Genomic DNA, 70,817 nt, shown 5'->3' with positions numbered 1-70,817 from the left:
TTACTCTGGCGCCATGTAGAGAAGAAACTGCAGGTTGTAAAAAAAATAACTCTGCTGAAATGATCTGTAGCATGGACTGCATCCCGTCAGGTCGACTTTGCAAAGACGACTCATTTTTCTTTGTGTTAAGCCATCCATGGGCTTGTAGAATCTGAAGGAAACTAAATCTGTTGCTGCTTTATTAAAGTTTCATCAGGATGTTTGTATCCCCATGTTGTGTTTAAATGTATTAACTTGTTCAGAAGGTGTAACTGAGTTTTTATGTGACTTTCTCCTAGCGTCTGCCCTGGGCTTACAGATAGGGCTCATAGTAGCGGCGCTCCTGCTGCTAGGACTAGGAGCTGCTCTGTTCACATTTTTCTACAGGAGGAGGTGAGAACTCCTCTTTGTTTTATCCTCCTCGTCTCTCTCTGGTCTGCTGGATGTGCATACTGATCACAGATATTTCTATCTGCCTCATTACATCATGTCAACGGCATTTCATTTCTATATTATTTGCTAGTTTGCTGGAAATCATCACAAAGCCAGATCATTAACATTTGTTTAATCTTTTGACTTGTGACGCTTCTTTCGATTACCCAGTGATTGAGAGAGAATAGGATATTTGAAAATAAGTGTCTGTAATTGAGAGTCTATAATGCTCATTTATCTGAAGATGTGTTTCTTTAAGATTGATACCACTCTCATGTGTGTACGGTTTCGGTAAAAATGAAACTACAGCAAACAGAGGATTATTTTAGCGTAGCATAAAGACTGAAAGCGGGAGGAAACATCTAGTCAGTCCAAAGTTTAAAAAACACCTATATCAGCTTATAACCTGTTAATTAATGAGCTTTAGAGTTGCTGGTAGGCAGATTTGTTTACAATTTGACGGAGCCATGCTACCTGTTTCCAGGCTTTATGCTAAGCTAAGCTAAGTGCCTCCTTGTTGTTGCTTGATATTTAAAGAAAACACGTAGTATCACTATGAAATTGAGGTAATAAAAATCTGTTTTTTTCTGTGTGGCTTTAATCCATATTTCTGGGTCATATTCAGTCGTGTAGAATAGTACTTTAGTATTTTAAATGTCAGGTTTTGGTGTCAGACTGTAGTTCAGAATTAAAGAGCAAAGACTATTTGTCTTTACATTTTACGCTACCATAGGACATATGGTCCAGGTCATAGAGGGAGTTAATGGTTGAAATACAGATTTCTCAACCGGCCCATTTTTTTTTCTTGGCCGGAAAAGCCCATTGATGCTTATCCTTATTGCACTGTTCACCTGTGTTTGTAACTCAAAAATTGGTAAATAAAATACACAAACGATAATTTTCTGTATTTACGGTTGAGGGTCATTCTGGGATTCACAGACTGAAGTAGTGGAAGCAGAGTAGCAGTAGAGTGGGGGACATCAGAAGTTAAACCAAGAAACTTCTGAAGTACTTTGAGTGAATTGAAACTAGTATTGTAGTAGTGACTCTGAAAGGGTTGATGCTCGATTGTGCATGTGCGTTTGTTGAATTTTGTTGTCTCTACTCTCAGGCGCCCTCTGGACTATTACACCATGGAGCTGAGTGAACATGCAGAGGGACTGACTGATCTATAATCCAGGCACATGGAAGTGCTCGTGTGCGTGGGAGGCCTTCAGCAGAGAGAGCGGGGGGTAATCAGACGTTCATTTGACCTGTGCGTAACTGATTGTGCGGCCTTTTTGAAACAAGTGCCTACACAAGTGTCCTTCTGTGTGTCTTTGGAAGATCCCTGAAGAATTGACTCGTTCTTGTCTGTTAACAGCGTGGTTGGATCCGGTGTGTGAGGCGTGTTATATTTCATGGCACTGGTGACAAAAAATGAGGCAACCCATGAATTTTAAAAAGATAACATATTTTTCTAAAGGTGGATGTACAACCTTTGCCTGTGAACAGTGCTGGTTACTACTTTGAAAGGAAAAGGAAGATAAAAGGGAGGATTTTTTTTTTTTAAATACTTGAGTTCTAAATGGTCATTTTTCTTGACTTGTTTGTTTTACTGTGGAAAAAGTATTTTAAATCAAAAACAACCATGCTATGCAGGAATCTCTATCAACTAAATGACCATCACATTCTCAGCTGGTATGGCGTTTTAACAACCAACTTTATAACCACGATAATATTCGTCAAGCTCACATTTAGTCTTCAAAACGATCGACTTCCTGCTTTGTTTTCCTGCTACATGCTGTAAAAGTCCTTTAGACTCTAGTCTCTCAGAGGGCTTGATTGTCTTTTAAATGTGAATGTCTTTAGCTAACTTGTGATGAGTGTCTGTAACCACTTTTGTATGCTTAAAGCAAACTGTTTACATTTTCTTGATCGTAAATAAGAAAAAGGAATGTGAGAGAGCAATTTCTTGAATGAAAAGTATTTGTTTTTTAGAATTTGTTTTCATTTGTGTTTTTTTTAAGTGGCTCAGAAACTCTGCTGTGCCTTTGTACTTCTATTATTTGATCAGCTGATTCCTCATTTATTTGGGGGAAACTACAGCCATGTCTGCTGCAGCCATAAGTGTAAATAATATGGATATGTTGTTATTCTCAGGGGGGGAACAGTTATCGCCAATCTGAAAAGATAACTTATTGTGGAAATACAGAAACTAGTTGGTTTCAGAGCAAAACATGAAATATTTTGATTGGTTAAGTTAGATTCATTCCAAATTGCCAATACAAAGTGCCATAAAATAATGTGTAAGCCTTCGTATGCTCCATTTTCAATATAGTTGAAGTGCCGCTTACCTTGTTAAGAGGCCTTTCTCAACTGCTGTAGTGCACAGAATTGTAATTGGTTTGCTTTAATTGTCTTTGTGAGGAAACCTTTCTCCTCAGTACCATTTTCCCTTAGTTCTAATTTCTCAGTATTGACATTTATAATTGTCAAGCAAAAGGTACCCAATGCAATCAAATTTATTCAACAGCAACACTGCTGCTTTCATATGAGTTCTGCTACTTAAAAAAAAAAGAAGGAAAAACTACATTTAAAACCAGCAAAGTCATGTAGATTAAGGACTCCCCCACCATGTGTCAATTAATGTTCATACAATGTCTTATAATGTAAACTTCTATATCTCTAGGTTTTGCGTCAAATAAACAAAAAAATGTAATCAAAAAGCAGAAGGAGGAAATTGCACCACAAGATTACACCCTATGTAATATATTGACATGCAAATGTGCTCTTGAATAATATGTGAGATATGTTCGCACTGAAGAAGCTATACAGGACTGAAGACAATGTGTAACACGTCTGCTCAGAGCACTTGTTTATATGCACTTACAACAATCATACGAAGTGGAAAAGAATGAGATCCAGAGCAACAAAGTTCAAATCTAACACAACTGGAAGGGGACCAGAAACTTATAAATCTTTTTGGGGACTAAAAAGCCTTTGTACATGCAGAAAATGTCACAGAAAACATTGGAAAGAAAACTTTGTATCACCTGCATCCCCAGGTCGCAATTTGAAAGCTTTCTTTCCGGTGTTTACCTGTGAGTTTATTTACCACTGTTTTCCTTCCAATTTCATGCACATGTAGCAGGTTTGAAATAAAAAAAAAAATCGCATTTGTGCTGTTTCACTGTTTTTTTGACATGTCCTGTGGCCTGCTACGTCCCGTAGTTCTTAAATACATAATTATAATGATCTCCAGCCAATCATCTCCTGCTGCTCTCTGGGAACAGATGCACTAACAAACTTCTTTTGTATTTATCTGGATGCGGTGGTGTATAATTTGAGCAGGTACATATACTTTGTGCTTTGCAGTACCTTCATAATTATGTATAATATGCTTGAGATGTGTACGTCCTGTCCACATCAATGTAGAGAATCTTAACTTTGCTCTTTACAATTTTCAAACCAGCCACATTGTTTATCACATGTGTGCACTCGTACTTTCTGATGCATTTGAAACCTGAAGCTCTTTATCCGTCCCTCTGGCAATGTTTTACACCAGTAATCATGTCTCATCTCAGCTCTCATTTGTGGTTCACAAACTGCACAGTCGAGCATCTGTCTAATAGAGGACGCTGAAACATGGTGAAACATCCAGGCCTTGCGTGCCATACACAAGTATGTTTTTTTCTTCTCACTGTTCAACCTGCTAACCACAACACAGGAAGGCAGATAGACAGGAAGGAGCTGCAGCATGAAACAGTTTCTACAGCTACAGCGCTGACTTGTGCTATGACAGCTGCTGTGTATTGTGACCCGTTTAATTAGCTCGCTAGTTCTCCATTAGGTTGCACTCCGTTGATATTCCTCCAGTTCACACTAGTTCTACACCTGCTGTTGTGAGAAGTATGGCGTTACCGCATAAAACATCTGTGTGGGCAGCGTTTTACATCCTTTGACACATTCAGACAACTTCAACAAGCCCAAGGTGAGTTATCAGAGCTTTGTGTACTGCACATTGCACTGTACATTTTTCACCTTCACAGCTACAGAAGGATTGTTAATCTGACTCCAGCCATAACTGCCAATTTTCCAGGCCAATGGAAGTGGAATATATAAGATGTTCATGACTTCTACTCACTTTACCGCAAGCTTCAAAACATCTGATAACTGGCACCTCAATGACATGTTTAATTTATTAACTGACTTGGATGGCTTTTTTGAGTGAGTATTGCTGCTGTACGTGCATCATGCAAATGATAGCCCACTGCCACCTGTTTTTCATTGTAGCTGATGATGAGTATTGTTGTAATTGTTATTAATGTTTCTGTAGTTACTGGACAACACTCTCCCCAACACATTTCTACAGTAGCAGTAGTATAAGTTTAAGTGGTTTAGGCTATTAAGTATATCAGTAAACTTAACAACGGAAGCTAGCACGCTTTGTCGAGTATGTCTGAGTTTTTGAATCAGCTTCCTTTGTGAGAAGTGACGTGATGAGCAACAAACCACACAGGAAGTCATATGCCATTTCCCGTTTTGTCTCAGTAATACCTCAAGCATAAATTTAATTTATGTTTGCAGTACTTTCAGTACATCTTGTGATTTGAATTAAACTACTAAACCTTATTTATGTGGCCATTTCATATATATAGATTCGATACAATGTGCTTTGCAAAAGATGCAAAATAAATATGAGGAAAGATACAGTAGATGGTCTCAGGCCAGTCAATCATAGCTTTCCAGTTGGGCTGAGGCGTGCAGAATTAAATGTTTTTTACATGATCTGATTAGTGCAAACAATGTATTTGGAGCTAAATTTAAATGAGACATGTAGAATAAATAGTTTTTGATGAAATATCAGAATTATATGCTAAATGAGACATGTAGAATAAATAGCTTTTGATGAAATATCAGAATTATATGAACATATGTGCAAGAACCATCTAAAAGTTGAAAATCCAAACATAATGTCTGTTTTTACAGCTTCTGGCTATGATAAATGGTACATTTTTGGTGATAGTTAAAAGAAAAAATGCTTTTCAGGTTTTAGGGTCCATAGGGTTAAGATACATCTTGTAAATTAAGATATAGTCTCAGTGTATATAGCAATCAGTTTATCAAATGTGTCTTAAATTCAAAATAGATCTAAACATTATCAGTGAAAGCTTTAGAACAAATTAGTTTGTTTGTTAGTTTATGATAGTTTCACATTGTGTAAGTAATGTTGTTTTGTATTGGAATAGACAAACAGGAACGTCTGAGGACAGAAATTATCAAACTTTCCGATGGAGAGGAAGGCACATTACGATTCTCTCCTGGATCGAAGCAAACGCATCACGTGGCAGGACGACTGCTACGTGGATCTTCAGTCTACAACCTGCTCTCTCTCTTCACAAGCAGAAACAGAGGGTAAGAGTCTCCTGAACAGGTTCACCATGTACTGTTTGCTTTGAAGTGGTTCATATCAGCAGTGTGAAAGGTATTTAAAAATATACACAGAGACGTGTTAAAGTGTTAAAAAGATGCAACAGAAAAAAGAACTGTAACAGCAACCAGTTCTGACTCTAGAGGGTAAGTACAGTAAATTGAAGACAGTCAGTAGCCGTCAAATAGTCGCCGTATGGAATTATATCAGTAATTATAACACCATCATTAAAAAGAAAGTACAAACATCAGGTTAAAAGACAAGTACCACATTCTTTAATTTACATCAGAGCTACAAAAATGATCTCCAGTTCTGTAATACTGAAGATTCATCTTGATTATGATAATGAATAAATCTTCAGTTATCATCCATGTTGCCAACATATTATTATTATCATTCATATTCACATTCTGCTGCTCTTATCATGGATATTAAACCACAGAGGTGAGATTATATTCTTATCTGTAGAGCAACTTGAGCTGTGATTAATGAAATCTGATGGAAGGATAATTTGTCTTTCATGGTTGAAGTTTGCATTGAAGTCTTCCAAAAGTTTTTTCAACCAAAAAAAGAGGATCACTCTTTCCCAGAAAGAGAAGGAGCGACCCCTGGTTTCAAGATAGTCATTTAGTCTTTCTTTTTTAAAACGGTGACTTTGTTTCTATCATCAGAAGGAGGAGGATTATTTTGTGGTGCCAAAAAAAAATGACTTTGATCGTTCTCAAGAATTACTAACCAAAAAATGCCAAAACTACCTGTAAGGTTCTTTTGGAAACACTAACCAAGCCTAACCTGAACATTTTTGAGTTTGCAAAGAGTGCTTTTTAATTTTTAATCTATACCAGAGAGGATGGGTTGACTTGCTTTGCTGAATATTCCAAGGAGATTTTAAGGTAATTTATGAAACATTTGACAAAACAAATGTTCCTGGCAGATACTCATGTCTCAGGTTTGTACAACTTTTGAATTCAAGACTCAGTTTTTGATGTCAGTGGGATTATAAGTGGGAATGAACAACGACCAGTCTGAGGAACCATCATTTTCCGCAGTGTTTTCTATTCTCTCCAAAATATCTTACTTCGTATATTTTTACATGCCACCTGGGTGTTTTTGAAGACATATTGAAACAGAATTTGTGATGTGTACATTTGTATTGTTTAATGAAGCTTGGAAAGGCTGCGTGGTGGTGTGATGTACTCACATTTTTCTTTGGATAATGCTGTTAACCTTTGTTTCACAAGCACTGATGATAATTGCTTCAGAAAGGTTAAAGTGGAGTGTTTAATTAAGCTGTCAACCGGTTATTAAATTGACTTGGAAAATGGAAAAAATTGTGTGCCTTGAGTAAGTTTGCAGTTATATAAATAAAATTGACTTGACTCAACTTCATCACATAGTGTTTTTTTACATCACTTGAAATGATTATGGTTTTGAAGGTGACTTTTTTTTTGTATGTTGTGAGATGATCAACATAAAAATTGTTTTTATGGAACAAGTCATCAAAAGAAGAGGATGGAACTGACCATACATACAAAATTCATAGTCAAGATTAAGAAAGAAAAAGAGGAATACACTGTTATTTAAAATTAAAGCAAGATACAAATTCAAAAACATACATAACTTTGAATACTAATTGGAATATGAATCAGAATGTTCAAGCTTTAACCCTCAGACTTTAATAGAAGCTTGTTTTAGACCAAGGATGAATCAACGAAGTCTCACAAAAAGATAAAAAAGAAGAGAGGAAAACCTGCTCCTCTTTTCCTACTTTACATCAGAAAGGGTTGTTCTTGCTCCAGAAATTGTCATTGTTAATTATCACTAGAACATCTCAGTAATCATTTCTTACAGGTTTTTATCTGCGCTCTGTTTTTGTTTTAGATCTTGACTGGATCCAAAAGCACCAAGATCAGCTGCAACGCTTCATTACGAGCTCCTTCCTGGAGGCGATGTTAGCCCACCTGAGAAAGGTGGATGTGGTGAGTTCAGCCGAGGTGACCAAGATCAAGGAAGCAACTCGGCTGCAGGACCAGGTTAACATGCTCACATCTATTGTCACTGCCAAGGACACTCAAAGTTTGGATGCTCTGCAGGGCTTCATAGAGAGCTCAGATTCTCAGGTGGCTCAGCTCATCCTCAAGCACGGTAAGGGGCTTAAATGGGATTTTCTCTCTGTGTTGGTATTTCTTTTAAAAGGTGAAGATCATCCAGTCATAGTCAGTGGTTTGATACATGAATCATCTTGACAGCCTTTTAGCCCCAATATGATGAGTCCTGTGTTTGAATGTGTTTGCGTAAAATTGGAAATGACTTCGCCCCACCCTTGGGATGGAAAACGCTATATGAATACAATCCCTTTTCTTCGATCCAACAACTTGGTAATCAAAAAATAAATAATCTGAGCCATTTCCTTTTCTGCAGATTCCATGGTGAAGGAGCACAAAGAGGGGCTGTTACGACGATATGAACAGTACAGAGACAGAGATTCAGTCAGTTGCCCCAAACTGAACATCTCCTCAAGAACCTTACTCCTGGTTGATGGACTTTCCGATATCCAGCAAAAGGAACATGACTTAATGCAGGTGGGGGTGACTCGAGGCAGGAAAAGAAATCATCTCAGACAGCTAGGACTGACCAAACTCTTGGAGCCCCTTACACGGGTGAGTTTACCTCCCCGGGTCTCCCTCACAGTCGGGGTGGCTGGTATCGGTAAGACAACCTGGGTCCGACACTTCATTAGACAGTGGAGCCAAGGGGCCATCTGCACAGACGTGAGCTTTGTCTTGCCTTTCACTTTTTGTGAGCTGAACTCACTGGACAAAGTCTCTGCTGAGAAGCTGGTAAAAATGGCTTTTCCTCATTTAACAGACCCCAGTGTGGTCCTGAGCAGCTCCTGCCGCACACTGCTAATACTTGATGGTTTGGACGAATTCCGCTGCTCTTTAAATTTCTCTGATGCAGCTCCTTGCAGCGATCCAAAGAAAGAAGTGTCCATTGATGACCTTGTTACTAACATCATCCGGGGTAATCTGCTCCCTGACGTGGCCGTGTGGGTGACCTGCAGACCAGGAGTGGCCTCACTCATCCCTGGAGGATTGGTAGACAGGGTGACTGAGATACCAGGATTCAGCCCGCAAGACATCCAGCTCTTCCTAAACCACCACTTCTCTGAGAAGGACTTTGCCAGTAAAATATGGGCGCACTTGGAGGCCCATAAGATCCTCATGGTGATGTGCTACATACCATGCATTTGTTGGATCGTAGCTGATACTCTAGTGTACATCATGCAGAGTGAAACACAAGAGAGCCTTCCAAAGACTTGTACTGAGCTGTACGCTCACTTTTGTTCCATGAAGGCAGAAGTAGGTGAACCAAGAGGAAGGGAGCCTGTAAAAATGGAGCAGCTCCATGGGAGCAATCGTAAACTGTTGGGGAACCTTGGACGACTGGCGTTTTATGGGCTCCTCAAACACAAGTACACGTTCAGCGAGCAGGACCTCAGGGCCTATGGAATAGATCTCCTGTTAAGCCAGTGCAGTCTTGGCACTGGAGTTCTTGTTCGGGAGGAGTTGGCCATATACACAACATACCGGTTCACTCATTTGACTCTGCAGGAGTTTCTTGCAGCTACTTTTTACCACATCTCCTCCAAACGGGCCATCTTTGACTTATTTTCAGAGAGCACCATGTCTTGGCCCAAGATTGGTTTCCAGAACCACTTTAGAAGTGCCTTTCAGCACTCGCAACAAGCTGAGGACGGCCACTTGGATGTATTTGTGCGCTTCCTGACAGGCCTGCTGTGCCCAGTGGCACTGAAACCTCTCGCTGGGCTTCTGGCCCTCGGCAAAGATGATGGAAATCAGAAGGCATGGGCAGCAGGGTTCCTACAAAGCCTCCTGGTCAGCGGAGGAGCGGTGGTGTCCCTGCGGTCAGTCAACTTGGCTTATTGTTTACACGAGCTGCAACACACGGAGCTGTTGCGGAGTGTAGAGGAAGATTTACAGCTGGGCAACCTATCAGGGAAGCTAACACGGGCTCAATGTGTTGTGCTGGGTTACCTTCTGCATGTGTCTCCAGAGTGCAGTGAACAGACCAACCTAACAGGCTCTCTGAACTACGCAACAGTGAAATGTTTGCTCCCACAGCTGCTGTACTGCAGCTATCTCAGGTCAGCTCCCGAAACACCATCTACCTGTAAACCAAAACTCATACGAAAGCTTGACAGTTGAAACTTCATCCTTATTTACTCCACAGGTTAGAGAATAATCACTTCAAAGATGATGTCATGGAGTTGCTGGGAAGCCTCCTGAGCGCCAAAGACTGCCATATCCAGAAGATGAGGTGAGATCACACTTTCATAACATCATATTAAGAACATTTAACAGTCTAATAGCTCTTAACCACTGTACCCTGAACTTACCTGGTTCCTCACATGATGACAACACGTTTAAATTAGGATATAATGTCAGTCTTGTTTTTAACAAGAAGACACTCAATAACAATCACATTGTTGTACGATTGCTGCGTTGGTGATGATTCATGTGATTGACACTAATATTTTGTACATGTGTGTATATGTGATGGGGACCTCTTTTATTTACTCCCTCAGTTTGGCAGAGAATGCCATCAGCAACAAAGGTGCCAAAGCCCTAAGTCGAGCCCTTTTGGTGAACCGGACGCTAACGTCTCTCAAGTAAGATGCCTTTGACCTTTGACTAATTAGAACTGAATAAAATGAAAGAGGAAACTGGTGCACTCCTCTTGCACATGTCTTTAGATAACATTTCCTTCTCATTTACTATAGCTTAAAAAAAAATTGTGCTTGTCTCAAAGTCCCAGAAATACTCAATTCTTTGTCTTCCAAATATACATTGCTACATAGTATTTATATCATGATTCTTTATATATTCTAACCAGCTATTTATTTTTTAATATATATATATTTATTTAGTCTCAGGAACAACAACATCGGCTCTAAAGGTACAAAGTTCCTGGCAGAGGCTCTGAAAATGAACCAAGTCCTGGTATCAATCAAGTGAGTAAATTTGCCAATGATTTTAGTTCATACAAACAATTATCATACAAGGGGTCAGTGTCACACTTTGATTTGGTCTAATGGATCCTCAGCTTCCAGAACAATGCAATTGAGGAAGAAGGTGCTCATGCCCTTGCAGAAGTACTGCACTGCAACCGCAAACTGGTGTCTCTGAAGTGAGTAATGCCTGCCTTTCCCTTGTGGTTGTTGCATGTGTGTGTGTGTGTGTGTGTGTGTGTGTGTGTGTGTGTGTGTGTGTGTGTGTGTGTGTGTGTGTGTGTGTGTGTGTGTGTGTGTGTGTGCGTGTGTGTGTCTGTGTGTGTGTGTGTGTGTGTGTTCATGCTAACAATGAAGAGTATTTATTAATTTTTTTGACATTCATGTAATGATTCAGCCTACGGAAGAATACAATTGGAGCAGGAGGAGCCAAAAGGATTGCAGAGGCACTGAAGACGAACCGGACTCTCACAAAGCTGATGTAATCTTAAATTTGAAAATTGATACTGTATTACAGATCCAGTAGTTGGGTCACATACTGATCGTGAAGATTAATGATTTAACTTTTTCTTAATGTGTCCAGTCTATTTCTGTTCTCACCTGCAGTCTTTGTAGTAACCAGCTTGGAGACAGAGGGACAATCGCTCTGGCAGAGGCTCTGACTGTCAACCACACTCTGCTCTCACTTCAGTCAGTACTTTGTCCACAGGAGTGCAATCTTAGCATTATCCTTACTAACTATTCAAAAGTCTACTGCTAATGCATTTTGACATTATGGGTCTTTTACACTTTTGTCCACATACTGTTCATCAATGACACAGTTTGTCTTGCGAGTGATTTACTACAGATGTGTTTAACCTTTCTTTTGGCAGACTTCAGAGTAACTCAATCAGCAACAGAGGGATGACAGCCTTAACCAAAGCACTCAGGCTGAACCGTGGCCTTGTCTCCTTGAAGTAAGTATATAACTTTGGCTAAGTTAAGACACCTCTGATCAGTTTATGAAAAGTACCATCTGACATTTTCTTGACCTGCTAACCTTATTAGATTGATCGCTCTTTTAAGTAGTAGATTGACAGTTTGGGAAACGGATAGGCGTGGGCATCCGCCTCTGATCGCCATCTGAGGAAAAACTAATTTGTGCCCGGTAAATAGAGGATTGACGTGACATCTGGGTTTAGCGGCAATTGTTATAAACAACAATGTTATATATCTTATTATTGCCATCCTTATCTTATAGTTTTGTGCGTTATAATAGACGTTGACAAGGTTTTCATACCTTTCAGAGCTTTAAAGGTGGGATTTTGTGAAGCAGTTGTTGGCTGTAGCTTCATATTCAATGTCCTTTTCACTCAAAAACTCTCAAAAAAAGCAAATAGTAAGATTGTTAAGAAAAAATGTCACTTATTTTCCTTTTATGTACGTTTCTATCCGTCAGTTTAAGGGAGAACTCCATTGGGGTGGAGGGAGCAAAGAACATGGCCCACGCCCTCCATGAGAACAACTCTCTAAAGGACCTCGAGTGAGTGACACCTCATGAAAAGCATTGTGTAGAGTAAAGCAGAAAATGTCATTCCCCCATACTGTGGTATGCCACTTTGGGCTATTGTTTGACGGGAAACTTGAAAATCCCTTGAGATTACGGAATGAACACTGTGGTTATTTTAAGAATGGTGATTTTCACAACTGAACTGCATTAATCAACTCCTTAATTTTTATGAGAATTTATATTATTGCCCAAGTTACTAAATTCAATTAAGAGGAATATTCACAGCCATGTGTTTTATCTGCTTGAACACCAACATGTTGCGAAATCATACCGAATTTTGACTCTTCTATCAGACCTTACTTGTTTTGGTGATTGTGTGATTGTTTTCCTACTGTTTATTGTCATGTATGTGTATGTGTGTGTGTGTGTGTGTGTGTGTGTGTGTGTGTGTGTGTGTGTGTGTGTGTGTGTGTGTGTGTGTGTGTGTGTGTGTGTGTGTGTGTGTGTGTGTGTGTGTGTGTTTGTATCTCAGTCTCACAGCTAACCTGTTGCATGATGAAGGGGTTCAAGCTATAGCCGGCGCAATCAAGTTTAATCGCGGCATCACCTCTCTGCAGTAAGTGAGGCTTTTAAATACAAACTCAACAAGCATGCACATAGACACAGCTGAGCCTGCGAGTAGCTCAAGCATCACCAGCTACATTTGCTTTGAAAATCTTCCAAAGCGACAAGATGATGGTACAAGAATAGACTGAATGAGCCACTATAACATCAACATCACCTTGATTCAAGATTACTAAAACTTCTCAATGCAGAAAGTTAAGTTAGTAACGTATAATTACTTTTTATATTGTTTCAGCAACATCAGAATATATAACAATAGGAAAATATATTTATTGCAATGCAAAATAACTGTTAAGATTGGTTAGAAATTCCCTTTTTTAATACTATTTGCTGCTCAATATGTTAATAAGACCATTTTTGCTAATTCCCTCACCTTATTAAATTTATAAGGTAAGAATATGTTTGGTTGTTTACAGCTTGTTATGCCGCCACCAAGTAGTCTGAAAATCAATTAATGCAGGATTAAAAACCAGTACATCTCAAGCACACGATCACAGCATACAATACTCCTTGTGTGCAATGTTTCGTTAATGCATTTATTGTCCTTGTGTACCTCTTTTTTTTACAGTCTTCAGTGGAATTTCATCAAGTCTTCTGCCACTAAAGCTCTGGCCCATGCACTCCTCTCCAATGTCACAATGCAGCTCTTGGAGTAAGGCCGACACTTCAGACCTCAGCATCTTTACCCCATCATTTCCAATCACCTCCTTTTCACACAATCTTCTTTTCTGTAATCAAATGTATCTCTCACATCACTCTGAGCAAGTGATTAGCAACCGTATTATATCAACTGATCGTGGTCTTATCAGCCACTAAAGGGTCATGTGGGATTTGAGTCACAGGTTTGTAATATTGACAGTTTTCACCGTCTGTGTTTGTGTCTCCATCTTTACTGCAGTCTACAGGAGAATGCTATCGGAAATGAAGGTGTCATTTTTCTTGCCGAAGCCCTGAAAACCAACGCGTCCCTGCATACATTATGGTTGGCATTACAGCTGTATACAATGATTAGTTAAATGAAAAAAAGTTCCTATTGTGTGACAATTTGTTCTTTTCTATTTCTTTCCCATGTGTTCACTGTTTTGCATCTCTTTAGTCTACAGGGAGTCTCCGCAAGCACAAGTGGAGCAATTGCAATGGCAGAGGCCCTGATGACTAACCAAACCCTGCAAACATTAGAGTGAGTCAACGTTCTCTCTTGTGTCAAACTGTTCCTTTGTTATTTGACATTCAGTCACATTCAGTACTAAGCAACTAATTTAAAACAGGCAAAGCTCAATCTTGCTTCTCAGTGGAATTTCTAATCCTCTTCCTGTCAGTTATTGATTCTCAGTGAATTTCTTGATTGACTGTCAATCAGTTAACCAGAACCAACCAATGATTTTTATCCTTTACATTCTGTTCTTTATTTGATTTCCAATTCATATTGTATCACTGTAGGAAGTGGGCAACTGTTTTATTGTCATATGGAATTGTTGATTTATGAATCAGTCTGACAAAGTAAATTGAGTTAACAGGTTTTTAATGTTCTGGATTAACAAAAACAGACTTTTCTGAGTAATTTATCCACAACGCTTTCTACACTTTTAACCATAGTCAGTCTCTGACAAAGTATTTTCTCATAAAGGGTTTCTTTCAGTCTTTATGTAAAACTAAAATGTAATCAAAATGCATCTCAGTCTGTATGTAATAACACAAACAATGTGGCCCCCAAAAAAGACAGCAGAAACAAATGAACCCCATGAGACAACAAAAAAGAACAGATTAAGATATAGACGGAAAAGTAGTATCAGAAAGTATAATGTTTAAGGTTTGCAAAAATAAAATAACACATCGTGAACTGAAGGCTGCAGAACAACACCTACGCCAGAATGAGCGTTGGGTGCTAAGCTCTCTGTGAACTTCCGGTTATGTAACAAACACAAGGCAGCTCAATGTTATATTGTCAATTTCCCAGTCTTGGTGAACAACCCATTTTTAACCCTCCTGTTATGTTGTCAGGAACAGCAATGATGTTTGTCGGGTCAATGTGACCCGGTTCATGTTTAATCATCCAAAAGTTGTCAGAAACCAAAAAATCCTAATAAACATAGTTTGTACCTCATCAACAACACCATTACTAATAGTTCAATCAGTATTTAGAGGAATGGTGTTATTCACCCATCACATATCATAGTTCCATCAGGATAACTCACTCGTTTTCATGAAAAATACATGTTCAAAATTTTTTTTAGGTACATTGGATAAACCTAGATAGAAATTGCATTAGTCTACCATAACTTTCTTTTTTTCAATGGGTGATGGAGATAAATAGAGATGAGACACCTCTTCTGTTCAGGGTCATATTGACCCGCTCACTTAAAATCAAGCCAAATGAGTCATAAGGATTTGTATTGAAAGTAAACTCTATTTATGTTTATTTATAGTGTTAAGAAACAGAAATTTACAAAAATAAACAGGAGATGAGCACAATGGAACGAGGTGTGTATATGTGTGTGTGTGTGTGTGTGTGTGTGTGTGTGTGTGTGTGTGTGTGTGTGTGTGTGTGTGTGTGTGTGTGTGTGTGTGTGTGTGTGTGTGTGTGTGTGTGTGTGTGTGTGTGTGTGTGTGTGTGTGTGTCTACACAGCACACAAGTGACAAGTCGTCACGGTGTGCTTTGTGCCAATACATTTTGCATATATCGCACATGTTGTGCTCGTCTTGATGCTCAGATCTGGTTTTTTTGAGTCACTGCCATCCTGGTGGGGCCTGGCACTGTCTTTAGAATGTTTTCGGCAGACAGTCTTGACTGAAGTATATTGGGTGAGGATGACCACTGTATTTCACCAGTTTTTGGCATGATTGACTTGCTTGGAGGAATAGGAATATCAATTTCCTCATCTGATGGTTCATAATCAGTATCATCATAATCTGAATTGACCTCAAGATGGTCTTCATCTTCAGACACATCCTTCAGACACATCCTCCTCTATTTCACTGTCGTGATCAAGGATGTGTTCCAGAGCCTCCAGGGCTGTCATCCTTTTGTTTCTGTTGCTCATGTTGTTTTACAGTAAGCTGCTGTATTGTATGTACCTGCAGAGTGTAATGTTGGTAGGACCCCCAAGCAACCCTTTTGTATGTTTCGCCCCTGACCTGCTAAGTGTGGCCGGAGTTTTCCAGCGGGAAAATAAAAGGTTCCCGTCAAAGTCATAATAGTACCTGTATTTCTCGCACAGGTGGAGTAGTGAGAAAGAGAGTGAGTGTGTGTGTTAGATTGGGATGAAATATGGTATGTGTGTGTATTTGTGTATCTCTGTATGTGCATGTGTGTGTGTGTGTGTGTGTGTGTGTGTGTGTGTGTGTGTGTGTGTGTGTGTGTGTGTGTGTGTGTGTGTGTGTGTGTGTGTGTGTGTGTGTGTGTGTGTGTGTGTGTGTGTGTGTGTGTGTGTGAAATGGGGTGAAACCCCTTATAGCCTCCACTTTCACTGCCGGGTCAAATTGACATCATATCAGGAGGGTTAAATTGCAGACTAAAAATAATTCTCAGAAATTGAAGGAAAGATTAGATCTGGTTCAATAATTATCCTCCTCTGTATTTAATTGTTCACTTCTGTCTCTAATCTTTACAACCTCTTGTATTTGACTTTGATTGTTGATGCTGCCAGGTTTACAACACACTTATTTGTCATTTATATACAACAATTATTGATGTGTTACCTAATGATAGCACATTTGCCACTATTTCAGTCTACGTGGGAACACTGTGGGGATGGAGGGGCGAAGGCTCTGGCTAACGCCATGAAAAGCAACCGGAGCCTGAAGTCATTGAAGTAAGTCCTAACTGGAGCAGCGGCCGTGAGCTAGCCAGTGGGGCACGCTCAAATGCAGGAATATGAACTATAAGCATGCATGGTCGGCCCAGCTAAGCCAACAAAGCAAGGAGATGCTAGGATAACAACAAACACAGAGTGATTTCATTCTCTGATCAGATAGACATTACTCGACTAGATCTTTACATAGAAAATAGTTGAGAGAATAGTGACTGAATTCAAAATAAAATATATTATTTTACTAGATTATAATTATTATTATTATTATTGATGCATTGCTGTATACGTCACATTAATATTGCAACTGGTTATGGTGTGGCACATTTTAAATACACCAATAACACCAGTTGTCAGTCCAAGCCCTTTTTGGCAGTTGTCAGAATGGACCTGTCTTCTCTTTCCTATTCAAAGAAAGAAATATATTTAAGAAAATTAAAATGCATGTCTCTTAATTAAGATTCAGCTTCTTAGATAAAGTTTATCTGGCCAAAGGACTTTATCACTGACCATAAGAAAGCAGCCTGCACTCTTCTACTGATCTACTCAAGCTTTATTCTGTTTATGTATGTTTGTCCCCTAACAGTAACTGTCAGTTAAACATTGTAACTGTAAGGCAGCTCCTATTATAATATGTGCTGTTTGTTCTTATTAAAATAAGCACTTTGCATTTGAAAATAAAAGCTTTATTTGGAACATTTGATATAAGAAAAATTGATGTTTGTCTTTGTGTGCATCATCAGTCTTCAGGAGAACTCTCTGGGTATGGACGGAGCCATATTCATTGCAACTGCCTTGAAAGGAAACCACCAATTGACCTACATCAAGTGAGTGTACTTATTTTTATGTAAAAGAGAGTGTGTGTGTGTGTGTGTGTGTGTGTGTGTGTGTGTGTGTGTGTGTGTGTGTGTGTGTGTGTGTGTGTGTGTGTGTGTGTGTGTGTGTGTGTGTGTGTGTGTGTGTGTGTGTGTGTATGTCATTTCAGGGATGATAACATGCTGTAATTTTGCTGATTTAAAAAACTACATTTGTTCTGCAGTTTGCAGGGAAATGGCATTGGAGAATCAGGAGCAAAGGTCATATCCGATGCTATAAGAGCCAGCGCTCCGGGCTGTGTGGTGGACATCTGATCAAGGAACACAGCTTCTACTGAGGAGAGTCGCATATGTAACATAGAAATAACAATAGGCAGTGATATCCGAAGTAGGTGTATGTAATTAAGTCAAAGCTGTATGTTGATTCTGAATACCATTCCGTTACTGTTTCACTGTATTTTAAGAGATAGATATTCACATATTTATTATGACATTATTATTGAGGGAGCAGTTACCATAAGGGATGAACAAAGACTTAAGAAGGTCAAAGATATGTTAAGTTGCACCATATTTCTTTGTAAAAAACACACAGCATCCATACATTTATTTCAAAGAGGAGCAGCTATCCTCTTTTCTATGCTAATTAAAATGTCAATGTGTACATTTGCTCTATTTGCACAATGAATCTGGTGAATTGCAATAAAATTGACACTGCCATTTACACAGTTGTATTTCACTTGTCGTTTTAACAAGGGCATAGATCTGTCAAGATATTCCTTGATATCCTGCTGTAGTAACATTATAAGATTTGTGATTAAATACTCATGAACACATTATTTCATGAGGACCGGACTGGATTAATAACTTCTACGTCATCTATTTGATTTGTTATGTCTGCATAGCACCAGCTTTATACCAGATATACTTATATGACCAGATGCACATTTTTCACTATTCAGGAAACAGAACGAAGAACCGCAGAGGCCACTGGCATTGAGTTGATGCAATGGAATTAAGTAAAGTTGCGGTTAAAGCTTAGATTCCATAGCAACAAGAATCAAAGGGTCCCACAGCAAAAGAGATGACCTTGAAAAGGACGTAACATAATGATTTAATTCCATTATAATCTGTACAGCATATGACTTCCTCTGTCTCTCTGTGCCCTCACATCGTTACAGGAAAAACTCCCCCCTTATAAAAACTTTAATGGGGGAAAAAAGGACTAAATCTTAGGGAGAGCAACAGAGGAGGGAACGCTCTCCCAGGAAAGACAGAAGTGTATCATGTGTACAGAATGAACAACATTATATAGTTACATAAATATAAGCTATTCAATGCATATGATATAAATAATTCATATAATGAGACTGTAAGCAGAATAATGATGGGAAAATTACAACTACTAATAATAAGAGCAGCAGTGGATATAGCAGAATGATAATGATAATAAAAGCAGTAATGGTAAACGTAATAATAATAGTAATGTGACTGATAATAACTATAATGATGATAGCAGCAGTGGGTGTCAGGCAGGACCACGGCTGGAGGTACAACCAGGTTCCAGGTATAACCATGATTCATGGAAACCTGTGAGGCGAGAAAGCTCAAAGACTCTGGGGAAGAAGCAAAGTCAGTAAAGTGCATTAATGGAACTTAAATACATACAGAAGGAAAAAGAAAGGAGGAGCTCAGTGTATCCTAGGAAGTCCCCCGGCAGTCTAGGCCTAAAGCAGCATATCTAATGGGCTGGATCAAGGCAAACCTGAGCCAGGCCTAACTATAAGCGTTATAAAAAGAAAAGTCTTAAGCCTTTTCTTAAATGTTGTAGGGGTATCTGCCCCCCAGACTGAAACTGGAAGCTGTTTCCACAGAAGAGGAGCTTGATAGCTAAAGGCTCTGGCTTCTTTCCTACTTTTTGGGATTCTAGGAACCACAAGTAACCCTGCATTCAAAACATTGTGGACTGAAATGAGCCAAATAAAATCAGACAATAATATTAAAACATATAAGATTTGTTGGAAATTAAATGATATGGTAGGATCAATAAAAAGCTTTTTTCTTTTTCTTTTTGATTTTATTTGTTTTGAGAAGTATTTTGACTTTACTTTGAATACAATGACAATCCATCAAATAATTTAGTTGACATATAACAGCACAAACAAATAAAAAACACACACACACTTGCAAACCCAATCCTGTCTTGGGATTCATAGGTTCAGAGAGACTTGATTTGTGAACAATGTGCATGCATAAAAATACACCATTTCCCTCACTTCAACTTTTTCATGCTCGTAATTTTCTCTGACAGACTAAAGCAGACAGAGGTACACATGTACAGTCAGATGATTAGAGGATTTTGTAAATTCACACATTTTCATATTGATTGAGATTTATAAATCACGCATAACACTTAATGTTGTACCTCTCATGCAGAGTATTTGTATGCATATTTGGGCATTTTTTTTTCTTCAAGCCCAGGAGTTGCATTTTGCTCCTACTATAATCCGGTGGAAGATTTTGCCAGAATTTAAGAAAAAGAGCTAGTTTGTGTTTGGTCAGATTTTTCATTTTGGATTCTCACTGTATTTCAGTTGCAGAGTCATCGTGTACTAAAAATCTCTATTCAGCCTGCACATCTTACTCCACAAAATACCAAATAGATGACATGAGTCAGTAAGTTTATTATCCTATTCATCATATTAACATAACTTTATGTTTGCGAAGCTGAACACAAGCCACAAGGGAGTGAGAAAAAGGGTAATTCCCTTACTTTAATTTATGTCTGTATTGCATGAGGAAAGCACAGTGTCAGAGAAAATGTCTCTCTACATGTATACAGTATTACAAATGTTCATCAGATAGTGTGAAAATTGTTCGCATATTCTCTGAGGGTGTCAAGTGGACCAAGGGTTTAAGAGGCCTGGACATGGACGTGGGTACTATCTATGATTGTGAGATATCCGTAGCTGTCGGAACATTAAGGAGGCCATATAGCGGCCATGACCAGAGTTTAAATACAGATTTTTGTCTTAAAAGCCAATGTGGGCTTGTCTTGGCACACTGTGAGTATGACATGAAAATCAATCATATCTATCCAGCCTGCTCTCCTAATGAAACACTCACACTACACAACCTCTCATAAAGCACACAAAACCCATGCATAAAAATGGATTTCTAATGCTGCTGATGAAGTTAATAATATGTTTCTTTGCTCTGGGTTTTATTGGCAGTTGAAGAGATAATATGTGCCCTCAAACAGCTGAATGTCCTTCTACAGGACCTACACCAAATGTAGAATCCAAGTGCTGTTTTTACAATCAGTAATCATTTTTAGAGATTAAAAATCCCATATTTTCAGACTCGGGGGGCTATGGGCTTTGTGCATGGCAGTGGATTTGATGCACTATATCCTATAATCAGAATACATGAATGCACACTGACTCCTGTTTCAAAACAAGCTGTCAAGACGAGAACACTAATGGCAGTACTCTTTCAGGCCTTTTCTATACCCCTCTTTATATCAAAATCTGTTAATGATCATGTTGACTGATTGATGGTATTGTACTTACATGGCTCGAATAACAACATGTGGAGATGATTACAGCAGGTGTCAGGAACCTCCATTACCAGCCACATGTACAATCACAAACAGCTTTCAATGCCAAGGTGATGTTTTGCTCCTCCTATCCATCAAGTCACACAATTACCTTATCTTGATTATTATTTGGGGGCATTCTTTACATTTTACATGGTCATAGTAGAGAGATGACTGGAAATAAGAAAGAGGGAGATGCAAGAAAAGATTCCCACCGGGGACATTAACTCTCTCAAGCTGCCAAGTAAGAGCATACATGTGTTTGCTGCCTGCAATTCCATTGTTCAATACAGCTCTATCCTTACCCATTTATTGGCTAGCATGCATGACAAGTTTGCATATAGATGATGTGATATGAAATGTGTGTCTTATAAGAAACCTGCATTAAAAATGTTTTAACCCACTTGGGGACAGTGAAAACAAGCCGTAAACACAACACTGACATATTTTCCCCTTTGAAGCTAATATGGTAGCCATGTTACAAATCGCAATCAATTGTTTTAGTTGTCAAAGGCACATGAGTAAAAGCTCAACATTAAAAGCCAAACCTTGGTATAGTCAAGGATTCTGACCTAAATCTTTACAAAGCCAGCTCTTTAAAAATGCATCGAGAATATAAGAACTAACTGTAATGGGATCTTCTCTTTCCCTCTCAGGTCTTTGTGTAAAACAGCTGCAGCTCATTCAGAGCGCTGCTGCTTGAGTCCAGAGAAAACCAAGCACTCCAGTTTTCAATGACTACAATACATTCCTGATCTTCTGCTCCATCACAAACCCAATAGACCCCTGAGGTCTGCAGGCACTGGTCTGATAATTGATCCAAGACTCAAATCCACATATTGCAAAGCAGCACGTGCATATACAGTATCTAGAGAAAGCTTCAATCTTGTTTTGACTGTTTTCAATCTGCATCCAAATTTAATTTGGGAACTTATAATATTTAATTATCCTGAAATCTTCTGCTCGTGCTTTCTTTTTGTCTGACATTTCATACAGTTCCTGTCATTTATACTGCTATTTCAGCTGTATATGTATGTCAGATTTTCTATACTAACAGTTGTCTTGTCATAAAACTACATTAGGATTTGTAATAGTATTGAAATGGAATAAGGAAAATGTTTCAAATGTACTGCCCTGTCATTCAATCTTGCCCATGAAAATGTAGGACATTTGAACTAAAAAGTCTGAACTAAAAGAATATCATGTCTCACTGGCAAAAAATGCAATTTAACTATAATTGTGCTACATCGAGACAAGCAGCCCTGAAAATTGTTAGTGTTGATGTTTCTGAAAGGAAAGAGATAACATGATTTGTATCAGTATTTTTGTCACCGATCCACACATGAATTTAGAGAGGTGATGGGGAGAATCACTTTCCCACTCCTGAAAAATGCCTATTCTGTTGCTGTCAAGCATTAATTCTGGCTCAGACGTACAACTTTGCTACCAGGCCTCTTCTCATTCATCCAGCATTTGTTTTCCCACTTAGCCTCGTGACTTGCCTCCTGGTGTTGTGTTTGATGGACCTAGTCTGACACATCTTCAGACTCATGTCACCGGATCCCTCCACATAAACTTCAAGAATCAATAACATTTGTCATTATTTGCAGAGTGAACAGCCCAGCCTTGTTTCTCCTTTACAATTCAAAAGATAATAAATAAAGTTAAACTGAAGGCAGGAGCTGAGAAACAACATCACAAATACAGACTGCAGGATGAAAGAGTCTAATCAAAACAAGATGAAGATATAAATACCAAAGCACTCACAGATAGGTTGTGCTCAGTCCGTCCCCAGACTTATTATCATCCTCCTGATGAAATAATTTCTCGTAAGTAAACACATCTAGAAGAGAAACCTATTCTTGGTTTCATTATCACTGCAAATACTCTTTTGATTATGATATAAATGCACCAATGGTTTCATCTCAGCTAGCCATTCTTCCACGTTTACTGTGCAAAACAACTAATACCAGAGAATCTTATAAGAAGCTGATGCTTCAAGTTATATGTTTAGATATGAAGTTTATGGCCTATAGTCTGTACTGTTTATATGAAGCTACAGACAGGGGTCAATTTGCATAGCTTAGCACAGAGACCGTTTCCAGTCTTTAAGCTATAACTTTTGGCAAGAGTACAACTTTAATTTTGCCTCAATTTTTAACCCTAAGTTTGGAAAATCTAAATTCTATAGTTAAACCGAAACAAAACACTAGGTAATGGTAACACTGAAAGGGTTAATACTGAAGATTATTTCATTTATTCATTTATCTGATGATGTTACTTCCCAGAGCCCGATGTGACGTCCTCACTTTGCTTATCTTGTTCGCCTAAACCTCTAAAACTCAGGGATATTTAATGTACAAATTAAATGAAACAGAGAAAAAGAGGCAATTTGAAAAGTAGGATCTTTTGACTGTTTTGGATTTTTGCTTGAATACTGACTTCAACATTTAAAGATGATCAAAATTGTAGGTGATTGATTTTAGGCTGATGATTAATACACCTACTTGTTTCAGCACCAGATTAAACCTAAACCAGATAACGAATGAGCCGACACATGTGCTAGATGCCCCATCTTTAATTATTTTGATTATCCATTTCAATACTTTACAGCTTTAAAACCACGGGTCATCAGGTACAGGCTGGCATGCTGATCTTGTCTCCTTTTAATCAGGTCCAAGTAGGAACAATATGATCACACATTCATTTGTCAGTATTGCTAATAAGTGTTAATTCATGTGTGCTAACAGGTCACACTATGTGCACAGTTTTAACATCTTGACCCAATTGATTCAATGGGTCCACTGATTCAAATAAACAAAGCAAAGGTGTCCTCTTGGATGAATCAGTATATTAAGTGCCCTCTATGGTAAGTAGGCCCATTTCACCACAGTGCCCTCTGTACCCTGCCCCTCAGACAGCACATCTCTGCCACTGCAACTCAAAGTATGACATATGTCAGTAAGTGGTCTGTATGGTGATTATATGGATAACAGGGAATTTATTTTGAGTAACATCTTGACGAATGACGAGTTTGAGACGTTTCTCAGGCTAATTATAGTTTTTTAATTGGTTTGCAGGCATAGGAGTCCCTTGATTTAATTTTAATTCTAATTTTTTTTGTTGCAATAATGAACCCATTCTATATGTTGCTGTCTTCTTTTGAAAGCCACGCATTCAGAGGCACTTTTTTCCGCAGGTGTTTTGATGTATTGCAGAAATCAATCGCTCATTTTGTGTCTACATTCAAGATATGTATCCTAACAGCTGATGCTTCTCTGAAGGCTACAGTGTGATTTGAAGGCATCCTGTGCTGCGCAGCTTCAGGTGCAGTACGTCACCAGCACATTCAGGACGGAGCGTTTAGATCTCCACCGCATCTCCGACAGCAGCTTCCTCCTTCTCAACAGACCTTCTATCTGTAAGTCTCTTCTTTTCTTTTTCAGCCAACTAGAACTGTTTTATGCAGAATATGTCCCAAAATGAAAGGGATTTATCCAAAAGCATTATACATTTTAGGGAAAATGTCAATACCATAATGAAGAAAAATAAACTTGATTTACAATAGAGACTTTTTACCTATGTGCATTATCTTTATTTTTGTTTGCTATATCTAAACTTGTTTCTATTTCTAGACTTGATTTGGACAAAGCAATGTGTAATAAACAATTATATATGTATATATATTAAAAAGGGGGATTAAAGTCTAGTTTTGTGCAATTTAATGGAATTTAATGCCTGAAGTCGTTCCAAATCAACTTTTTATACTGCTAAAAGAAGCCTGTAATAGCAAAACTGCATGCATCATCATCTAGAAGCATCATGAATTGTGCTTGAGATTGAATGTTGGTAACTTAGTTATGCTTATAGGGGCTTTCATATGCTGTTCAGCTGCTTGTGGCTGCTATGAATGCTCTTTAATCTATTTTTGCTCAACAGTGTTATTTTCTGTCTTCTTTATAACTTTTGATGACACAGTCAATGCATTACATCCCTTAAATATCTTTAGCAGTTTCACAGCTTGTTGAGTCACTAGTTATTTTAACACAGTTTTTTTTATAACCTAACAGATGATGATAAACCTGATCTGAAGTGGACTTTAGTGGCCCTGACATCTTGATCTTGAAATATTTCATTGTGAAAATCCTGTAAGCAAAGGTATGTGTTTGAGAAAGCAGGTTGTGTAGATCCCTGGTTTTATGCAAACACACTACAAACTTTAGATAATGGCATATTAATTATTGACATTATTAGCCACTCAAACCTTATTTCCTGCCAGAATATGTCACATTATGATTTCTTAAAAAATGTCACACTAAATGGAACCCACCATGAGACAGTTCCTGGAGAAACGGATCCCTATGTGGTCTCATTCCTTGAGCTGCTACAGGCAATGACTGTCAAAACCTAAATGAAGTCAGTGTTTTGTTGGTCTGTTGAGACACAGCGGCGGGCTGCGCTGAGCCTGAGGTTGGACCCCCACAGATGACCCCCACAGATGACGGGGACATGGGGTCCTCTGAGCTCGCTTTGCTAATGAAAGTTCTTCCACTTGCAGAGCCACAGGCAACACTACCTACCTCCAATATTTATCGGCGCAATCATATCTTTTGACAAATGGCACAAACTGAAACCCCCCCTATTTCATCCAAGTCCTATGGGTAATTTCCACTGCCTCCGTATATTGATTGACAGATAATGGACCCAATAAAACAAGATATAGCCTCATGACAATCTCCTACTCCACACAAAATAAAATATCATTTTTATTTATATATTTTTGAGATTGATATTATCTGTTTTAAGTGTATTCAATTTTTTTATTGTTTAGCTCAGTTGCTCATGCACTGTACCATTATCTGCCCCCAACAGACAGCTGATGCAGGAGGTAGAAATACACCAGGACACACGGCATAGCAAATTAAGAACCCACTGAATTATTGTTGTAACAAATATATCATGTCTTCAATTGTAAGGAGGAATGCCTATCTTATACTAATTATAGACTTCACAATCACACATTACTCGTAACTTAAGGGGGTGCCAGGTTAAAAGACATCCATCACAACTCGCCCAGTCATTTTTAACCACAGACAGCCAAGCCATTACATTTGAATAACTACATGCTGTACTGTAAATTAACATCCACTAAGAGCCAGTGAAACAAATATACATAATAATAATGATGGTAATGGAGTGTGAAATTTAGAATGCTTGAAATTATTTTAAAAGCTTATTGTTGTGTTTACAGAAAAACAGTAAGTATGTAAGTTGCAGTGAGTTTGTAATGTGTTTATTCTGGAAAAGTAACAAACAGCCTTTGTATTGTTTAAATTAACCCATGGTTTCATTTGCACATTTAGATGGATTTGGTACTTTTCCATCATTTAAGTTAAAATTTGGCTTGCTTGGATGTTTGAGCTTCAGTGAGCAGAATGATGATTGTTCAGAGTGTGATACTAAAAGGCTGTGGGAGGAACGGTACTCTGTGCTCACCTTGAATGTCTATTTAAGACGTGTGTGTACAAGCTAACTAACTGACAGCTGCAAATCAATTATGCTCCAGTATGCAACTTCCACTTGCAGTGATGTGGAAACTTGACACCTACAGTAAACACACACTGTGGATGGACATAAGTGGAAGGTTGTACATTTTCCAGTCATATCTTGAAGTCAGAGACTGTGTGATCAAAATGCTTTTAACCAATTATCTAGCCAGCACTAACTGAAGTCACTTAAAATATAACTTAAAATGTACTCTTTCTGCTGTCAAAGTTGTTCTGTTGTCCTTCCTCGCCTCAGTCTTTCCGAGAAGAAAACGTTTGCAGTGATGGACATGTCACAACACATAATGGCTTTGGTCTGCCTACTGTTTCTCAAACTGCAAAAGGTTAGTTTTAATTAAATATCATTTAAATCCATTTTTCTTTTGATTTGACAGAAAAGGACGCTTTTTAAAGTAAACCCAAATGCAGAACTTTCTTTCTTCCAAAGAAGGCTAAAATGTTGGACTTGACTTTCTTAAAAATTATTTTTTGGGAAATGCCCTTACAGTGTGAGATGTCCAGTGGAAAAGTCTTAGAGGAGACTTATCTGAAGTGGGTCCAGTATAAAGAAGACTGTGTCACAATGATAGAAAATGAGCCGCTCCCTCAAGGTACTGAATAACTTCATTCATCTAGTACTGACTCATCATGCAAAATGGAATATGGCAAGAGGTGGAAAAGGGGAGGAAAGAGAACAAGGAAAATGTTGAGTAATTCCATTTAATTTTGCAGCAAAAATGATCATCTAGTGGTTTTTGTTGAGGAACAGGTATCTTTTTAGTTTCTTATGGTTTGCTTTTCTAGCTGGCTTGTTCTGTAACAGGACATTTGACAGATACGCCTGCTGGCCAGATACTCCGGCTGGCTCTGTGATCAACATCTCATGTCCTTTCTACCTGCCCTGGTATGATCAAGGTAACTCATCCTTTTAGTGAGTCTTTCTTTGACAGAACAACCTGAAATATTTATTTATTACTTGTTGAGTAGGTTTTTGATGTGTGGCGAGGTTTGTTTTTCACCATCAGTATTGGATGTTGGTTAAGTGGAAATTGGTTGAAGATATTAAAGTTCCCCAGATCTTAACGTTTATATCCTCAATACTGACACTGAGAATGAGAGTAAAGCATAGCCTAAAGTATGTAGGGGTTGACACAGCACAACAACAAAACCATTTTGGGAAATGTGCTTATTTAATTTCTTGAAAAGACTTAGTTTAGAAGGTTGATGCCTTTTTTTGACGCTCAGCACGAAAACAGTGCCAATGGAAAGTCAATAACGATCCTTTTTATGTGGGGGACACACAAAGTAAACATATCCACGTGACTATGCAAGAGTCAGAGTCTGTGACGTAGTAATAAATATTGAAACAATCTGATTATTTTGCATGTATATATGTTCATTGTGCCTGAGTATGCATCTTTGTGTTCCTGTTCAATATTATGCTGGAATGATAACCTGCCCAGGCCATTTACCCATCTTCTGCCAAGTGTTGCCTATGCTGTGATTGGCTTCAACCCCCTGTGACGTTAATTATGAGTATGCAGTTAATGATTGAAGGACTGACTGACTGTTTCTCCTTCAGTCTCCCAGGGTGTTGTGCGCCGGCTGTGTGGCTCAGACGGCCTCTGGGAGAGAGATGACAACGAGCAGGTGTGGAGGGACATGACCCAGTGTGAGGAGGAAAAAGAGGTCAAGTCTCAGGAGGTACGACAAACAAAATGTCACCAGCTTGGGGGTTAATTTGTTTGAGCTGTGAACACTTAAACATTTGTACTACAGTATATTCTTTATTATTCTTTATTATGTATTTAGAAAGACAAATCCTTTTGTTTAATGTTCACTGCACTGCTGAAACTGGGGTTGTTTCTTGTCAGACCCAAGCCATGATGTAAACAGCTAAAGGAAAAGAACAAACTCTGCAGTAACTTATATGAACCCATGTTAGTTTGATGCTAATTGGCATCTTTCAGCTCTCCCCTCTCTCTCTTTCCCATTGCATATTTTCCAGACAAAAGTCATGTCAAGCATAAAAACTCACTGCTAACTGTTGAAATCATTGATGAAGATTTACATTTAAGTTGCCCCATTAAATCTGTAACAAATTCATAATTATGGCACCCTAAAAATATGTAGCAAAAATTAGAAACTTTGTGTCTAAGTTTGATTTAGAGTTAATTTATTTGATGTAGGTTGTCTTAGTGTAAGGCACTCCTTATTGGTCTCCCCAATAAGACCAATAGACAGTTGCAACTCATTCAAGATGCAACTGATAAAATACTGATAAACACCAAAGAATGAGGACACATTTCTCCAGTTCATAGATCTCTGCACCGGCTTCCAGTTAAATATAGAATTTCTTTTAAGGCCCTACTTATTGTAAATTATTATGGTCCTAGTCAAAAATATATGGGATATGTTTTCTGAGTAACATACAAACAACAAATACACATACACAAGGTCTCATTTAGTAAATGGTCTGTCAAAAATATATGGGATATGTTTTCTGGTCAGTTACAAATCTGCAGTAACTGGTCAGTTATCGGAGTGAAATCACAAATGCGGCTAACGACTGTTCTCTTTTCCACAGCGTTTAACTGCTCAGTTCAAAGTATTTTTCTTTCATTTCATTTTAAACTAGTTGGTTCTTTTATAAGGTTATAAAAACTTTTCTTTGTGTTATTTTATACCTCTCTTTCTTTTTTACCTGTTAAGCATTTTGAATGACCTCTGTGTATAATAAAGTGCTATATAAATAACTAATTTACCTAATGTTATGTGAAAAATACAAAATGGGTTCATGAGGTACATTACCAATACATTTTTAAAGTGGATTTTCATCCAACATTTTACTATTTTCATCTTTATAATGTAAACCGCCCTGAGACAGATTGGCGACCTGTCCAGGGTGAACCCTGCCTTCGCCCATTGACAGCTGAGATCGGCTCCAGCACCCCTGCGACCCTTAACTGGATAAGCAGGTTACGGAAAATGGATGGATGGATGGATAATGTAAACCACATCCACTTGGTTGTCCCTGATTATCATATAATTTGTAAAAGAAGTTAAGAGGTCTTACTTCCCAAAAGTGACTGGTGTGGATTTGTCTTCACAGCTGTGGTTCAAACAACTGATGGTGAGCTTCAGGATGTTGTACACGGTCGGCTATTCCTTGTCCCTCTTCATGCTCGTAACGGCTCTTATCATTCTCCTGAGCTTAAGGTAAGATGTCAAATAACCGTCTGCAATATTAATTCTAAATACAAATCAGACACCAAGGAAATTGCAAATCTTCAACATTCATAATTAATCTAGGTGAGCAGAAATGTTGAATGCAATCAGCACACCCCAATTTTGCAGTTGTAAGTTACTAATTTAACTAAATTTAGCGTGCACAGAGAAGTGATTCAAGGGTGACCAAAGAAGGGCATTACATTTAATGATGTAAATGATGTGCTTTTCAGGTCAGACAAAAACAGCCAATAAGAAAACCAACAAAATCAAGAACAATGTAGCTGTATAAAAATGTATATTTAAAGTGTCTAATTTGTGGTACTTGTATGTCCCCTGACAGGAAACTGCATTGCACCAGGAACTACATTCATGCTAACCTCTTCATGTCCCTCATCCTTCGAGCTGTATCTGTTATTATTAAGGATACCATGCTGGAACGCCACTGGGGAAGAGAAATCATGAAACACGGAGATGTGAGCGAGATGCTCAGTCACCAGGTGGGTCTTGAGATGTAGTGATGAAGGTTTACTGTTGTTATTTGTTGTGGTTCAAACAATAGCCTTTTGTAATGTGTACATTTTCATGTCTATATTCTCCAGGCTGCTATTGGCTGCAGGGTAGCACAGGTAATGATGCAGTACTGTGTCCTGGCCAATCACTATTGGTTCTTTGGAGAGGCAATTTATCTGTACTCTGTGCTTATTGCCTCAGTGTTCATCGACAACAACAAATACTTACCTTACATTTGTCTTGGCTGGGGTAAGCTCTATCTCTTTGTGTCCAAATTAACATGCATCAAGGAGTACTTTCTAAAGTGACCACATATCATGCCCTATAACAGCAGTGTGGCTTTTCATAGATGCATGCCATGGAAATATTTACACAGCATCCACCTGTGATGTTGTCTATGAAAGCACCCGCAGCACTGAATCCTGCAATCTTCTCTGTCTTTAGGAACTCCACTTCTGTTTGTGGTTCCCTGGGTAGTGATGAAGCAATTGAAAGAGAATAAAGAGTAAGTGTGTGTGCAGGTGTGTGTGTAGTAGTAGTGGCCCCATGTGCATGCTCACTTTATAAATTGTAACAGCTGCCTTTTCTTCTCAGGTGTTGGGCTGTCAATGAGAACATGAACTACTGGTGGATCATTCGTTTCCCAATTCTACTTGCTTCACTAGTAAGGATGAATTGTGCAAATAGTCTTCTCAGTGCACGAGTCTGACATGTTGGTCTCTACTGTGAAATATATTGCATAATAACCACTTTTTGCACTGGATACAGCAAATTAATATTTAGATTTTCTAATCAACAGATCAACTTTTTGATTTTCATGAAGATCCTGAAGGTCATTCTTTCGAAATTACGTGCCAGCAACCAGAGTGGATACCCTGACTACAAACTTAGGCAAGTTGTCTCAGCATATTTTTTATGATGATAAATTAGATTTGTTCTAATATTTTGTCTATTTTTTTAAATCGAGGCTACAAATCTACAGTTTGATTTGTCCTGTTAGGCTTGCTAAGGCAACCCTTACCCTCATCCCTCTGTTTGGGGTTCATGAGATCATATTCATCTTTGCGACAGACGAGCAGACAACAGGTGTTCTGCGCTACATTAAAGTCTTCTTCACCCTTTTCCTCAATTCATTTCAGGTAGGTTCAATTGGACCCGAGAGTAGCTGCTTGCTTTAAAGCAATGTAACCATCCAGACATTATCTAATGTGTTCTTGTACAGCAAATGTAGTTAACAGGACTTTTCTGTGGCCTCTCTGCAGGGCGTTTTGGTGGCTGTGCTCTACTGCTACGCCAATAAAGAGGTTGGTTGTTACATCTCATATTCTCATTTCATTTTATGTATCCTACATAGAAGGTACTGATTAACATAGTAACAGTCACAGTATCCAAGAGATAACATATATATCTACATGGCGTGTAAAACTTTAGACTTTGTGTTAAATCATATTGAAACAGTAAATAATCCTGATAATGGTGGGGATACTCTATTCATCTTCCTCAGAAACCCATTTAGGGTGATGGCGAGGATATGCAGCTGTACAGATCATCAAAGGATGCATTAGAATAAATATTGTTAAAGTCATCTTTTTTCTGTTAAGTTTCTAATGGACCATTTTGAATTACTTTTCAGTTTCCATTAAATGTTCAAGCATCAGACAAAAAATGTCACAAAATGGCCCATTAACTCTGTAATGGCTCATCTTCACTCTGGGTGCAGGTCAGGACAGAGCTGAAGAGGAAGTTACACAGCTGGAGGATAGAGGCTGCGATTGTATGCTGTGGAAAGTGACTAGCCGTTCCTGACCCTCGAGTAGATACTTTCTCCATCGCCACGGTGCCGGAGCGCAACAGATCCTCTGCCACCACAATGAGGGCGGTGCCTGATGGTTCACCCACTCCTGAGAGTTTACAAATTTTTAGACGGCAAGTTCAAGCAACTTCCCCAAAGACTTCTTCGCTGCACTGTCCATCGGTGGTAAATAAAGACAACACCCTGCAGCATGGGGATCAGGTTGACACTGGACAATCGTCCGTAGCAATGCAGGTGTCCTTCCTCATTCACCTTCAAGACCCAGTGGAGATACTCCCACATGTTGTAAATATAGATTCAGATTGAATACGTGTTTGCATTCACTGTACATTAAAAAAAATATATGTGATTTGTTGTGAATATGTATCGTGAATAAGTGATTGATATTATGTAAGTTGTAAAATTGTGAATATGTGATTGTGATAATTCATTACAGTCAGTCATTTAGCAGACGCTTTTATCCGAAGCAACTTACAGTCAGTAGTATATTACATATCATTCACCCGTTCACACACTGATGACAGGCTACCATGCAAGGTGCCACCATCAGACTCTAACATTCATGCAACATCCAGTCTACACCGATGGCAAGCCTTCGGGAGCAACTTGGGGTTAAGTGTCTTGCCCAAGGACACATTGACTGCCAAAGCCGGGTATCGAACCACCGACCCTCTGATTGGAGAACTACCTTACTCTCCACTACGCCACAGCCGCCCATTCAGAACACAAAACATCTTTAATAGAAATGGGCTATAAGAAAAAAAGGATATTTGTTTACATTGACTTTTTTAATGTGTGATTGAAGCAGTGCATTCGTTTTTTTAAGGATGGGTAATTCATTGTCTAAGAAATGTGTATATGAGGTGATCACTATTACGTAATATGATTATTGGATATGAAATCAAGTCCCAAAATGTTTGTAAATGTAGCACTGCAAAGTTAATGTACACAAGAACTATACGTGTCTTCTTTACAACATGCATTTGGATAAAAAAAAAAGTATAATCCATTGGTTTCTCATATTCCAAAATGCCTCAGTTTCTCTTTTGCGTGTAAACTTCATTACCCAGAAGCCCCAGGGAACGCAACGCAGCGCAATGACGTCATAAGCGTCGTCCTGTCGTTAGCAACGGCGGAGGGAGGCTGGAGCGGGAAGGATATCATCGCTGCAGTGAGCACAACTTGACAATAAAAGACTCATAATAATGTAAAACTACGTCATGTTATCATGTTGTTGTGTCGGAGATGAAGAAGGAGCTTCACCGGTCACATAGTTGTTTTGTTTGCAAGCCGACATCTCAGCTGCTCGAGTTTTAACAACTTTAAGCTAATCTGAGACAGCAACAGGTGGACTTCACATTCCCCATATTCGTTACCAAATGGCCTCTAAAGGTAAAGTGTTTAATTAAAGTCGGTATGTATGGATACATCAAATGATACAGCAACAAAAGACTGTGAGGTAGAAGCCGTGACTTGAAGCCACAGTCTGCTGTTACGAGTCCCTGTTTCTGAACCCTGCTGTGACTTTGCAGGTTGGCAGCATCCCTACGTCAACATATTCAAACATGTCAAGCTTGAAGACTGGAAAAGGTCTGCAAAGGAGGGGGACGTGTCAACATACACGGTAACCTTGTTATACTTGTGATATTTAAAGTGATAATTTACCCCAAACTATCTTTTGAATATCAAACATGGTTGTAGGCTGTAAAAAGAAAAGTGTGTTGAACTTTCCCATGGTAGCTGTGCTTGTAGTTCTTAGTAGTCAGCTAAGAAAGATTACAAAAGTGACATTTCAAAACAACCCTGAAACATAATCTTGTTACCTCACCTAACTTTTGTCCCAGTCTTTGCCAACATCCAAACCAACACAAGGTGATTGATTTTGTGTATCACTTTTAACAACAAGTTTTCAGGCCAAAGTTGGTTTACTCTATGTCCATTTTTGCTGAAATCCCCCAGGACAAGAGACTTAAGTGTTCCGTGTTCAGGATCAGGGGTCCTGTTCCTGCCAACAGCTACATCCTGGTACCCAAAAACAGCAACCAGTCTCTGGGGCTGGTCGGACGCTACTTCTACCTTCTCTTCAGGCCGGCCCCTGGCAAATACTTTGTCGTCCACCTGGATGTTTCTGTGGAGGTATCTGCTTTTAAGCAAGTATCCTGAGCATGTGTATGTGTGTTGCAATCAAGTGTATTGATATATCTACACTATCTCAACAGGACTGGAGTTTGTTTTGATTTCAATCAGGGGGACTAATCCACATTGCTGCTTTTTCTTTTGCATTTTTTTGTTGCCATTTCGATCTTATCGGGGGATCAAGGACTCCACACATTCTCAAGTTTAAAACTATCGAAATTGTACGAAAATGTTCAACTTCTTCTAGTTGCACTTTTTTGGATTCTTTTTTCTAATTTATCCAATTAATGTAGCTCAGATTCAGGTACTTTCTAGGATGTCACATTTTATCATGGGAGATATGTACTTTAGACGTTGGCATTTTAAAACAATTAAAAATAAATATCCAGAAGCTTACTTAGCTGTGCACTATTCAACCAGTATCTACTAAAAATGTATCTATATGAAGATCCCTTTGATTGAAATTCATTAAAAGAACTTTTTCTTTCCCCCTCTCTCTGTGTGTTTTGATGTGTAGGACGGCCAGGTTGTCCGTATCTCTTTTTCCAACATGTTCAAAGAGTTCAAGTCCACAGCTACCTGGCTTCAGTTTCCTTTCCTCTGTGGAGCTGCAAAGGATTCAGTCTATGAAAGCACAGCCAAATCTGCAAGACATGGTAAATACATGCGCACACTCACATGCAACTGTACTTATGTTGATATCATTTGTTGTAGGTTTGTATACAATGTTAATAATCTTCCATGCCTTACTACAGTAGTAGCCATATTTTTGTTTATGTATTCCAGGTTTGGTGGGTCCAGCCCCCACTTCAGTGCGTTGGACCTGTTTAATGCTGGATCTGCAGTACACACTTTCTTTCTACCTCAACCGCTGCTACAGTCAACTAAAGAGCATTAAGCTTTGCGCCAATATGTCAGTGAAAAACATGTTTACCAGCGACCTGCTGCTAGATCCAGGTGAGTAGTGAGAAGTAATCTTCTTTAAAGGTCACTTTGACACAGAGATATTGCCGACAGTGCTTTTAGGAAAAATATGGCTTCATTATTGAAGCATGAAAGAGCCCATTTTTAAACTCATTGCTAATACAAACCACTTTATTCAAAAAATTCCCTAAGTAAAATACACTTTAAATACATTTTACACACCTTTCATTTAGTAGCAGACTGCATCCTCAGATTTCAACTACGTAGTGTCCTCTTAGTGGATATAGGACATCTTTAATTTGCTCCTCTACCAGTGCAATTGTCTCTTTCAACAGGAGTTTCCTTCAGTGAAGCCAAGTTGATGGGTCTGGCTTCTTCTCAGGGAACAGGTCCTATGCCCAGAGACATGTCATATCCTGTGCCCAAGGGGGTCTCCTGGTATGACCTCTATGATTATATCAGGTAAGGCAACCTCACCTGGGAACACAATACAATCTGCCGTGAACTGCATTTTGTTATTTCAGGGACCGCATTGTTTGGTAGTAATTTGTTGTTTTTATCCCCATTTGGGTAACTATTTAAACACTAATTACTTTTAGTCACAGCATTGATAATTGTATCAGTGCACCTTTGACAGAGATTCAGAAATGGATTTTTCCATATTACAGTGACACTACCATCCTTTTTATATGACTAGCAGAGTTATTTGCACAAAACACTGTTGTATAAAATAAGATCTGCAGTCTATATTGTTATGAATTTAAGAAAACTACAGTTACCGGCTTCCGTCACCGTGTACTGCTATGGAGCCCTCATCTTATCTTACCCCAACAGGTTTCCCTCAGAGGGAACGAAGTTACCGTTTGACTCCATTCAAAAAGGCAATCTCGAACCACAGGCTAGTAAGTCATTGAATAACAGTCTGTTCATAATTTTTGTCACACAGTATTTTCAGCTTTTACTGCCCTTGCATGCCATACTCATTGTGTCTCACCCCCCAAAAAAATCCACTTGCTTTTACAAGAAGTTCTAATTATTTTTTATTTTATATATTCCTTTCTCTCCCAGATTGTGTCTCTAACCAAAGAAGCCCTATGAGAGAGGAGTCTAGCTGTGTCAACCTCAGCAAACTACTTAAGGACCGTGTGTCTATCATCCAGCAGATCACCACTCCAAAATCAGTAAGACTTAATTATCTTTAAAACAATTCTCTTTGATTCTGATCTGCTTGAATTTTGTCTGTGAAAATATGGCAGATGTCAGTTTTCTCCTTCTGTCCCCGCAGCTCCTGAGGAATCAAACACCCATGGTGACCGACATACCGGACCTGGGTGTAGTTTCCACCCAACAGGATGACGACTGGCTTTTCAATAATGGTGACCAGCATCAGCAGGAGTCAACAAGCTCCATGTCACAGCAGTTCACCTCCAGGCCTCCCTGGGATACCGATGACGGGGGAGTTCATGTGCATGTTCATCCTGACGATGGCTTCAGCAAACATGAAGAGGAAAGTGAAGAAGAGGTGAAACTTCTTAATGACAACATTCAAACAAGAAATCCAATTATTAATGACATTCCTCTGTTCATCATATTCAGTACAATGCATTTCCTTGACTGCACTATGCTTTTTAAACAATTTGGTGGCAGCCTTGAGAACACTATTGATCTTGTTTTATTCCCAGTTTGTTTGCACTCCAGTTCCACATCCTGTTCATCTATCATTGTCCAAAGAACCCAGACAGGAGGTGAGAGATGAGGACAGGAGAGGGTAACATTTAACCAGCTGCTGTACAGCATATGTTGGAGAGCTCACTACAATTCTTTGCTTTTTCCTTTGCTACTCTCCCTGTTAGAAGCTGCTTCCAGACCCGATTCTCAGGCTCAATCGAATCATCGGCTTCGGAGGAGCCACTACTAAATGTGTATGTTCATGCAGAGTTAAATCCTTATCTGGGTGGCTTCAAAAGATTTGTAATTTTGACGGTCACAAATACAATTAATTTAATCAAAGACTAATAGAGGTCTAACAGCTGTACGTTATTACACTGTAGGCCCTGTGGAGCAAATCAGGTGATGCGGTGGTTTATCCGTGTCACGCAATTATCGTCTCCATGAAAATATCGTCAAACCAGCAGAGGTTCTTCATCGGCCACACTGACAAGGTAAATGAGCTGGGATGTGATGATCTACCTCAATAGTAGAATCTCTTCATATGTGTTTGATGGCACAGTTGATTCTTGTAGCATCTTGATGAAGGTGAAAGATCTATCCTGATAGTCAGGCTGTTATTGTGCTGGGACCAGGGCGCAATACCAGACTGCTGTGGCTGTAGTAGGTTAAGTGAGTCAACAAAGGCGCATCGTTGTTAGTTGACTGATGATTCTAGCGCATTCTTAAAGGGCTTTTGGGCAGCTGCTAAGGAGGCGATCCAAGAATCCTCTTACAAAAAAAGGAGAGCAGCAAGGTGTCTCAATTTTGTCGCACATGTGGAGGTTTGCTCCGTGGGCTCGACTATCATTATGGGCACTGAATATACAAGCAGAGGGCACAGGACCCAGGGTAGCATGTAGTGCTGGTATCGAGGCCTTGAACCTGCCCAACAGGCCTGTTTTGTCCACCTAGTTGATCCGGCCTTCTAATGCAGTTGGATTCTGAAAAGGGAGAGAAATTTCTATTGTTTTCATAACAAAAAATGTTGCAGCTTCTGTCCATGTGTGTTCTCTGTAGGTCTCTGCACTGGCTTTTAATGGCAACACAACACTGCTGGCCTCAGCACAAACTGGCAGCCACAGTGTAGTTCGAGTGTGGAACTACAACAAAGGAAACTGTCTGGCCATGTTTAGGATTCATGCTCATTCACTATCATCTCTTAGGTATGCACATGCACAGACAGCCCTTTTAAGATGAGAAAGTATATACAATATACAACGAGTTCTTAGCTTATGTTGATCACTGCTCACTCGCACTCATTTTTATTATTTGTTTTCATTCCTTTTCGAAGCTTCTCATACGGCGGCGGTATTCTTTGTGGAGTGGGTAAAGACAGCCACAGTAAAACAGTAAGTGACACTAATGCAAATTTTCACACATGAAAATTCAAAGGGCTTAGTATTCTAATTTGGGAATTAAGGTAATTAGCAGACGCTTCACTGTAGTGAGAATCCGTAGCGAGAGCCATAGGTATCATTAGACCCAATTGAAAACGTGCTAAGAGAAACACCTTGTCACTTAAGTATATAATCTTAGCTGATATAATTTTAAATGGCATGTTCACCTCATTAGAGCCGACTGTCTGCGTTTGTCGTGCTAATGAAATCTTTCACAGATGGTGGTGGTGTGGAACACCCAGAACGTCAGTAAAGGTGGAGAGGTGACCATCATAGCCAAAGCACACACAGATGTGGACATCCGCACCATGAAGGTTGCCTTCTTTGATGATACAAGGTACGCTCCCTTCTCTGTGCTTATATTATGGTTGTGTATTTGATTGTTTTGTTTAGCCAACGGTGCATTCTTGGAAACATTTTTGTGCATATATCCATACATTTGCTGCAAATATTGGATTGATGTTTATTTCACACATACTTATGGAATTAGGAGTTCTGCAAAGCGGGTTCTGTTAATCCTTCAGATGTGTCGAGACAGATTTACATTCACCCTAACACACTTGCAGTGTCAAATGGTCTTAGTGGAGGAAGGTGTAGATGGCCTTGGTGCAAAAGTGCTGAATTTTTTACGAGTAGTGGCAAAAGCTACAGTATGTTACAAAGAGTGAATTGAATGCAGAATATTTCGTTAGATGAAAACGCATGAATGAAGCTTCAAACTATTCGATACAGCCCTACAAACCAAACAGGCCATGGATGCATGAAGAGAAAGGCAGTGGGAGCTAGAGGGACGGTAGGCTAAATCTGAATAGGGGGGTATGACCGGCGTATCGCTACAGCACACTCTGCTCTGCCGTTTACAAAACGTGAATAAATATATAATTCAGTGCCTTTCTCATTTAAATTTCGCACGCATTGTAAAAAAAAAAAACTGACTTGGAGCTTGGATGACCGCTTCAGTTCAGGTCGCGATTATTTGCTTACGGCCCCTTGGCCTACTACTTCTGGTTCCAATAACTTTGTGAGATAGTGGTAGAGAGGTTCAAAAGCAGGAATAAAACAGGCCTTTATGCCGACTAAATTAGAACTCTTGATCTCTTAACCCGTGAGTGTGCTGGTTTCAGGATGGTATCATGTGGTCGCGACAATATTCGCCTGTGGCGAGTGAGAAATGGGACGCTGCGCTCCTGTCCGGTCAACCTGGGTGAATACCACTCACTGGACTTCACTGATGTGGCCTTTGAGGAGGGACATTCTTCCAGCCAGCATCTTGATGAACGAACACTGTGAGTTAGCAAACCAGTCACTGAAGTATGAACCTAATCCAAATCCACTGAAAACATTATTATTAAATGGTTGCTATTTTCCTTTTGCGATTGTCTCTTCACATAGATTTGCCAGCAGTCGGAGTGGCTATATCTTCGAGATCGACTACAGCAGAGTTGTTATTAAAAATGTCAGGAGGCTGTTGCCTGCACAGCAGCAGCATGCAAACCGCAGGGAGAAATTTACTTTTAACACAGGTGTGTTATTTTGTAGTTTTAAGCAGAGGCTGGGTAGAGAGAGATAACATTTTTAGGAATCTCATTGTGTGTGTGTGTCCGTGTCCCAGGTCCAGGCATTGCCATCAACAGCATCAGTGTGTCCTCATCATTTTGTGCCACGGGCTCTGAAGATGGCTTCCTGCGGCTCTGGCCACTTGACTTTTCTGCCATCTTCCTGGAGGCTGGTAAGAACAACGGGGCATGGCATAATATTTACCTGCAGCAGGCGCCTGCCAGGTCCCAATACGCAGCCAGTGATATAAGCTTTAGTTCATGTATGTTAACAATGTCATTTTCTAGTTTGCAGAGGGTAGTGTTTTAGTAAGAGTATTACATAAAAGTCTGTAAATATACTTAAACATCAACTAGTGGATTCTGTCACTCCTTTGTGCTCTTTATCAAACACTGTAACCACTGCATCTTTGTATTTAGCCTCACATGAGTATTACTACATTGTGGCAGTACAACCCAGGTCATTGTTTAACATTTTCGAAAAAAAAATATATCAAACAAACCCGACTTATATTATATGCCTTTTGGCTATCATCACATTGTGTACCGATATTCAAATCATGAATATGAGATGTATATGTGCACCGTCCTCACACAGACCAAACAATGAATCAGACACATGTAATTGTTTTCAAGAGCACGAGGGACCTGTGAGCCTGGTGTCAATCTCATCAGACAGCCTCCAGGTCCTGGCAGCCACCTCTACTGGTACCCTGGGTTTCCTTGATGTGAGCAGCCGTGGTTACAGCACGATGATGAGGTCACATACGGACACTGTGCTCGGCTTCAGTGTGGATGGAATCCGTCGGCATCTCACAACGGCCTCATCCGATGGCACAGTGCGCATTTGGAATATGGATTCCTTGCATCAGGTCAATCAATAACACATTTATGTGTTTTTAGTTACATATTTTTTCTCCGCTTTATGATAATCAGATTCTACTATTTGTTAATACATATCCACCATGTCTTTCAATGTGTTGAACCAGACAAAAAGTCTAACATTTGAGACTTACTCAGACATTGGCTCTCCATTTGACTTTTTGTCAGTTGTCCATTCTCTGTAGAAGCAATGCCCTCAGACTGTTTTATGCTGTAGAAAAGGAGAGATAGGTGTAAAGGTTGTCTGCGTTTGTTGGCAAAACTGACCACCAAACTCCCTGTTATAAAGAATTTTAAAGATGTCATTATTTTTACTATATACTCCCTGGTGACAAACTAAAACCCAAAGCAAGTTACTCATTTAATTTACCCCAAAAAAAATGTTTCTACTGATTTGAAGATACTCCACTAATGAGAAATGAGTATATCTTTACACAAAGGTTACTGACACTGCCTCTGTTACCATCGGTTTACCGTTGGCTTATTTACTGTTTAACTGACTGTCTCTTGTTTCGTGTGCTTAGTTGTATGATTTTGTGTCAGAGGACAGCCCCTGTTCAGTGGCCTTCCATCCCAGCGAGCAGGTCTTCTCTTGTGGCTTCAGCTCCGGCATCGTCAGAGTCTTTGACATCTCCAGTGCCAAGATGCTGGCTGAACACAAGTACGTCTAAACTATAGTGGAAGCTGCAGCTCGATCAGTGACTGAAGTTCTTAATTTTGGATACCAAAGGCTTGCGTTGGGACAATAACTATATGCTATTGTATGATATGTCAGGGTTTATGGAATTACTTGAACATAGATTCAGATACAATTCTTGGCTACGTTCCAGCTGTTAGAGGCACAATATGGTGATTACGATGATGTGACATGTTTCTACACATTTACAAGGTCCAAAATACACTAACGTGACTACAATAGTAAACCTACTATTGAACTGAGAATGATGACTGCATTTGTGCTTTTGTTTCTCTATATGTTTGTTTGTATTTGCCTGTACATATATAATATAGGCAGCACAGAGGTGAAGTGGTGGGTCTTGCCTTCTCTCCGGATGGGGAGTTCATGTACAGTGCTGACTCTCAGGGCTCTTTGGCACTTTACAACGCTTCTGAGGAAGACCACAATGTGATCCGAGTTGTGTGTATGTATACACACCCACAAACTGATGCACAAACACACCTTAATTTCAGTATGTTTTTCTGTGAAATGTGAACTCTAAATCTATCAACACAATAGGACAATGCATACACTTTCTTGTATATCAGGTAGCCATGTTTAACACCAGTGTTGTTTGCTTCACTCTGTACCTTGTTGGCTAGGTAATGTGTTGGCCCGAGGCACCGAGCGTGCTCCAGACGCTCTCACAGTGAGCAGTGACAGCCGCTGTCTGGCTTTTATCGGCCCCTCAGAGTACATTGTCACCATCGCGGACTCGCAGTCTCTGGATGAGGTATCTTGCACACTGTCAACCCCATGCCATCTGTTGCAATGCTCATGTAAATTAGATCAGATTCCATGTAACAGTTTGGAAGGAGGGGTGAAGAAGCATCACCTTTTCCCCCAAAATGAACACCATTCAGAAGATGTACCTAAGAATAACCACTAGTTCTTATTAAAAGGTTATTATTATTATTATTATCTATGTTCTTATGTTTCCACATTGACCTTTTCCGTCTCTGTCTAGTTGCTCCATGTAGATGTGAGTATTTTGGACGTACAGAGCCCCCGTCTTGATTCTGCACTGAGGGTCTGCTTCTCTCCGGCCTCCACTGAACACTTGTTGGTCGCCACATCAGCTAACAAGATCCTCTGGGTTAGCACCAAGACTGGCCGTCTGCTCCGAGAGGTAAAACTGCCGAGCTTTAAACACAGTTGGTGACCATGTTAAGTACTAAAAAGTAAATTAATGACTTGTTGAGAAAGTCCAAGATTGAGCATTTACCTGAGACACTTGAAAAGTAAAAAGAAAAATGTGGAAATTGAAAGATTAGTAAGAGCTTTGAATGTACAGTTTGCCTCAACACAATCATTTTATTCTTTTTTTAATCATATGGATCTCTGTCTTCCTGACAGGTATCTAAGGTGCACAAACACCCGTGCTCGTCGTTGGCTGTGAGTGAAGACAGTCGATTCCTACTGACAGCAGGACACAATGCTGTGAAAGTGTGGGATTATAACATGCAGCTCGATATTAGCTCACAGGTAGCCAACAATTTATCAAACACTCATTCTTTTAGAATGAGTACTATTTACTGGTATATAAACTGCAGAGTCTCTTCTGATTTATATTTGATAAAATCCCTGCAGCTGCATTATGTATTTTACAAGTATGATTTATATAAGCATCTAGTTGTTCATGTGAATGAATTCATCACAAAATGCTTTGATTTAAAATTGATTTACAAATTTACAATTTAAACATCTTATGAAAACAAACAAGAATAGTAGAGAGGTCAATTAACAAACATTTTCATTAATGATTAGTCTGCAGATTTTTTTTCCTGATTAATTCATCAATTGTTTGGTCTATGCGATATGCAAGAGTTGACATAATGAATTATAATTTGGCATAATGTATTATAATTTGGCATTTTCAGTATATATATATATAAGAAATACTGAAAATGCCAAATTGATTTTTCCAAAGTAAGCTAAACAAGTGTATTTTTTCTTGTTAAACTGCCAAAAGTGTATTTTTTCTTGTTAAACTGCTAAAATGATTGTTGCCAATTCCTTTTCTGTCAATCGATTAATAGTTTACGGTGGAACGTGTACATCTTAACGTGTATTCTGTGATTAAGCCATCGGAGGTCAGATAATTTCACATTTCTGTCTGACTATAGTTTCAGTCGAAATAATTAAACTATGAGCACAGTTTAGATTGTGCAATTATGTGGTAAAACGTTGCAACCATGCTATCATAGAAAGTATGTTGTCTTCATTTCAAGTAGCAGGAGGAGTATCAGTAGTTTATTTTGTGCCAATAGTAACTGGAACATGTTTCTCTGTACCAGATGTTCATAGGCCACAGTCAGCCCATCTGCCAGGTGAGCTTCAGCCCCGACCAACTGGGCGTAATCTCGGTGGGAGACGCCATCTTTCTTTGGGACTTCCTGGCACATCCTGCTGACTCCTTGACCGACAGTCGGTAATAACCGCTGTTGCACGTTTGAATCTTGTTAATAATGTGCATGTAACACTTTTTAAGTTTTTTCCGTTCTTACTTACAGTTCCCCACTAAGATTAAGCCACACTTCAGCTCCTAAATCAGGTGACTTAATTTAAAGTTTTTATTCATGCTTTAATATTATAACATAAACCTGATTCAAATGTTCTTACTAATTTAAATAAATTATTGTTGGTCTTGTGTCTTTATTTAACAGTTCAACCGGGCGCTGAAGTTAGTAGAGTTCAGTTGTCCAATGGGATGCCTCGACAGACAGCGCCCCTCCCCTCCTCGCCGCCATCACGGCTGGACATCAGCACCTTAGACCAAGTTGAACAGGAGGGTGAGCTCTCTTTTTCACTCTTAAAATTACCCACAAGCATACCTTTTTTGCTTAATGTATGATTAGCTATCAAACACACACATTTGTCTTGCTCAATTCTGACCAATTGCAAGTTGCATGTGATAAATAAGATGTATTTACACATATCTGCCTTGGTGTTCATAACTTAACAATATCATGTTGAGTGCACATCGTTACAGTAGCTAAAATGTCAGCTAAACACTTTTTTTAGCTGACATCCACCAATGCATTGGGAAAGTTAAGTATTATTAGTGTTGGTAAATTATATTTTTGTGTCTGCTTGTGTACTTTCTTTTTTTCAAATGCCAATGCGCATTTGTCAAACTGTGACTGTTCACTTGTAACTGATATTTATGAAGCTTTCCGAATATGAACAAATGCCTCTCCCTCGACATTTCACTTGATAAGTGGTTGACTTTTCCATTTGATAGTTTTAGAAAATAGCGACAATATGATAGAATTATAATTTTGAGCAGTGCAGGCAAGAGAGATGCATTTCTAACAGATTTACTTCTGAATTGTTTACTTGGCCTTATTGGTTTAATTTCCACATACAAGAAGGTTTGTGTTTACCTACCATCTGCAAGGTAGGTTTAACACCATTTGAAATCACTGGTGTCAAAATATCTCAGCTCTCAGCAATAAATACCAAACGGGTCTTTTAGAAGTTGCTTATCAAGAATGTATTTGTTGCTAATGGCCATACCAGAGGTGTTGGGACTTGGTTTGTTGTCACCCTTAGTCATATTTCTTTCCTGTTTCCCTCCTGCAGCTTTTGGCTCCTTGTCAATTTGTGATGACACCCCAACCATCCCAACCGCTATAGTCCCAGCTACTGGTTCAGGTCCTACCTCTGACCCCAGACCTGCCGTCTCCTTCCTCCAAGTCACAGAGCTGGTCAACAAATCTCCCATGAACCCAGGTCAAATGAATGCTGGTAAGTGTCCCACTACATTGATCTGCATTAACGGTAAAGTGACTTTCTGTTTTTTGTTTTTCTTCTTCTACTTTTTCTATTTTGTCATTTAGTTGAGTTAAAAGGGAAGAAGCCAATACGTCCTGATTGTTACAGGCACTTTATCCCACGTTTCAAGACTTCCACTCTTGATCAGGTAAAGAATAAGACAACGTTATGTAATGATGGACTGCAGTCACTGGGTGTATTATTTTATTGTTTGCTGACCTGTCTTAATGTTGTCATCGATCCAGGCTGCTGAGGCTCCCCAACCAGGAGAAGAGGGCATAAAGCTGAAAGCAGTGATCGGCTACAATGGCAATGGCCGTGGCAACATGGTGTGGAGCCCTGACCAAGGTAATTATAATATACTGAAAGTGAAAGGAAAAACAGAGTAGAAATATTATTCAGGAAGGCTAAGGCAACATCCACACTAATAAACAAACACAATCTTGGTGCACACAAGCGTTTTATCACCGAATAATCTCCATCCATACTTAAAGCCAGAAAATACACAAAATGCTTTGTGTTCCATGTCTGCTTTAAAAAAAAAAAAAAAAAAAAAAAAAAAAAAGTGACTGGTTATTGTTTTGTCCTACCCAGCAATCAATTTATGTTGCAGGTTTGTTTGCATACTCGTGTGGCTGTGTGGTGGTGCTGGAGTACCTTCATACGGGAAGTCAGAGACACTTGCAGGGCCACAGCGAGGAGATCTCTTGTCTTGCAGTCTCAAATGATGCACAGGTATTGTTCATGGTTCTAAACTTTACAGTTATGACAGTGATTCAAAAAAGGGTATGCAGGGATTTAAAGGGGACAGTAATGACAAAGAGCTTCTGTCCCTGTTTACTTAGGCCTTTTGGCTCCTCCTGCAGGTATCTTTTTAAACAGTGTGCAATAACTATATGATTGTATCTTTTTTAAGTTGGAGAGGGGAATGTGTTTTTCCAACAGAGTGGTAACTCTTCAGGGAAATGAGCTAGAATAAAAACTATCATTTTTAGAAGGGTACCACTGTCAACCTCTCTATTATTCATGAGAATTTTTGAAATTCTTCTGACATTTTTGAACATTTACGAACACAGCTGTTGTAAAAACTGAGAGCTAAAATGAGTGAGCACAAAACTTGATATCATATTTGAACAGAATACAAAACTAACACAAACTGAATGAAGAAATAGAGGTTTATTGCACAGTGACTGAATAATGTGATCTCGGTTCAGCATGTGTCGGTGTGTCTACCAAAGCACTAGTGATCTCATTTCATGTTACAGCCCTTAAATGTTACTGTGTAGCGTCCAAATTCCAAGAGAACATATATAATACATATTGTGAATTTATATTGGCTTCAAATATATAGTTTATTTCTCTTTATAATGCAATTATTCAATCTTGTGAAAGAGAAAAACAGCCATTTCTTGTAGAGGCAGTAATCAACTCGAATCATTATCACCTGTTGTTCAGAAAACAGCAGGGAAAAAAAGATGGTGATCACAGTAGCTGGGTTAGCGAGGTAACTCAAGGGTTAACCCTGAATTTTTTGTCCTTCAATGTTGGTTCACTTCTTACTGGGTTATATCGCCATGGTAACTTATGCTGTGCTAAATGCAGAAAGGACAGCTGGCATAAATCGTGCACTGTGTAAATCAATGTGTTGCAGATGGATTCTTATGGCGTATATGACTTTGTTTCTGCCTTATTCTGTCAGCTGCTATGTGGACACACACAAAAAATGTATAATAAATTTAAAAGAATAACACAAAACAGTATATATCTCTTATCATATGTTACACTTATGTGTGTTAGCTTCTTGAGCTGTATGTTGCTGTGTGACACGTTTGAGTCGTGCGTTGCCATGTTCCCGTTACTTTTATTTACGCTGTGGGTGATGATAAGATATGGAAGGAAACTCTCTCAGTGCATTGAATTATTTTTATTATTTATTTAGTTTTTTTTATTCATGCTATTTTTATTTGCTCCTAAACTGTTTCACACCAGAGGGTTGCAGCTGAAAGAATACGGCCATAATTCCCTCAAGGGAATGATTAAACCATAAGAATACATATAAGCAACTGATTTGATATTATGGACTTCACAAATGTAATATAATTTTTTTTCTTTGTTTTTATATAGTACTATAGTACTGTCCATGTTTATGATGGTTAGATGCTGCAAACACCACCCCCTTTAATGTGAATGCGCTCAAAGCTACATTGAGAACCATATTTGTAGGACCGTTAAGCGGTATAACGGTTATGAGGTTAGTTAAGCAGGATAATGAAAAGATAACCTGGGTATAATTAACTGGCTTCTTAGGCAATCCAGATTAATATTTAAAAATATGATAAAACCTGAAAAATACATAATGGTCATTTGATAGGAAGGTAGTAAAAAATGATTTTATGTCCCAATAGCAAACATAAAAAAATCAGTAGGAGATGAATGGTCTTGTATTTTACATCTTATTGTTAGAGTAGACAACGACAAGAAAGACCCACAAATTTCCTCTCTTTTGTTTCTGATGGCAATTATAGATACACATCGTGCACACTATGTAACTTCACCTCTAAGTGCACCCTCGTTCTTGTAAACAGCTCAAAGTAAAGTAAAAGCTGTCTACTCGCATTATTAAACGCATTAGGAAAGAGGCTTTTTACATTTAGGTGACAGAGTGCCAAGTGTAACAATGGATTTTCGATTTGGTAATTAGTGTGTATTAAACTGTCAACAAGGAATAAGGTTTTATCACTTTATTTTATTGTGCATATTTGTAATAACTGGTTTTGGTATTTATATATATACACTGAACAAAATCTCAAAAAAAAATCTCTAAGACGTTTTCTCTGCACACAAAAGGCTTATTTCTTTCAAATTCTAATCACAAATTTGTTAAATCCATGTTGGTGAGCACTTACCCCTCGCCTAGATCATCCATCCTCCCAACAGGTGCAGCATATCAAGATGCTGATTAAAAAGCATGATTATCACACACTTGTGCCTCAGGCTGATCACAGCGAAAGGCAAAGAAAATTACATTGTGTTGTGTGATAAAATTGCACTGCATTTACTGTGATCAACCTTACCTGTGTAAAAAAACATGCTGTTTTTTTGAGCATCTTGATATGCCACACATGTTAGGTGGATGGATTATCTAGGCAAAGGAGAAATGCCTACTGACATGGATTTTAAAACATTTTATTTGCATAGAAAGTCTTTTTCAACTCATGAGAAATGGGAGCATATTAGTTATAAGTGTTGCGTTTATATAATGTTCCGTATATATATTTTTCCTTATTAGATTGGTTCCTTACTTTGTTTGGGTGCAGTACAGACGCCCCCCTTCCTAATAAAGTCAATTTGAACAGTTTTGCTTTCCCTGCTTTTTGATGACCAGCAGGTGATGATGATTTTAGATGATTACTGCCTTTACAAGAAATGACTGTTTTCTCTTTCATCTGCCTGAGAAAGGTCTTGCCTTTTTAAAAAAGAAAACAAGGAAAAAAATATTAATTTGAGCCTCACAGTGTGCAGATGTCATTTGTGCCCTCCGTTTAAACAAATGTTGTCTAATAAAGCGGGGTAAGGGAGTCTTCTCCCAAGCTAATGGATTAGATGTCTGTGCACACCACAATCGTGGGGCCCAAAGAAATCCAGGACTTTTCCCATGTTCAGCATATGTCCTGCTAGTCCTGTGTCTTATGGAATCATAGATCAGAAATGACGGTGCTCTGTGTCTGTTTTACTTTCTGTCTAGACAGTGGCATCAGCAGCTGGTGGCAGTAATGGTAGCAGGAGCCTCATCTGCATTTGGGACGTCCAGAATGGAACTTGTCGTAAAACCATCTCCTACCACGAGGGAGCAGTGCAGAGTCTTGCTTTCTCTAGGGATGATCGCTTCTTTCTCTCTGTTGGTCAGTAAAATATAAATTAGACTGCATCAATCAGTTATTAGCATTTTAACTAAATATTTAGTGCCAGTTGAGAATAATTGATCGAAATAAAGAAAAAGGCCAACGAAGTTACTCTGCTACTGCTGACCAGCGATTCTTTCCAACGCCCCATAGGAGACTTTTCTGACCCAGAGGTGGCTCTGTGGAGCAGTAAGACCTTCAAGCTGCTGTCTAATGTGACGATGTCGGGACCGATTCATGACGCAGCCTTCAGCCCCTCAACAGCCAGCCAGCTGGCCTGTGTGGGCAGCCAAGGGGCTTACTTCTGCCTCATCCACACGAATGGCTCGGATGTAGACCTCAGGGTAAATTACCACAGAAAAACACGCTTGATAATTTAGGAGACAATGTTAGTGTTGTTGACTAAACACTCATCCCATGATCCACTATGTTAGCTTAAAAGATGGGATCAATACAGTCTGCTAAAGGAAATTTGGTATGACAGAACTACATTTTGTTTGGGTAAAGATTTTAGTTGTCTTTGCCTTGGTACAGTGGTTTAAACCACTCCTTCACACTTGCAGGTCCAGAGGGTGAAAGCACCAGTAGAAGTGGGTGATGTGGAGCTGACAGCTCTGTGCTACCACAAGGACTCCTTTCTGTTCACCGCCACCAATCGAGGACACGTTTGCTTCTGGGATGTAAACACACAGCGCTGCCTCATGACCTGGGAAGCTGATGAGGGGGAAATCGGTACAAATGGATCCTCTGTATATTCTAACCAGCTAATTTGGCTTAATACTCTTTATGGTTTTTAAAGAAAAAAAATACGCAACACCGTTGTTCTCATCTTGTTACTTTTATTGTATTAAGGAGATGCCTTTTATTACACTTGGAGAAATTGCCGAAACCATTGCTTTCATTTTGAGATGTTGCTTACTTGTATTGTGGTCCTGGGTTTCTACAAATAACTATAGGATTGATATGTTTTCTTGGCTTAGGAGTGCTGCTGTGTCGAGGGAACCGTCTTTTGACAGGCAGCAACACCCGCTGGTTGCGATTGTGGGAGGTTGACGCTTTACAGGGAGTGAAGCCTGAGGGAAAGGGCTGCAATGCTGAAGACAGGTCTCTATGTAGTTTATTCTTTTGTGATTCTTCCTGTTTATTATCAGGGCAATAGCCTCTTTCTTTAATAATCTTATGTGATGAATGCATACAGACTCTGTTAGTGTCACCTGTGTTATTTCATTATGGATCTATAAAATTCAACATAAGGGCAAGAACTTAAGGTAAAACGGTATAGTATATTTATGATTTATGTATAAGGTTCACCTACGCTTGTGCTTTACAACTACAGTCCTCATAAGATTATCTCTAGAACATGTTATATAGCTGGTAGTTTAAAAAGCAGTATACTTAATGTGGAGCTTTCTACTGGCTCGCATGTTTATACAAATTATTGTTTAGTGTAGTTTTATGGTGCCTTTTCATTTCTACCTGGCCTGACTCATAGAATGATGAGCTGTTATGTATAAAAAGAGCACAAAAAGTGTCAACAACAAATTGGTGGAATTGTTTATTAATGTGTATTGTGTGAAACGGATAAAGAATGAGAATTTGGTTTCATTTCATCCTCAAGTGGTCATGTCATGTTTAATAAGGGGCCTATTGTTTTTGTTCTGTTCTTCAGTGGGACCGTGGTGCTGTTGGAGCAGGAGATAATGCTGGATGGGACGACGGTCAGTGCAGCATTTGATAACACAATGGACATGGGCATCGTTGGCACCACAGCGGGAACCCTCTGGTACATCAACTGGTCAGACAACAGCAGCATCCGGCTGGTCAGCGGGCACAAGACCAAGGTACCAGTGTGAGCTTTGGGAAATGAAAAAGAACCATATGCACATCCTGTGTCACCAGCAGGAGCACGAACATGCAGCTTCTAACCGGGAGCCAAGTGTGTTGTTTAGCATTGTCATATTGGGTTGATGGCATGGTCTGCTTGGCTGCATGTTACCCGTGGTTATGACTGCCAAAAGCTTTAGCAATAATTGTACCATATGTCTAATGAACAAATATTGTATCTCTACCAATTAAGCTTATTTGGGAAACTCAACTGTTACTGAGCTCTACAACAGCTTCTGTGTCCTGCATGTTTTTTTTTTACCAAACTCACTCTGGATGAAATATGAACTGCATATGTCTTCTTCCTCATTTTAAACAGTTGCTGCTTAGATTTGTTTTGGGATGGATTGTGATGACATTTAGGACAAATATTTCTGGTGCCTAGAGAATGTTTATTATTGACTTTGGTATATGGCTAAATATCAGCAAAACTAATACCATTCCCATAAGCCTCAGCTGTAATTTGTGTGTAATGCTAATTAGCACATATTAGCATGCCAATCTAAACTAAGATGGTGAATATGGTAAACATTACACCTGCCAAACATCCGCATGCAGAATGTTAGCATGCTAACAATAGCATTTAGCTTGAAGCACCACTTTAAACTTTAAATCAATTTTGTTACTAGATAATGGCCTAAACACTTGCACAACTCATTAAATACTTTATCTGATGTTGTTTAATTTAAGTAGTAATGATTGCTGATTGAGGCAAGGGGGTAAAGCTTTACAGAAAAAGAAACAATTCTGAATGCAGCAGGAGAGTGTAGCAACCGCACAAAAAAGAGGCCAGAAAAAAGTGGATGAAAATTACCTTATGTGACTTCTTAGGAAGCTCTTCACATGGTGTACCAGTTTTAACATTTATTCTCTGTGTGTACTCCTCTGTGCTGTCCAGGTAAATGATGTGGTTTTTAGCGCCGACGAGAGACATTTTGCCACCTGCAGCGAGGACGGCAGCGTGAGGGTGTGGTCACTCCCTAGCAACGAACTGGAGGTGCAGTTTCAGGTGCTCAGTCAGGTGAGGAACTACATTCAATATTCTAAATTAATAGGTGGCTCAGGTTCGGTGAAGCATCTGAGACAGTAAATCTAATGGGAAGTCAGTGAATATCAGGGAATTTAGCATATCACAGAAATATAAAATAACATTGTACAACTTGATTAATATATGTATAACACTAATTTGGGGTCTCCTAGTGCTTCTACTCCAAGCAAATTTAAATATCGTGGTGAAACGAGAATGTTTATGACTTGATCTGATCATAACAACATACGCCCTTTTTAAATAATACCCCCCTCTGTTTTTTTTTCTGTGGGTCAGGCCTGCCGCTGTGTTTGCTGGAGCCCTTCTTTCAGTAAGGAGAGTGCATGTGTGGCAGCAGGATACAGCGATGGGACCCTGAGGATCTTCCGGCTTTCATCTTCAGAGATGGAGATGAAGCTGCACCCCCATCAAGTGGCTGTCACTGCCATGCAGTACTCTGCTAATGGTGAGAGTGGATAGCAGTAGCTTAAAAACCTGCATCATTTTACATCGTCATTTACAATGTCTGTACAACTTACTTTGCAGGAGTTACTTCAGAATGAAATGTTAAGATGACCACCTCACTTAGCCCCAGTCTTCCTTTTATCCGTCTACTTCTTTTTGTTATTGTTTCATGTCTTTAAAAACCGTCCAGAGAAAAAGCCATAATCCAACAGGTTGCTGTTGTAGTGGTCAAACACTAATAGAACCATGTATAAATAATCAAAGTACAGGTCAAAGCAGGGTTGAGTATATATTATATATGTATAAGCTATTTTTCATCCCGTTTGGTGCTGTAACTCCTTCCGGCCCCCTACAGGTCATGTGATCCTTTCAGCGGGGAAGAATGGTCTGGTAGCTGTCAGCAGCCCATTGAATGGAGCAACATTACGTGTCATCAAGGACCACAAAGGAGCACCGATTAGCACCATCCAGTGTGTGAATGAACAGGTAAGCTCACTGAATCCGATCAAGGAGTGAAGCTTTAACAGAGCATAACATGACAGCACAATAGACCTAGTGAGAGGTTAGAATAGCCCCTGATGAGCTACAACTACAGTTATCAACGATAGCATATGGTCCAGAGAGTGCACTTAAATTACCTGGTTTATTCTTAATAATCACTTTGAATCATATAGAAATAGGAAATGGCTACATTGACATTTATTTATATGAAAATGTCCTTGGCCATTTCTTACAAATGTGGATTTTTGTTCCAAGTGCCATCAATACATTTAGAAACACCACCTAGTCTTAGAGAGCTACACGGAATCTATTCCATATTTTGGTTAATAACTAGATTGTTTTTATTTATCAGGCAGAATAATAAAACGATAGCAGCCTGATTGTCCATTTCATAGGCTTTTAATACATTCCTGAAAAGGTATACAAGTATTTTTTGTTTTCAAATGATCCCTTCATTTCAGCTTCACTTTACAATTGCACTTTATGTATCGTATAATGTGTGCAGTACTTGGCTTCTCCAGTTAAAGTGCTCTTTATGGGCTTTATGCCCTCTTCTCATACACCGAGTTGCCTGACATTTCCTTTCATCGGCTCTCTGCAGCTACAACATTCAAGGTTATGGATCTTATGGGATGCCATTTAAAAGTTTGGTTCTTTTGACATTTCATGACATTTTATCATTAATATCTGAAGCTGTTTATCTTGTGATCCTCAGTGTAAGAATCTGGGACTGGAAGGCAACGAGATGTGGTTGGCTGTCAGCGCTGACAGACGCGTCAGTGTGTGGGCTGCCGATTGGTTGAAGGACAAATGTGATCTGCTTGACTGGCTGACATTTCCTGCTCCGGCCTATTTTGGGGTACCTTCTGTATTTTAAGTAGTAGTGCACAGTAATAATGACTAGAAATGCCACTCCAAATGTTGAGTGCTGCTGTTTATCTCTTTTTAAGACTTCGCCGAAACTCAATCTCCCTTTTGTTAAGTAAAGACATATCGGCATACTTTATAAAAGTTCAAGATTTAACTATGAGGCTTATACTTGACCCCTGACCCTTTAGCCATATAATACTCAGGACTTTCTTTATTAAATCACATGTTTCTATTAATTTCACAGGATTGAGTTACACAGTTTAAATAATGGTCTATACTTTATACCATAGCCCTTAATACTTAACATATATTTGCATACAATACTTCCCCTCAGGCCATTTTATTCTAAATGTAAGTATTCTTTTTTTCATTTTACAACATATAGTTTCAACCTCTGCATGTTTTCATGTCAATTCTTCACACAACTTATATTTTTGTAAACCTTTTCTTCTATAGGATGACAGCCCACCTCCCAGTCTGGCTGCATTCTGTCCTGCAGACCCCAGCCTGGTGGTCTACACTGGCTACGGAGTAGAGAAGGAGCTGTCCTTCTACAGCCTGGCTAAAAAACAGGTACTGCAGTAGCCCCTGCCTCACTCCTCTACCACAGTGTTGTGATTTTTCCTGTACCTGTACAGAGCAGATGTTGCTGGCAAAATGTCCACAGATGGGCGTGTAATCTTATACACTATGTTTTTTTTTTTACTACAGATAATTAAAAAGATTGCCCTGCCGGACTGGGCCACATGCTTTAGCCTATCCTGTAAGAGTCAACTCATAGCTGTGGGATCAAAAGGTAAACGCTGGCCTTGTTTTTCATGATGTAAATCCATATGGTTCCACTAGAGACATTAGATTGCAGTAGTATACGTTTAAAGCATGTTTGTAAATAATTTCTCACTTATGTCTCATATCTTATCAGAGCGAATGTTGAAGTTGATCAAGTCGAGCAGCGGCAGGTTCCAGGACTTCCTGCAGCACAGTGAGACGTGTCACTTCTCTCCGTCAGGGCTGCTTCTTTTCACTGTAGCATTCAACGAGATCCTGCTGTGGGAGGTGCAGGGCCTTTGAGGACCTCATATCGGTTTATCCTGTTTCACAGATTCCTGTTTTTAATTGTTATTTTATGTAATTACATTGCTCAATATTTATTTTTTTATTAATCGAATATATGTAGAGAAATGGTAATAATTCGTTTTGTTTGGGATTTTTCACGAGTTGTTTTTTTAACGTGTATGGTTGTAGAATACATTTTTGTTGAAGGGATTTGTTATTGCGTGTCTAGTCATTGACTAATCATTTTAAATTTTGAATTGTCAGTTGGAATGTGTATAAACAGTGAAAAGCAGTTGCTGTCATGTCCACTGTTTTTCAGTGGCAGATAGAATCATGGTTTGTATGCTGCTGGGGGATTGGATGGGGTTTAAATAAAAAGCAGCATGAACAATGACAATCTGTAATGTATGATGACTCTAAAAAAATGGATTTGTGCACGCTCACATACAGAAGGAGAGACTGCTACAGCCAAAGACAGATGTATTTTTTCTTGTCTTTCCATCAGAATGATGGAGGACAGACACACTGTACGGAACATTTTTTTCATGACTCTTCTTGAATTTCCATTTTTGTTAAAAGACACAAAAGTTTCTTTCTGGTCACAAGGGCTTGAATTCTGTTTTCCCAATCTGAATAACAGGCTCCCTAATTACATAGTTAAGAGAGGGTAAATATTGAATATTATGGACATGTTGGATACTGAAATTTGGTCAAAGCTGGGAAACACTGGAACTATGATAAACATCAGCTGTCATTATTGAGAGCTCAAATTATCCTATCCATTTCCTCCTTTTTGCTTTGAAGATTGTAATATAAGATACACATAACTCCTTATGATTTTCCTGTTTAATGGATTCGCCAACAAAAACCCCAATCTTGACAGTCTGTTGCTTTATTTTTAAAGCATAAGTGGAGGTTTGGATGAGGAAAAGTGGAGATTCAGGTGTTGACAATCACCCCAGAAATTTCAGGCAGTAATTTCCCAAATGGTGATACTCCACAACCAACATTTGGATATGACTGCTATAAACATTGTTTATAACAATTAATTCTTGATTCAAATATCAAAGTCTGAAAAGCTTAAAAATAATGTTTCAACAAGCTTAGACCCTATAGGGCTAAATCTTTAAGATCAGGCAACGAACCATAATTTTGATAATTAAATCATACATTACATGTACATGATCATGATAGTGTGGTTATAAGGGTTTGTTTTACTCTGAATAATCACGTCACAATTGTTAAAGAAATGGAGGTTTATTAAACGTATACTGACGTATTAGACTCCTTTAAAACAAGACAGCCATCCATTCGGAAATTTTGATATATATAAATACAATTCATCTTAATTGGTTGGGTTAGAAAATAGGCTCTTTACCTTTGTTTGATATTGTTTCAGTAAAGATTTCGATTTTAATGAGGCACAACTTTGGACAGAGGTGGAAAGCAACACGGAGCATTTACTGAAGACCTGTGCTCCTGTACAAGTTTAAAGTTATCATCAAATACACAATAATAACATAAGCAGTCACTGTCAATGAACATCTTGCTCCATCCTGCAAAGCTGATTGAATGTAAATTAGCATAAGCCTACTGGGTTATTAAAGTAAAGCTTAATCTCTGATGAGACTTAATGCCACTATGGACATTTTTATTTCACTTTCACTTTCACAAGTTTTATAGGCAAAGCATGAGAGCCTCACGTGGGCTGCAGGGTGTCTGTGCGGCCAGCAGGGGGCGGAGTTTCACAGTCTTGTGAACCGGAATGACATGGGTTCACCTTGTGGAGAGGCACACGTTTGATTTTAGCTAGTAATTTGACATTCAAATGAACGATAAATGTCCCTGTAGTACTGTAGCACGTCTGGCTGCTCGTCAAACAGAGGAACAACATGAAACAAGACGTCAGGATACTGTTGTTGGGGGAGCGTAAGTCATTCGCACTGACAGCTGACCACAAGCTAACCAGCAGGCTAGCGTTAGCAAACATTAGCTACTGTAGCTACCTTACAAACTTGGAGCTGAAGGTGCCTTGGCTTCTCCAGGTGGCAAGGTGGATGTCACTGTTTTAAAGGGGAAAGTTATGTCTGCACCCATGTATGTTTTGTACGAAGTGGTCGCTTTCCAAACGGTATGCTAATTTAGCTCAAAGTAACTTTGGTTTAAAGTTGTTGAACGTTAGCTTAGCAGCTAGCAGCTAACTAAACTTAGCTAACGTTAGCTTAGCTGCCAAACAGAAGTTGGTGAACGTGATTGTTGTTTTCATTGGGCAACAAATGCGTGTTTATTTGTCTGTTATTTTAAATATTAATATGAATTGTTAACTGTATCGAGAGGGTTAGGGTTCACTGATAGTTGTTGTTGTTCTCTGTGTGCATCAATGGCATGTTACATTTAGCTAATAGTGTCTGAAAACTGTATATTGGCGCATTTAACGCTGTGTAATGGATGCCATAAAGAATAGTTGGCTAACTTGCTCGTAGCTGATAGATGCACTTTCACAGGAAGTGCTTATCACTTCATCACACCAGTCAAAGTGGATCCTAGAGGATTTCTCTGGCAGCTCCTCTCAGTCTCTTCATGTTGTCTCCTCCAACAGCCAAGGTGGGGAAGACATCACTCATCATGTCTTTGGTTGGAGAAGAGTTCCCAGAGGAGGTAAGTCTCATTCTAACTAACTGTTCACCTTTGCTGTATTTTTCCTTTTCACTGGAGACCTTTCCAGCTGGTTGAATTCCATACAGCTGACCAGCTGACTCTTATAGTCTGTGTATTAACCTCTGTTTGCTAATAAAGGGCACAGCTTCTCTACTGTAGTCGGTACTGGACAAACTGCAGTAATGGAAACTAATTGTTCACTGTGTGCAAGCTAATAAAAGTTACATTTTCCTCTTCAGGTTACTTTGCATGATGTTAAACTCTTTTTACTCCTTTTTGGAGAATTACTTCTAACAAGATGAGATGGACAGCTATAGTATATTACAAAATAGAAACGCTTCTTTTAAGTTGAATTTGTTTCATACTGTCATTGCGGTCAGGCTGATCTACTGATTCCAATATATTGATCAATATGTAAAAAAAAAAAAACGTTTACTAGGAAGGTTGAAGTCAACGTAGGCTTTTGCGAAATATTGTGAATTTTGCAGCATGTTTGTGCTTTGTTTGACATGTTAAAGTCAACCTGTTCTGCTCTCTACTATGATGCCAGTATAGTGTTTTTGTGCGACTTTTAGCTTCTTTTAGTTTTAGCACACTTGCTAGGTACCACAAAATGTGTGGAGAAATGTCTGGCATAATGACAAATACATTTTGCATCACTTTTTTCCCCCGAAAAAATTAAATTTCAGCGTATGGCTTAATTTAGTCAACTAAAGCCATGGTTAATGCACCATGGAAAGTGTGTGTTTGTGTTATAGGACGCTGTAGTTTGATTAAGTGATGGTTGAGAGTTTTTCTGCAATCCCTGAAAGGTTCCACCCAGAGCTGAAGAGATCACCATCCCTGCTGACGTGACTCCAGAGAAGGTGCCCACACATATAGTGGACTACTCAGGTAACAACACCTAAAGGTTAATGCAGAGGACCACTGTTATTCAGTCCTCTGACTGGTCTCTATGCTTGTTGCAAATGAAGACACCAGCTGTAAAACAAATTAGTGTGACTTTGTGTGTAGTTTGTTGAAACATAAAGGTCTGAGTATCATGACTTAGATATCTGTTTATTTCTGTCCTTAACAGAAAAAGAGCAGAGTGATGAAGTCCTTAGAAAGGAGATAATCAAGGTAAGTACACCATACACCTCTAATGAACAAACTGAACAACATCCATTTTGACAAATGAGATCAAAACCAGATGCAGTGAAAGATTAAATTGGTTTGGAATAATCTTGAGCAATGCCGTTTCACCCCTGTTCAAGAACAACAACTTTGAGCCGTAGAAATGGATATCATTGTTTCTGCGGATTGTCACAATTTTGTTACAACTATTTCTAGGTGGCCTAGCATTTACGCCATTTTTTTCTCATTCTTTTGTCATGTTCCCTTTTTTTGTGGGCAGTAACATTACATAAAGTGTTTCTGTAGCATATTAATATAAAGGTATACAAGGTTTATTGAATTATGTGAATTCTGTTTTTGGCATAAGGTCCCTCACAGCTGTTCTTTCTCCAACCCACACAGGCTAATGTGGTGTGTGTTGTGTACGATGTCACCAACGAGGACACAATAGACAAGGTAGTAACCTGCTACTTGGTATATATTGTTTCATACTGCACAAGCATTACACATACTGTTTGTTACTTAATGCATTTAAAATACAAATGGCACTTTGTTCTGCCTCTTGTTTTTCAGATCAAAACTAAATGGATACCTTTAGTTAATGGTGATGCAGAGAAAGGAAACAAGTATGTGTGTATGCTGTTGATGGTTGTGTGTTACCTGAGCCCGTCTGTGCTAATGAACTTTGAACTCTTTCCTACTGTTTTCCTATAATGCTGGCAAACTTGGTATTCTGTGAATTTGTAGCTAAATTGCCCAGAATAAGACATAAGAGCATGCCCAAGAATTGGGGAGTGAGAGTGTACTGCATGCAGTGCACTCACACTCCCACTCCCCAATTCTTCCCAATTCTCTGTTTGAATGACGACGGATTTACATTGTATCATGTATTGCATGAATACCTGTATTTAAAAATTCAACTATGATAGTGTTTTATTGAGAGTTACCCTGTCTCCATGTGTTTTATCAGAGTTCCCATCATCCTCGTGGGAAACAAGTCTGATCTGCGCTGTGGAAGCTCAATGGAAACCATTCTTCCCATCATGAACCAGTTCTCTGAGATTGAGACATGTGTTGAGGTGAGACAAATATTCAATCTGCTTATCACTGCAGTCTGTATACACCTGCACGGTTGCCATGTTTCAAACAAATATTTACACATGCACACTTTATCTGACCTTTAGATTGCTAAGATAATTGTATCTATATTCTTTCTTCTGTTTTTCTCTTTCAAGTGTTCTGCAAAGAACTTGAAAAACATTTCAGAGCTGTTCTACTATGCACAGAAGGCAGTTCTTCACCCCACTGCCCCTCTTTATGACCCTGAGGACAAACAGGTCAGATATTTTGGGAGAAATGTGATGCCAACTGTTGAGTCAGCGTGTCTGTCTATCTCAGTCCACTTATTTACAAATGGGCATGAAAAAGATTGGTTGAATAATGATACGCTTTTTGTCCTCCCATATTTGTCCCCAGCTGAAACAACTGTGTGTCCGAGCCCTTAGCAGGATATTTTACATTTCCGACCAGGACAATGACCGTATCCTCAGTGACGCTGAACTCAACCGCTTTCAGGTGCCAGTTAAAATCATAACATAACATAACATAACATAACATAACATAACATAACATAAGTCTTCTTAGCACTTATTTGAACCAAAGCCATTGGTTTGCTATATAACAAAATACATCTCTCTTCATTTGTAGAAATCTTGTTTTGGGAATCCTCTGGCACCTCAAGCCTTAGAAGACGTGAAGACGGTAGTTTGGAAGAACACCAGTGATGGGGTGCAGGACAATGGCCTTACCTTAAATGGTAACATTCAGTCATGCATGACAACATAACTTAAAATGGTGTTGTTGCAAGGCCACACTCAACTAATATCTAAGTATTGTGTGTCTCCTTTTTCAGGTTTCTTGTTCCTTAATACGTTATTCATCCAGAGGGGCCGACATGAAACCACATGGACTATTCTCAGGAAGTTTGGTTATGACGACAACCTTGAGCTGACTGACGATTACCTTTACCCTGAGTATGTCTAGTGACACTATTGTACTTTATCAGTCAACTCAGATGCAAATGTTTGTACTGCTGATAACTATAGTATTACAATAGTCTGCATTGCAATATTATTGGAGAATAAAGATGCCTGTCCGTGGACTCTACATTGCCATTTCTCCTGTGTTTCCATTTGGCTTTATCTTTGTTATGTTTGTATGCATTAGCTAGGAATGCCTGGGTATCTAAATATCGTATTGTTTTTTTCTGTTGTCAGACTACGGGTTCCTGTCGGCTGCACCACAGAATTTAATCATTTAGGTCACCAGTTTCTCCTGCGGCTGTTTGACAAGTACGATGAAGTGAGTAGCAAACCTAGTTTGATCACAATGTTCCACTGGACAGTAAATTGTAACCGTTAAATGTTGTGAGAATGCTGTGTGTTTATAGAGTATATTAGAGCAGTGGTTCTCAACCTTTTTTCAGTGATGTACCCCCTGTGAAATATTTTTTCAGCCAAGTACCCTCTAACCAGCGCAAAGCATTTTTGGTTGAAAAAAATATGTAATACACAGCGCTCTGCCATCAGTGTCTGATTTATTAAACTATCAACACTGAAAATTGCATTGTTGCATTGAATTCAGTTTATGAACTTAAACTTATATTTTATTGAATATTTATTAAATAACTATTTTTAAAGGATTTAAAATGTATATATTTTAAATCTCACGTACCCCCTGGAGTGCCTTCACGTACCCCCAGGGGTACACGTACACCCATTTGAGAACCACTGTATTAGAGGAATGTATTTTAATTGTGCAAGGTAAAAAAAAAAAAAAAAAAAAGCGGTATTCATTTTCTCCATGTCTCCATTCATCCTTGTTTTGACAAAGTGACCTGTTTTCCCTCTCAGGACAAAGACTCTGCCCTGTCACCGACAGAGCTTAGGAACCTGTTTTGCGTATGTCCTTACATGCCATGGGGTGCAGAGGTCTACATGACTGTCCCAACCACAGACGAGGGCTACATCTCTAAACCCGGCTACCTTTGTCAGTGGACGTAAGTATCTAATTTGATTGTTAATGATTTAATGCTATTGCATGCACTAGGTTTACACGCTTGTGCACTTCTGAGCAATTTATTTTCTGCACGGTTCAAAGTCACATGTATGTCAATCCCTTCACATGCAGGCTCTCTGCGTACTTTGACATCCACCGTTGCCTGGAGCACCTAGGATACCTAGGATACCCTATCCTCACTGAGCAGGAGTCACAGACTGCCGCAATCACAGGTGTGTGTGTATGTTTGTGTGATTGACTCAGTTAATTCTTGGGGAAACCCAGCAGACAGCATGTAACTGTTTAAACAAGTAACTTAAATCCCAGTCTCATAGTTGAGCATTGTTCAGTATTAGGATTACTAGTCTTAATCCTGTCCACTGCAGCCTAATAGATTTATATACTTGCATCGGTCCTTGAGATGAGAAGAAATAGTATGGAGTTTGTAAATTGCATGTTGACACATTTACGCTTGCATAACATGCATAGTATTTGTCTTGTGTTTTTTGTGAGCATTAACTAAAAGAATAAAGATTACTGATTAGTGATTGAAAATTGAGCTAATATGAGGAGCTTTTACTTAGGTGTATATGCTAGTAGTGTCTCTGTGCAGGAACACTGTGTATGAACAAGTGGCAGTCTTAGGCCAGTTGTCAGGAAAGCTTGGACACAATTGGAAAAAAAGTGTGATGTAATATGTCTGACTGCTGCTAATCACACACATTCTGTCTCCGTCCTGAGCACCTTTTAGGTGACCCTGCTGTAGATGTCATAGAGGCCAAGAAGCCACAGCGATTAACACTGATCTTTTAACAGAGGACTAGTTACTGTTTGTAGCATGTGCCTACTTACTGTGTTTTTCGGTGCTGAATCAACCTTTCATTTAGTCGTGTTGATGTTAATTGTTATTGTACATTTATTTTAACCTGTGCTAGCACCTTGCTGTGAGAAAAGCAATGCCAACTGGTTGCTCTAATCACCTGTCAGTTGGGGTATCAGACAAATGCATAACTCCTCAGTGAAATATCTCAGCAACTGTTGGACTGATGGATTGCTTAAGTATTTGTACAGACATTCTTTGCCTCTGGAGGACCATTCCTGAGGTGTTGATGTTTTCTTGATTTTTCATCTAGCGCCCCAACAGATGGGGCTGACAAAATCTAGTTTAGAGTGATGAATAGTTGAGTCAAGTCCAACAGTTTAGAGTGATGATGGAAAAGCTAAGTCTCAGATATCCTAAAGTGGTTAATGTACAGGCAATAAACCCTCTTCATTTAACTTTCCTGTCGCAGCACCTTCGAGCCAAACTTTACAGTTTTTGTCCCATTAGTGATTTATTTTTAGTGGGTTTCTCCTTTTTTAATCTCTTTAATTATTTTAAATGATAGTCATATTTTATTTTATGCCCTACATGTCTTGTGAATATAAGTCTTGTTTCCTCTGACTTTAAATCTCTAATGTTGTGTTACCTTAAACTGGACTGGATTGACATACACTGCACTATATTCTAATATAGTTGTTATGCCTTGTGAAAATCCTCCAACTGCCACACTTAATCTTACTTTGAATGAAATAAATATATATACAAATTTTACTTAAGTTTGAAATAAAGGTAATGCAACTAAGTGGACTTGATGTAAAATGTCTCTTTTGCTGTAATACATTTTAAACCCAGAGAGTGTGAGTTACCGATAATGTGACATATGACATTTTTTTTATTTGACCATTTGTTGAGATAAAGCAGATTATTTTCAGCTGTTAACTTCCAGCTAAGCTAATTAAATCCTAAATGGCATAATGGCAGCCTTGTGTGTTTGAGCATTGTGTTCACATTTTGTGTTTCTGCTTGTTTACATGTGCAGTGACACAGGAGAAAGAGGTGGACCTGGAGAAACGCCAGACACAGCGGACAGTGTTTCTCTGCAAGGTGATCGGACCGCGGGGGACTGGCAAGTCCGCCTTTCTCCAGGCCTTTGTGGGCCACAACGTTTTGGTATGGCACCATCTGCTAGTCTGGAGCTGGGAATAGGAAATTTGGATTAATAAAACGTGAACCTTCTTTTCTAACATTTGATAATACTAAGTAGTAGAGTTTTCCTGTAATAGTTTTTTTTTCTTCTTCAGAATAAAGGAAATTCCAGCAGTGCCTTTTCCCCCTATGCCATAAACACTGTCCAAGTCAGCAACCAGGAGAAATACCTTATAGTAGGTAGCTCCCATCCTGATCTAATGTTTACACTTAACCTCTGAGACTGATTAAAACCTAAGCACACTCTTCTTCTCCCTGTGCAGCTCAATGAGGTGGATGTGGAGGTACAGTTCCTGAAGGCATCAGACGCCAACTGTGATGTTGCTTGTCTCATGTATGACGCCAGTGACCCACATTCCTTTGACTATTGTGCCAGTATATACAAGGTCAGTAACAGCAAAATTACAGAAGCATTTCATTTATTAATTTATTATCATTATCGTTGGCTGCCCATCAAAGTTTGTGCTGGTGTTGGCATTCAGTCAGCCTAATTAATAATGTAGTATTACAGCACAGTATTCACCACTTATTTTTGTACTTAAGATAGTAAATTCTGGAGAGTCGAAAAAGGTCCATGTTTGATAGATTTAGTTTTTTATTTACGAATAATTTCCGTCCATACTAGACCTGAAAACGCATTTCACATGACCATTCACGTGCACTGGGCATGCGCACGGCAGTGTTAACAGGAAGCCGATTTTACACAGTCTGGACTACACTAGTTGGTTGTTTAGTTGCAGAAAATACTGTGGAAGAAAAACCCAATGGCGAAAATAGGGACCAGAGATTTATTTTCTTGGAGAGATGACGAGGTCGAACCGTTACGGAAAGTAACACACAACTATACGGCAGAGTTTTAGGGAGGTACTGGTAGCATTTTCCATTTGCCGGAGGAAGGCATTGAAATGGGAAAGCAGTTCCCACACAAGAAGGGTGACTTGGCAGAAATGGGTGTCTCCACTAATAAGTTAACAAAAGAAAACCATTTCACCTTTCAAACTTTGACAGATTCGTGTCCATGCACAAGTCAGGATAAAAGTGATTTTTTTTTTTTTTTTTTCTTATTCAGTTTGACATTTACTTTGTATTGCAATAAGGTTTACTTGAATTTCATTATGACCGACTTTCAAACAAGGTAGATTGTCTTCTCTCTCAACTGAAGTTTTCACTCTTAATCCCATTTCTTACTTAGCAACACTACATGGAGAGCAACATCCCATGTGTGCTGGTCGCCTCCAAGGTGGACCTTCCTGAGGTCAAGCAGTTCCACGGGATGACTCCAGCAGAGTTCTGTTATAAACACCAACTGCCTCCACCTCTGCCCTTCTCCAGCCTGTTCCTCGACTCCACCAGCAAGAACATCTACAACAGGCTTGCCTGGGCAGCAGTATACCCGTACGTTCCAATTAGAAAAATCAAGACATTGAAAACCTGGAAAATATAAAGATCAGTTACAGGAGGAGATTGTTCAAAAACATTCAGAACAGGGATAGGTAGAGATGTAGGTAGCTAGGCATTTGTTTTGCTCATGTTTTTGTTGTGTTGCATTGTGTGACTGAACCTTCAATATATTGTTTCTCTCCACTCCAGACACCTGAATGGTTCCAACATGAGCAACACATCATTCTGGCTGAGAGTGGCGTTGGGCTCGGCTGTGGTTGCAGTTCTGGGCTTTGCAATCGTCAGAGCCGTCGGCAGACTGAAATGATCAACAATCAGCCGATCTTATTTTTTTCCATCCTGACGCTCGATCAATCCATCCCTTTAAGACAAATCATCAGAGACAAGATTCAAAGCCGCCGCATCGTTTTTCTTTTCACCCCAAAAGGCTCCCAGGAAACTCTTCTTGTCTCTACTCCTGTTCACTTTGTCCGGCCCTCTGAGTCATTTGATTGCGACAATCCAAAGGCAATTGTAAGCTAGTGATCATATTATTCCCCCCCCGCCGCTATGCCCAGCTTTTTCTGCCTTACATTGTCCAACCAGGTTAAGTAGGAGTTCGCCTGTCAGCACTCGGTGCATTCATACACGGAGAACAGTTCAGATCCGAACAGGTGCTTTATCAAAGGGTAGGAAATGTAGCAAGACATTTGCTTCTTATCTGCATTCAATAATGTGTCGGGTGTTAATGGTGAGATTGGAGAGTTTTTATAAACATACTGTGTTTCTTAAACATAATATAGAAAAATGCCAAATTGACTAGACTGAAGAACCAAATGTCAGCACATGGAGCATTTTTAAAAGAGCAAACACCCTGAGTGGCTGCTACTGAATATCTCCAGTGAACTACACTCTTCCTTCTGGCCATACTAGATATTATCTGATTTGCCAAATAAATCCAGCGGCAATGAGTAGTAAAAGCATGTTGCCCCTTAGGCATATTGTTTTGCCTGAAAATGAAACATTTTAATGTTTTTAGCAGTAAGGCCTGCCTCCACTCAGGGAGGGAGAGATGTGCATGAAGAAGAATGGCGGTTTGTTAATGCATCAGCAAAAAGCCAGCAAATATTTTATCCAGTAAAAGGAGGCCGCACAAACCTTAAATAACTGGTCAAATTCATCTCTGCTTCTTTCTGTTCACATTGAAAAGGAATTCATTGATTTTGATTGAGACTGAGATAAGCTTGATAATCTGTTTTCTATCAACATACCCTGTGCATACATTTTGATTTCCATACATAATCTGCCATTGCATTGTTTTCCAACATGAGTCAGTCATGTTATGTATGTTTTATTGCTTCATTTTGCTGGGGACCTGCTGTTTCTGCAGAATACAGTTCTGTGACTTTTAAAATATGGCTGTTTTTCTTACAGAAACTGAACTGATTTAGATGCTTAATAAAAGACCAGACTAGACAGGATGGGGAGATTTTGCCCAAAAGACGTTATGGATGTTGGGATGAAAAATGAATGTTGTGCTTTATGTTAATATGTCTGACAGTTGATGCCCCCCCCCCCCCCCCCAATACTCATCTTGTTGATTCTTTGCATCTATTTTTTATAGCTGATAAATTTTGACTTTAATTTTGTTTTGTCTTTAATTAATACACAAGACACACCTGATACACATTTTGTTTAATATCTACGGTACAAAAAGAGTGTGTGAATCAAATGAGGCATAACTGTTTAATAGACCAGATGTGCTCCAAACACTGCAATACTAATGTAACACATACCATATTATCTTCATCACAAAACGTGTGTACTAAAAGTCAGGAAACTCAAAGGTAGTATTCTGCTCTGCTGTCAGATTTCATGTTGGTTTACTCCATGTTGAAGCCACTCAAATGACTACACACATCAACATCATGCCTTGGTGAGTCTGGGTCTATTGCTTTGATCACTCAGCCCCGAAGCTGCTTTATCAGGTTGGTTTGATGATATCAGGTCTGTTTTTTAAAGATAATAATGTAGAACAGTGTATCAATGGTAATTTTCTGTGTTTGATCTTGACTTTAATCAGTTTGACTCCAGTCTGTGCTCCTGGCTCATCAGTCTCAACTGCAGTGAAGAAGACTCGTCGATTCTTGTTGACACCACAAGATGGCAGTGTTGCATCTCAGGTGAGAGGCCAAGTAGTGAAAGCTGGGTGTGTCTGCAAAGCCACCTCCTCAACCCTCTGCAGCCACACAGGGTGTTTGATAGTAGTGATATGTGCAAGAATAAGAAACTGCTGTATTTTAACCTTGATGCTCTGTATTCAGTGCAGTTTTTGACTAGACTAGATGTTAAGACCAGTTTTACAGAGAATTTCCCCCTCAAATGTATCTCTTGGCCTTGTTTACCTCCACCCTATCACTTTAAGGAACTTTATTTTTTGTGCACGTTTATGTCAATATGGAATATCTATGGTACACAGGCTTTAACTTAATATCTCTGTGTTCTACAAAGCCCTTGTCTTTGATAAAAGATAATTATGAGTGCACTATTAACACGCATAGTCTCACTTAAAACATGCAGTTGCCAAGTATCAGTATTTTTTCTGTGTGTTGCATGCCCACCCGTGTGTATCAGCCTCTGCCACAGAATATCATCCCTCTCATTGGAGCCTCCATAGGTGGACTTTGTCTGCATCAGCTTGGTGCACAATAGCTGTAATTTCATGCAGTGCGCTTAAATTAGTTGACATGTCTGATATAATCCATAGGCGACAATGTCATTTGGCTGTTAAGAAGTAATCATGTAAAATCTAGAATTCTTTAAAATGCACAAATATCCCTCCCGTCTGCTTCACCAAGCGTATTACGCACGCGTAAAATGCGCGCAATAAGTTGACCAACACATTTAGTAGAAGATGACAAAGGTTTTACTTTATTTCAGTATAAACAGTCTTTAAAAGTGACTGAACACAGTGGGATGTTTGTATAGCACGAGTCGTCTGAACGTGAGGAAATCTACAGAATGGAGTTTGAATGACATCTATAGAGCCTTTAGGGAAACCTTGCTGACGTCCACTGCCTATGGTCTGTACATTGTAAAGGCTCAACAATGCTCATCAGTATGACCCCGTGCACTAACGATGACTATTCATAAACTCAACTGTATGTCATTTTTTTTTTTTTTTCCACTTTTCAGAAAGACCCTAGTCCACCCAGTATGTATCCAAGGGTCGGATGGAAATTAACAGTATTATTAACCCCCAAATAAAAATGCTCACAATTATTTCTACAGCATCCATAAGCTATAGTGCAATGGAGAGAAAACTACTGGTAAAAACAGCATAAGTTTGCATGACTTTACAAAAATAATACATATACGAAAACATTTCCTTAAGTATTTACAGTGACTTTGTCTCTCTGATATTGTCCTTTTACTTCTTCTTGGCTGTTTTGGCTGCCTTTTTGGGGGTCTTCGCCTTGGGCTTGGCTGCCCTCCTTGCTGGTTTTGCCTTGGACTTGACCGTCTTGGTTGCTTTCTTAACTGCTGCCTTTTTCGCTTTCACTGGTGTCGCCTTTTTAACCACCTTCTTCACTTTCTTCACAGCCGCCTTCTTGGGTTTTTCCGGCGTTTTGACCAATTTCTTGGGCTTAGCCGCCTTCTTGGGTTTGGAGGGCTTTGCTGCCTTCTTTGGTTTGGCAGGTGCCGGTGGCTTGGTTGTCTTTTTGGAGTCCTCCGGTTTGGCCCACCTGAAGGAGCCGGAGGCGCCGATGCCTCTGGTGTGGCGCAGGCTCCCGGCTGCCACCATCCTCCTCAGGGCCAGTTTGATCTGCACATCCACGTTCTCGCCCACCTTGTAGGTCTTCCTCACGTACTTCTGGATGGACTGTCGGGACGCTCCGTTCCGGCTGGCGTCCTGAGCGATGGCTGCTTTTATCATCTCCGAGTATTTGGGATGAGAAGCAGGTTTCTTGGGCTTAGCCTTTTTGGCTTTGGCTGGAGTTGCCGACGTCTCTGCCATGGTGACTTTTCTTTGGAGTTAGTTTAAAAAAAATTAATTAAAAAAAAAAAAAAAAAAAAAAAAAAAAAAAGTCCGATGGGGTGTAATTTCACCGGAGCGTCGAAACACAAAAATACGCACGGACAGAAATAAAGCTTCTCCAAAGAACGTCCGAGTTCACAGACAATGCCACACAAACTGCTGTAACTGTAAAAAAAAAAACACAACACAACCAAAAAAATAGATATTAAAGTCGTCCACACAAAGTGTAGCGTCGGTGCACCGGATCACTTAAGTGTCTTATTCCACAGGCGCCTCGCTGAGCCTATGAAGCCGATATGCGGACGTGATTGAGAACAGCAACTGCCAGCAGCTGATCTAGCGGACTCCATGGAACTGGCGCCGTCCTGTTTGTGTTTCTTCATCCTCCAACTCCTGGCAAATATAAAAGCTACGGCTGAGTATTGATCCACAAAACATTATCGGCTGATAGCAGAGACATTGGGCTTCCCGTGGACACACTTTTTGTTCTCCATCCGCGCCGCTGAACAACTTTTATTCCAGGAAAACCCGCTGGAAGTAATGCGGGCTGTGAACAATTTTGCACAATTCCCGTTAAATTGACCCAAACAGACGGGACCTGGCGCAAAATCAACCAATGCATAACCAAATTGTATCTATGCTCAAGCGGATGCACGCGGTTCGGTCAGATTGTCTTTCCGTTTTTGCTTTTAATACATCGATACATTTTCCCAACTAACACAGTCCGGCCATTGACTTTGAATGACGTGGTCGAGATTATTTGCTGTTAAACCTGGTATAAATTAACTGTCACGATATCTAAGTTACAGGGGACACTTGGGACGATGACATGGGGTTTTATGGGTTGAAATACGATGGATAGGTTTGCTGTTTTTGCTGATTTTTCGACAGAATTGCTTATAACTGTCACTATGGCAGTCGCCACTCGAGGTCCATTGTCAGGAAAGTTGCCAACACCTCCAAACATCAGGGACTCTGATACCGGATCAAAAAATTGATGACCATATTTCGGACAGTGTTGCAAGTGGCTGCTGTCTGACCAGGTGTTAGTCCAGCTGCAGGGGGGAGGGGGGGGACTGCACCCGAAACGAAAGTCCTTTAATATAAGGCGCAGTGATGGCTTTCTTTTGTTCAGAAACTGGCGCATCAGACTACAGTCAATAACAGGTTTGACATTTGGCTTTTCCTCATTTTTATGAGGTTATGTGGAGCCAGTCACCAAACAACAACAACAAAAAAAAAAACTCCCAAATTTCAAACTTTAATATAATTCTCCTGTATTTATTTCTTATTGTAATAGCAGGTCTGATGTCACTCCCTGCAACGCCATTTTGATTCCTAAAGTCACAGCCACTGGAGTAGTGTTTTTCCCCGAGTTTTATGCCATGGTTATCTGAGTTATTGGACACTATTTTTTGGATAAAAAAACATATTTCTGTAGTCG

General features: G+C 39.3%; 6 protein-coding genes across 7 annotated transcripts in view; 5 read left to right on the top strand and 1 right to left on the bottom strand.

Moving 5' to 3' along the window:
* The window catches only part of si:ch211-183d21.1 (uncharacterized), a 13,780-nt gene extending 10,218 nt beyond the window's left edge, over positions 1-3,562 (top strand). Inside the window, exons 11-12 of the mRNA XM_054598794.1 lie at positions 279-372; positions 1,523-3,562. Coding sequence (XP_054454769.1) covers positions 279-372; positions 1,523-1,586 — 158 coding nt within the window. The 3' untranslated portion in view covers positions 1,587-3,562. The remainder of the gene's footprint in view (positions 1-278; positions 373-1,522) is intronic.
* Positions 3,563-4,180: 618 nt separating this feature from the next.
* Positions 4,181-18,349, top strand: nlrc3 (NLR family, CARD domain containing 3). The gene is given in 20 exon segments (XM_054599314.1): positions 4,181-4,384; positions 5,643-5,808; positions 7,706-7,969; positions 8,246-9,992; positions 10,079-10,165; positions 10,434-10,517; positions 10,776-10,859; positions 10,952-11,035; positions 11,254-11,337; positions 11,463-11,546; positions 11,729-11,812; positions 12,295-12,378; positions 12,878-12,961; positions 13,538-13,621; positions 13,868-13,951; positions 14,066-14,149; positions 16,700-16,722; positions 16,725-16,782; positions 17,523-17,606; positions 17,819-18,349. Coding segments are annotated over 19 exon segments (3,402 nt in total). The 5' UTR covers positions 4,181-4,384; positions 5,643-5,684; the 3' UTR covers positions 17,910-18,349.
* An 8,882-nt stretch (positions 18,350-27,231) lies between these two features.
* LOC129091780 (glucagon receptor-like) lies at positions 27,232-32,268 on the top strand. Its single transcript, XM_054599475.1, has 12 exons — positions 27,232-27,346; positions 27,540-27,650; positions 28,318-28,439; positions 29,848-29,954; positions 30,307-30,463; positions 30,566-30,725; positions 30,921-30,981; positions 31,071-31,140; positions 31,276-31,367; positions 31,477-31,615; positions 31,739-31,780; positions 32,197-32,268. The coding sequence occupies exons 1-12, from the start codon at positions 27,232-27,234 to the stop codon at positions 32,266-32,268; spliced, it is 1,248 nt and encodes a 415-aa protein (XP_054455450.1).
* Positions 32,269-33,402: 1,134 nt separating this feature from the next.
* Positions 33,403-55,626, top strand: wdr90 (WD repeat domain 90). 2 transcript variants are annotated; one of them, XM_054599185.1, is made up of 43 exons: positions 33,403-33,681; positions 33,822-33,913; positions 34,249-34,425; positions 34,943-35,081; positions 35,212-35,382; positions 35,685-35,811; positions 36,184-36,251; positions 36,418-36,530; positions 36,635-36,871; positions 37,032-37,094; positions 37,203-37,271; positions 37,401-37,511; positions 38,077-38,222; positions 38,351-38,408; positions 38,675-38,793; positions 39,581-39,742; positions 39,849-39,979; positions 40,069-40,185; positions 40,649-40,884; positions 41,419-41,555; positions 41,906-42,036; positions 42,215-42,345; positions 42,580-42,741; positions 42,969-43,097; positions 43,910-44,043; positions 44,126-44,166; positions 44,279-44,404; positions 45,198-45,347; positions 45,455-45,537; positions 45,635-45,737; positions 46,003-46,124; positions 49,135-49,291; positions 49,445-49,635; positions 49,855-50,023; positions 50,272-50,395; positions 50,961-51,132; positions 52,074-52,196; positions 52,500-52,668; positions 53,023-53,153; positions 53,884-54,027; positions 54,495-54,611; positions 54,750-54,834; positions 54,961-55,626. In XM_054599185.1, exons 1-43 carry the CDS (start codon positions 33,669-33,671, stop codon positions 55,107-55,109), a joined length of 5,529 nt encoding a protein of 1,842 aa, XP_054455160.1. In that variant the 5' UTR covers positions 33,403-33,668; the 3' UTR covers positions 55,110-55,626. The 2 variants fall into 2 exon arrangements, with proteins under 2 accessions (XP_054455160.1, XP_054455159.1); XM_054599184.1 differs by having other exon boundaries at positions 45,198-45,362.
* Positions 55,627-56,812: 1,186 nt separating this feature from the next.
* Positions 56,813-66,914, top strand: rhot2 (ras homolog family member T2). Its single transcript, XM_054598333.1, has 19 exons — positions 56,813-57,023; positions 57,694-57,752; positions 58,565-58,646; positions 58,831-58,874; positions 59,271-59,324; positions 59,442-59,494; positions 59,839-59,947; positions 60,104-60,205; positions 60,345-60,443; positions 60,576-60,684; positions 60,781-60,901; positions 61,145-61,229; positions 61,781-61,926; positions 62,058-62,158; positions 63,788-63,918; positions 64,050-64,130; positions 64,218-64,340; positions 65,147-65,349; positions 65,545-66,914. Exons 1-19 carry the CDS (start codon positions 56,987-56,989, stop codon positions 65,660-65,662), a joined length of 1,857 nt encoding a protein of 618 aa, XP_054454308.1. The 5' UTR covers positions 56,813-56,986; the 3' UTR covers positions 65,663-66,914.
* A 1,323-nt stretch (positions 66,915-68,237) lies between these two features.
* LOC129091494 (histone H1.0-B) lies at positions 68,238-69,637 on the bottom strand. Its single transcript, XM_054599150.1, has one exon. The coding sequence runs from the start codon at positions 69,350-69,352 to the stop codon at positions 68,765-68,767; it is 588 nt and encodes a 195-aa protein (XP_054455125.1). The 5' UTR covers positions 69,353-69,637; the 3' UTR covers positions 68,238-68,764.
* Positions 69,638-70,817: the final 1,180 nt, after the last annotated feature.

This window comes from Anoplopoma fimbria, chromosome 5, assembly GCF_027596085.1.
Source record: "Anoplopoma fimbria isolate UVic2021 breed Golden Eagle Sablefish chromosome 5, Afim_UVic_2022, whole genome shotgun sequence".
NCBI classification, from domain to species: Eukaryota; Metazoa; Chordata; class Actinopteri; order Perciformes; family Anoplopomatidae; genus Anoplopoma; species Anoplopoma fimbria.
Note: the sequence above shows the minus strand (reverse complement) of the source record. Positions and strands in the feature narration are given on the sequence as shown.

What these genes read in the sequence shown, in the direction of transcription:
- LOC129091780 (XM_054599475.1), top strand. Translation starts at nt 27,232, where the DNA reads ATGCCCTTACAGTGTGAGATGTCCAGTGGAAAAGTCTTAGAGGAGACT. An exon ending in ATCATTCTCCTGAGCTTAAG is followed by an intron (nt 29,955 to 30,306) that starts GTAAGATGTCAA and finishes GTCCCCTGACAG; the next exon opens with GAAACTGCATTGCACCAGGA. An exon ending in ACTGCTACGCCAATAAAGAG is followed by an intron (nt 31,781 to 32,196) that starts GTTGGTTGTTAC and finishes CTCTGGGTGCAG; the next exon opens with GTCAGGACAGAGCTGAAGAG.
- wdr90 (XM_054599184.1), top strand. An exon ending in TGCCATCTTCCTGGAGGCTG is followed by an intron (nt 40,186 to 40,648) that starts GTAAGAACAACG and finishes ATTGTTTTCAAG; the next exon opens with AGCACGAGGGACCTGTGAGC. An exon ending in ACAGCCTGGCTAAAAAACAG is followed by an intron (nt 54,612 to 54,749) that starts GTACTGCAGTAG and finishes TTTTTACTACAG; the next exon opens with ATAATTAAAAAGATTGCCCT.
- rhot2 (XM_054598333.1), top strand. Translation starts at nt 56,987, where the DNA reads ATGAAACAAGACGTCAGGATACTGTTGTTGGGGGAGC. An exon ending in ACGAGGACACAATAGACAAG is followed by an intron (nt 59,325 to 59,441) that starts GTAGTAACCTGC and finishes CTTGTTTTTCAG; the next exon opens with ATCAAAACTAAATGGATACC. An exon ending in CTGAACTCAACCGCTTTCAG is followed by an intron (nt 60,444 to 60,575) that starts GTGCCAGTTAAA and finishes CTTCATTTGTAG; the next exon opens with AAATCTTGTTTTGGGAATCC.
- LOC129091494 (XM_054599150.1), bottom strand. Translation starts at nt 69,352, where the DNA reads ATGGCAGAGACGTCGGCAACTCCAGCCAAAGCCAAAAAGGCTAAGCCC.